This window comes from Macrotis lagotis, chromosome 1 (genome assembly GCF_037893015.1).
Source record: "Macrotis lagotis isolate mMagLag1 chromosome 1, bilby.v1.9.chrom.fasta, whole genome shotgun sequence".
NCBI lineage: Eukaryota > Metazoa > Chordata > Mammalia > Peramelemorphia > Peramelidae > Macrotis > Macrotis lagotis.
The window spans coordinates 876,983,128-877,054,925 of record NC_133658.1 but is presented as its reverse complement, the minus strand read 5'-3'; the positions used below and the strand labels follow the sequence as shown (position 1 = coordinate 877,054,925).

The following is a 71,798-nucleotide window of genomic DNA, read 5'->3' as shown; positions in this document are numbered from 1 at the left end:
TCCTTGCCTTGGAGGTGTTTACCCTCTTACCCGGTGAGTCTTTTCTAGAGGGAAGCAGTGACCAAAGAGGCATCATTTAGAGTATAGAAAGTCACAGGGATTGTGAGTAGAGCCATAGGGGGAGGGACTTAACACACCCTTTCCAGGAGCAATGACAAGGTTAATTTGATTATGGCTCAGAGTTGGAAAAGGTAAGTGAAGTGACAATTCCCACATGGCTTTGTGATGGCAGCAAAGAAGGAGGAGGGGAGGGAAGCAGTCAGAGAAGAGCCAGGATCCCTCCAATCTGAAAAGAAAATTCCCCTTGGAGGAGTTCTGGAGATGAAAGGGTAAGTCTTCTGTGCCTTGGTTTCTGGTCCAGGCAACAAATGGAGTGGGAATGAGGTGGCATTATCAAACCTGGGTTTTATATTATTTTGGCTATGTGGCCTGGACTGGATGTCAGAAGTGAGGGTGGGCTGAAGAGAAAAGATACTGGAGGCAATGAGGTCAGGATCTGAGCTATTTTAGCAGTCCATGCAAGTGGTGATGAGGTCATAACCTTCTGAGGAAAAAAGAGGAGACCCATAGAAGAGATACTATGGAAACAGAAATAAATCATGATAAGATATGGAGGATCAAGGAGAGGGAAGAGACCGGGGCTATAGGCATTTATTTAGGGATCTTAAACATTGGTATTTGTAATAGGAAAGGTTCCAGGCCTCCAATGGACAATAACATAGAGTAGACTCAAATGTTAGATATTGCCCTGTCTGAGCTCTGATAAAAAGTGCAGTAGGGGGTCAGGGAAGGGAGAAATCTTTAGTGACCAATGTTATCAAGCAACAATCATTAAGTCAAAATCCACTAATGGGAAAAACCCACTGATTGCTCCCCAGTCCTACATCTGTGGAAACATCTAAATAGCCACACCTGGATGAGGGTGGGGCAAAGAAAGCTAGGAAGAGGGGAGAAACCCAGATCCCTCAGATCCTTCTTGTATTGAGGCTGACTCAGGAGTGAGAGCCCTCATCTGCTCCCTGAGTCACTGGCCTCTAGGCTCCCATTGTTCTTGGGTGAGGATGAGCAGGGTAGGGAGGGGCAGAGACTCTACCCCAGGGGCCCCAGCCCTCTGTGTTCTTCCATTCGAAGAATTCTACTGGGAAAGAATACTATCATGCCCCAAAGATCACTAAGTTGAAAAATCCAAAGCCCCATTAATTCCTGATAGAGTCTATTTTATTATAAATACTGCAAATAAGGGGGCAGCTAGGTGCACAGTAGGTAGAGCACTGGCCCTAGAGTCAGGAGGACCTGAGTTCAAATCTGACCTCAGACACATAATAATTACCTAGCTGTGTGGCCTTGAGCAAGACATTTAACTCCATTGCCTTGCAAAAAATAAAACAACAAAAAAAGAAATATTGCAAATGTTTCCCACCCATTGCCTATTAGACAAAATATAAACTCAGTCAGCCTGGCATTTAAAGTCCTCCATTCTCTGACTTCCACTTATATTTCCAGCCTAATTTCATACTACTCACCTTCACAGACTTTCCTTTCCAACCAAACTGACTTACTTAGTAGCTGTTATCTGAACTAGACTGTCTCCCTCCTCCATAAATTTGCATGAGTCATTCCGTATGTCTGGTTCTTTCTTTTCTTTCTTCTTCTCTTTCTCCTTTCTTCTTCTTTCTTTTTCTCCTTTCTTCTTTTTCTTTTTCTTCTTCTTTTCTTTTTCTCCTCCTCCTTGTTCTCTTTCTTTTCCTTCTCTCTCTCTGTCTCCTCCTTCTCCTTCTTTTTCTTCTTCCACCTCTACTTCCACTTTTCTTCCTTCTCTCCTTTTAAGATTCAATTCACATGCCACCACGTCCAGAATTCTTCCCTGACTTTTTTCCTGTATATAATTATCTTTCCCTCCTCAATCTTTCTGGTGATCAATTTAAACTCATCAGGGACAAGGATTATTTTGTTTGTGCCTTTATATTCCCAGCATAGTTCTTTGAATGTAGTAGTGGCATAATAAATCATAGGATCATTGGATCACAGACTGAATGTAAGAAGGGATCTTGGAAGCTCTCCAGATCAACCCCCTCCTTTAACAAGTAACAGGTGCTAGAGAGCATTGTAGAATTGTCCTGCCTTCTTCTGAACAGTGCTGAAGGACTCAGAGGATTTGGGGATAAGGGGTGAACCATTCTCACTTTTCTTTTTTCTTCCCAGTTGCAGATAAGGTCATATTAGCATCTCTCTCACAAGAGATGGTGGAAGGGGTGCTCTTTCCCCTATATTGGCCAAATGGTGACTATTCTTAGGTAACAACTACAGTAAACATACAGCTAGGCAAGCTGAGCCTGGGTCTTTGGGGCCCTTGCTATGTCTCCTTTGCTATGTGTTTCTTTTGTTGAATATGGTTGAATGGACAGTCATGCTGACATAGATAAGTCCACCTGTAAATCTGAGAGTTTAAGAAAGCTTGAGTCTCTTGGTGATAGGTGACAGCACCTACATGATCCAAACTTTATGGTCTGTCTCTGGCTATCTCTACAATGAGACATGTTGGACCAAATAACCCTTCAGATTCACCCACTGACCCTCAACCTCAGGTCCTGCTGATGTCCAAGCCCAGGTTCAGGTCTTCAAGCACCAAGACTACAACATGGGCACCTGGTGAGGGACAAATGTTCCTCTCAGCAGGAAACTTCCCCTTTAGAAAAGGAGGAAACCAGTGAGTATGGTGGGCACAGGGCCAGGCAAGTTCCAGAGCTTATCAGATTCAGACAAAAACTGTGGGTTCCGTCGATAGGCTCTGTATTTACTGGCACACACCAATCTGTGCAATTGGAAACAGTTCAGGGTGTAGCCTGGGGCCCTGGCAGAATTTTATATCCAAATAAGTCTTTGTTTATCTGTAAAATGAGGGGGTTGAAATAGGTATTTTCTAAGGTCTAGCTGTGCTCTAATATTCTTTGACCTTAAGTTCCTTCTAGCTTTGACACCCTCTGTTCTAAGATCCTTACTAGCTCTAACATTCCATTTCCTAAGATTTTTTTTCAACTCTGACATTCTGCATTCTGAGCCCTCCCAGCTCCTCTATCCTGTCTTCTAAGGGTTCCCTCCCAGCTCTGACATTCTATGTTCTAAGGATCCTCCCAACTCTGACAATTTTGAGTTCTTTCCTTTTTCAAAAAAATCCTCAGGAAACAGAGAAGAGAAAGGAGCCTGGGATGAAGAAATGGCTTTTCTCTTCTACTATAGAGGTCCCAGAGACATTTAACTAATGCATAAGGGGCAGGGGAAGACAGTTTCTGGAGACAAGGGTTCTCCTTCACTCTCTCCTATGTCCTCAAAGGTGTGCATTGCTCAGAGGGAGACAGACTATATACTATTTGGGTAGACTTTGTAAAGAGATCTGGGGTTTGAGGGATGGGGACTAAATGGGAGATGAAAGTTCAGTAAGGGAATAGGGATAAAGTCAGGACAGAAATCTCATTGAAAGAAGGAAGGGGGTCTCAGTTTGCTATTTCCTTCTCTAGTTCACTTTAAAGATGAGAAAACTGAGGCAAAAAAGAGTTAAATGACTTGTTCAGGGTCACACCAATATCTTAGGAGTCTGGTCTTCCCATTTCCAGGCTTGGGGTTCTATCCACTGTATCACCTCTGAAAAAGCAAAGTGAATGCACTAAGGAATGGTTGAACAAATGGAGGTACATGAATGTAATGCATGTGAAAGGCTGAATGTGAAGAGCTCAGAAACACTTGTAAAGACTTATATGAATAGATGCAGAGTAGTATGAGCAGAACCCAGAAAATCATTTAGACAGTAACCCTAATAATTTAATACAGAAAGATACGGCAAACCACTCCAGTATCCCTGCCAAGAAAATCCCATGAATAGTATTGCTGTGAAATGGACAACAGAGTCACAGTTAGACATGACTCAATGGCTGAACAATAACAAAAATAATAATTTAAAAAGATAAACAATCCTGAGAGACTTTAAAACTCTGATGGATGCAGTGACTTCAGAGGACTAATGGTGAACCATGGCTTCTGTGTCTTGGCAGAGAAGTGGTGAATTCCAATGCAGAATGTGACCTTCATTTTCAGACTTGGCCTATGTGCCCCAAGATTGTTGCTCAGCTGTGCTTACAAGGGAGGATTCTATTGGGAAATGGGGGAACCATTGGGAAGTGATAATGTTGTAAAACAGAAGAGATCAATAAACATCTCAAAAGAGAGTAGAGTATGGGGGTTGGAAATTCCCAGAAAATGTATGCTATGGGCAGTATTTATGATTTCTACCTCTATAGGGAGCCTCTGTGAGACCGAGAAGGATAGAATGAGCCTCTCCATCTCTAAAACCCAAGTCACCTTTCATGGGGCAATCTTAAGGGTCAGTGGGAGGACCTGCTTTCACTCCCCTGGGTCCAAGGGTCCCCTTCTACCTGCCTGGATTTTGGACTATGGAGGAATGTACGTGTTGGAAGTATGGATGGTGATGGGGGAGGGAGGTGGGGAAATGTCTGGCTCCAGACAGCCCTGAGCAGGGGAGCAGGCCCCCAACCGTGGGAATGAACTGGGTTAGGACACAGCTGACTCAAGCCTCTGGAATCAGTGAGGATTTAGAGCTGAGACAGCTGTTGACATAGCCCGACTCCCTGGCAATGAGGCTCAGGGAAGGGAGGTGGGAGGTTAGGTTTCCTGGTGGATCCCTCTCTTGCCTGTAGTTTGGGGTCCTCAGTTCTAAAGTCTGATTTGAGAGCTCTTTGGGAAACAAAGGCAGAGGGCATCCTAGAGGTAGGAGAGATTGGACTGAGTAGTATCTCTTTTATAGAGACTTCTCCAATACTCCAAAGGGTCTGTCAATCTTATGGAAGTGGAGTGTTCCCTCCAACCATACTGTTCCCAACTTGTCTAGGCCTGCCCAGGGGAGACAAGGTTGATTCTTGACATCCCATAAATCCCCTTCAGGGGCCCACCCAAACCTGGGGGTTCTCCATGCTTTCTCTGAATGTTTCGAGAATGCTAGTGGAGCACATAAACTGTCCATCTGTTATCCTTTGCAACAGGCTTCTGACCAACCCATCTTCTTTAGTGATTATCCATTTCTTTGATGGTGGTTTTTAAACCAATTTTTTCCTATAATTCCTTTTCTGGCAACCTCCTCAAGCCTCCCCAATGCATCCTTAGGTCTTGATAAGAATGCGATTGACCCCTGAGTTGCTGGTAGAGGGTTAATATGGAAAGCATTGATAACCCCTAAAGAATACAATTCAAGTAGAGTCTTTAGAACCATTTCTATCCCTTACCCTTCCCATGGATATAAGGGAGATGGGAAAGGAAAGGGAAGAAGGAGGGTTAAGAACCCTTCTCATCTGTGGAGTTCCTAAAGTCTCTTTCACGAAGCTGTTTATTCTATGTTCCAGGGTTTAAAAATTTTGTGACAGCCCTATGAGTGCAAGGATTATTATACCCATTTTACAGGTGAGAAGAAGAGATAAACAGAAGCAAAATGACTTACCCAAGATCATACAGCTAATCTTATATGACAGACTCAGAATTTGAATTGAACTGACTCCAAGACTAGTTCCCTTCCTTCAACACTATGCTTTTTCACATTCATACTATTCCTGATCCTTACAATATCTCTCCCCACCATCTTTTTTTTTAAGGCAATTGGGATTAGTGACTTGGAGGGTCACACAGTAAGTGACTGAGGCTGGATCTGAACTCAGCTCTTCCTGACTCCATTATACCAGCTAGCTACCCCTTGCTTCTCTCTCAAATAGTTCTCAGAACTGGAGGAGAGGAGAAGTAGAAGCATGCCCAGTTCACAACCTTCATGTTTTAAAAATAATGTATTATTATTCCCATTTTATGGATGGGGAAACTGAGGCTAAGCTTCAGCGACATTCATTCTTTGATTCAATATACATTCATAATGGGATTAATGAGGGATATAACCTGATCTTCTGCCTTGGGACACTTCCAAAGGAGCTGGCCATGCTCTCTGTGAGGAGGGATGTGTGCTCTGGCTCAGGAGTGACCCACTAGCACTTTGAGATGATGTGAACACCACTTTTTGATTTCCAAGATCTCTTCCCTGAAAGCTATGTCAAAGATGATTATCCAAGGGGCATCTAGGTGGTGCTGTAAGTAGATAGAGCACCGGCCCTGAGTCAGAAGGACCTGAGTTCAAATGTGATCTCAGACACTTAATAATTACCTAGCTGTATGACCTTGAGCAAGCCACTTAAGCCCCATTGCCTTGCAAAAAAACAAAGAAAGAAAGAAAGAAAGAAAGATGATTGCCCAATATGCCAGAAGACTAAGCCACTCACTCAAGATCAAGAGGCTTAAAAGAAGAAACCTCTTCCATTCCTTCCCTCTTTTCTTCTGGACTTGAGTAAGAAGGACCTGCTCCCCTGAAAGGGTTCCAACTTTGAGTGAATCATGCTTTCTGGATTTCTCCCTGGGTTGTTGTTGCTGTTGTTGTTTATACCCACAATTAGAGGAAGGCAAACGTCCTTGAACAAAACACAGGTTTGATTCAAGTCTAGGGTTTCCATTGCTGTTCAGTTATTTCGGGTACCTCTGACTCTTTACGACCCCATTTGGGGTCTTCTTGGCAAAGATCCTGAATAGCTTGCCATCACCAGACCCGGCGCTCTATCCCCTGTACCACCTAGCTGCCTTCATCCGTAAATATATACAAACTCCAATAATAATAATAATAAATTGTATTATACCCATAATACTACTAATAATGTACTACACTCATTAGAATTAGGAGCTAGCTGAGTTCAAATATTAACATTAGATACTAGCTGTGTGAGTCTGAGCAAATCAAATGAGGATAATAAGAACCACCCCCAGATTTGTTGAGATCAAGAGATAATTGTAAAGTTCTTAGCCCTCATCAGCTGCCTTATACATATTTATTTCCTTCCCTTTTTCCTTATGGACTTTAAAAGCTATAGACAAAAGCACAACTTAAAGATTGATGGCATAAAAATGAAATAATATTTGATCCTGTTTTCATTTATTTTTGGAAAAGACCCCCCATAACATCAGGGAACAGATGCTTTGACAAGAACATGGATTGGATTTAAATGAGGGAGAGTTGTGTTAAGTCACCAACCTTACTTTTTCCTCTGGAGTCATCTAGGTCCAGTGGAAAAAATATGGAGCTGACCCTGGATGCAAGGTAATCAGGGTTAAGTGACTTGCCCAAGGTCACACACCTAAGTGGCAAGTGTTTGAGGGCAGATTTGAACTCAGGTCCTCCTGACTCTAGGACTGAAGCTTTATCTACTGCACCACTTAACTGCTCATATTTGATGCAAGAGAATATAGGGAGACACTAGAGTTTATTGAGAAGAGGGTTGCCATGGTCAAACTTGAACTTTAGGAGAATCAAGGAGACAACCTAGGTAGAGACTTGGGGTAGGAATAGGGTGATGTTACAGGAGATCAGATGTAAGGGATAGTGATGGGTCAAAGAAGCCAAGATCTGGTGACTGACTAGATGCTTGAGGTGATGGGGAATGAGGAGCCCTGGAATCCATTATAGTTTGAAATGAATGGCAAGAATGATTGGAGCTAAGGCAGCTAGGTGGTACAGTGGATAGAATATCAGTCCTGTAGTCAGAAGGCTCTGAGTTCAAATCTGACCTCAGACATTTATTAATTACCTAGCTGTGTGATCTTGGGCAAGTCACTTAACCCCATTAACTTGCAAAAAAAAAATGATTGGTACTGCTCCTGCTCTGTACCACTGCCTAAGGGGCATCAGCTGCCAGTAAACTGGGGAAAAGGGGCTAAGTATTGGTTCTGGGGTGGGAATTTTTCCAATGGTACCTTCAAAGCTACTACTGTAAGTATTCCATCTTCCATGGGGTTATAATTGTCTGAAGGGATCAACACTCAGTTGAAAAGTTTGGGGATTGGGAAGCTGCATAATAGTGTGGGCAGAGAGGGGGACTACAAGAGTAGATTTGTATCTGAGATGAGTCCCATAATTAGCTATTGTGAAGAGAATGATACGATGCTCATTTTCCCCTCCCCTCTGGTTAGCTGATTGGAAACCTTTTGGGGTCAGATGACAGTTCCCCAGGAGAATGGAGGCCCCACCTTAGAGACCACTAACCCCCAAATGAAAATCCCTCACTGCCATATACAGGTATTTTTCATAACTGCTGAAGGAGAGTGGGAGGAGCGAGAAATCCCCTCCCAGTGCCCTCGTTGGAACACCTATGGGATGCTAGCAAGAGTCTTAATATTCTTGAAAGAGAAAAGAGAGAAAGAAAAAGACAGCTGAAAAGAAGAGAGGAGAGAACACAAAGAGAAACTTAAAATCAGAGACCTAGATAGAGAAGGGGGGGAGAGACAGAGTTAGAGGAAGAAGAGGAAGGGAGGAGAGAAAGAGATGAGAGAGAAAGAGGGAGAGAGAAAAAGAGGAAGAGAAAGAAGAGGGCAGGGGAAATGGAGATAGAGAAAAAGAAAGAAACAGAGGATGAGAGAGAGAGAGAAAGCGAGAGAGCGAGAGCAAGAGCGAGAGAAGGAGAGAGAGAGAGAAGAAGAAGAAGAAAGAAATGGAGCAGAGGGGAGGAAAGTGATGGAGGGGAAAAGACAAAAAAGAGAAAAAAGGAGAGAGGAGAAAGGAGTTGATTCTTCTTTTAAACCTCCTGAGCTGAGTGAGCATTCTTCCTGTTCAATCCCTTATGTTACAGACCCCAGTGACAGAGACCCTGGGGAATTATAATAGATGGGGAAAGTCTTTCAGCATGCCTGCTCATCCTCCAAGGTAAATGGTACAGTGGATCCTCCATGGTAGCTAAATGGTGCTGGTGCTCTGAGTTCAGAAGGACTGGAGTCCTCAGTCCTCGGACACTTACTAGTTGTATGACTCTGGGAAAATCACTTAACCCTGATTGGCTCTCATTTGGGGCTATCTCCAGTCAACTGCAGACCTAGCACTACACCCCTCACTCAAATCCAATTCACATGCATGTCATGCATCTCCTTTCTGATGTTTTCTAGTCTTCCAGAAGAAAGAACATCATCCTTAAATTAGAGGAACCCCATTCCAGTTATTCAGGGTGGCTTCCCTGATTACCACCAATATGCATTTAATAATCACCTTCTCTATGCTTAGTTTTGGGTTCACAATGTTAAATACCATCAAGAGTCTACTCTCAAGAAGCCTGAGGGATTTGCATGAACTGATGCTGAGTGAGATGAGCAGAACCAGAAAAACATTGTACACCCTAACAGCAACATGGGAGCGATGATCAACCTTGATGGACTCACTCATTCCATCAGTGCAACAATCAGGGACAATTTGGGGCTGTCTGCGATGGAGAATACTATCTGTATCCAGACAGACAATTGTGGAGTTTGAACAAAGACCAAGGACTATTACCTTTAATTTAGGAAAAAAACAACTGATATCTTATTGTCTGATCTTGCTATCTCTCATACTTTGTTTCTTCCTTAAGGATATGATTTCTCTCTCATCACACTCAACTTGGATCAATGTACAACATGGAAACAATGTAAAGACCGGCAGATTGTCTTCTGTGGGGGGGAAATTGTAAAACTCAAAATAAAATATTTTTTAAAAAAAGAGTCTACTCTCAAGAAGCTTACAGTCTAACTGAGGGAAAGACAGTTCCACAAAACTCTTATGAGCCAAGTGATAGCTGTAAGCCAAAGAGAGAAGGTTGGAGAGACTGGAGGAGGTAGGCATCAGGAGGCAGGGGTACCTTAGTTACTTATTGAAGTGAGAGAAAGATTCCAATAGATAAAAATGAAAGCCACATGTTTCAAGAACTGCTCAAGATTGCAAAGCAGGATGTTTGGAAGCATTTTTCCATTTTTCGAGGCTACATCCTTGTATTCCCCCCACCCCCCATCACCTAGGAGTCAGAAGGAAAGCCAGTGCAATGGGGAGCCTGTAAGGAAGAATCAGAGACAAGACTTCATAACACTTTTCTTAAGCAGAGAAGGAAATATTCTGTTGTTTGCTCATTCATTATTGAATTGGGTCCTATCTTGGACAGAGTCTTCTCTGGATCCATAGTGACCTCACACTTACACAGCCCCTCATCCTTATCAGAGCTCTCTCACAGCCATGAGCTCATTGGATTCCTCACCACAGACTCCTATCCTAGGGCAGGGCAGGGCAGGGCAGGAATTAGCCCTATTTGACAGATTGGGAAACTGAATCCTAGAAAGAGAGGTGACTTGCCTAAAAGTCATTAGTGACTAGCACTAGAATCAGAGGATGTCAAAGCTGGAAGGGCCCTTAGAACATAGACTGTCCAAGCTGGGTGGGCTCTTAGAACACAAAATGTCAGAACTGGGAGGGTCCTTAGAACACAGAATGTCACAGCTGGGAGGACCCTAAGGACACAGGTCATCAGAGCTGGGAGGGATGTCCTCTTAGGACCCAGTTTGTCACAGCTGGGAAGGCCCTTAGAACAAAAGCTGTCTGGGAAGCATTAAGGAACATAGACTGTCAGTACTATTAAGGGTAATATAACCCCTCCTTTTACAAAAGGGGAACTGAGTCCCAGAATGAGAAAGTCAAGTCTCAAAACTAATTAGTGGGAGAGGTGAGGCTAGAACTCAGGGCTCCTGTTTCTCAGTCAGTGTCCTTTTCACCCAACCACACAATCCAGGCCCTATAGAGTGTAAGATTCCCTCTGAGATAGAGAACAAATGCTACATTAGGACAATATAGCTGAGCACTCATTCCTGAGAGCACTGATCTTCTCCACCCCCCCCAATCCTAACCTAATTCTTGCTTTACTGTTTCTCTTAGCTTCATGATGGAGAGCCATGGAGGTCATGCAATCCAACCTGAACACAAATCCCCTCCACATGGACCTGACTAGTGGTTGTCCAGATGCTGCCTAAAATATAATCTCCAGAGAGGGGAAAGCCACCATCTTAAAGCAGGCTACCCCCTTTTTTAGATAGGTCAAATTGTTAGGAAGTTTTTCCTGACATTATCTAAATAAAATAGTCTTCAGGACTATTCAGGTAAAGGCTACTGAAGACTAGGTGTCTGTGAATCCAGAATGTTTGTGTGTCCTGGAAACCTAGAATGGTTCCTCTCACAAACAATAAAACTCTGACCCTAGCTACATGGACGCTACCCTGTACATAGTTCAATTTACTGGGTTCTAGACATAAGGAGAGTCTGTGAGAGGTTGATGTCTCAAAATCCAACTCAAAAATGGCACACCATTGAGGTAACTAGGTGGTGCAGTGGATAGAGCACCAGCCCTGGAGTCAGGAGGACCTGAATTCAAATCCAGTCTTAGACATTTAATACTTAGCTGTGTGACCTTAGGCAAGTCACTTAACTCCATTGCCTTGCAAATATATACATATATATACATATATATTTTTAAATGGCATACCATCAACAATCCCCCTTCTTGCACTGAAGTAAGAAAAGCTCAAAAGTTCTTTTTGAGGGTAGCTAGGTGGCTCAGTGAATAGAGCAACAGCCCTGGAGTCAAGAGTACCTGAGTTCAAATTTGACCTCAGGCACTTAATAATTGCCTAGTTATGTGGCCTTGGACAAGTTACTTAACCCCACTGCCTTAAATAAATAAATATTTTTTTAAAAAAAAAAGTTCTTTTTGATTCTAGTCTTAGTTCTGTATGAGGTTGAAACGCATCCTCAACCACAGAGTATAAACTTTTTGTCTATTACTACTTCACTCTTGCTGCTTTGTCGGAGATACCCAGCCAACATTACCCTGTGATGCTCTCTGATTGCAGCTCTCCAGCCTGGGTTTGTGATGTGTCATTTGTGTTGCTGAAGCCCCAATTTGAAGAGAGGGAGTGGAGGAAGATTCAAAGGGACATCACAGAAGAAGGGGTGGGTGGGAAAGGAGGGGCAAAATAAAATGAAAAAGTAGGATCCTGGGGAGGGAGGGGAAGGATAGCAGGGAGAAGGAAAGGGAGAAGCAAGAAGGGAGGAGGACAAGAGGAGGAAGCAACAGTTCTTGGCATCCAGACTCCAAAGTCTGCCAGCTCTGGGATCAGGTGAGCCCCATTGTGGGCCAGAAAGCTGATCTTTCCCCTTGGGGGGGTGAGAGAGGGTGGGGTCACCCAGATGGGAGGGAGACAAGGCTAGACAAAGGACAGTCGCCTTTTTTCTGTCTTGCCCTTGATTCTCAGTATGGCCTGAGATGCAATGGACCAGTACACCACCCCCCAGCCCCCCTCCAACCCCTAGGGAGCCAAAGACATCAAGTTTGGGGCACATCTGGTTGGAATTGCTTTCCCCTCCCCACTCCCCCATGTAACCTGATCTGTGCCTACCAGAACTCTGCAGTGAGGTCTCACCAAGACTCCCCAAGGGAGTAAGAAAGGAGGGTCACATTTGTATCATTTTCACTAATTTGCATATAATTTGCATATACCTGACAATTTGCCCTGAGTTCCCCCTTCACTTGCTCTCTCTCTCTCTCTCTCTCTCTCTGTCTCTCTCTCTCTCTTTTCTCTCTCCTCTCTCTCCTCTCTCTCTGTCTCTCATGTCTCTCTCTCTCTCTCTCTCTCCTTTCTCCTCCAGTGCTCACCCCCCAACCTGATCTGTCTCCTATTGTAATGTCTCCTAGTGTACTGTCTCACCTTGTAGTGAGTGTATAGCATCAAATATGGGCCGCCTGGGACCTATTTATGGGTAATAAACATCCTAGCTTGCTTCCTGCTACCCCCTAGCCATCTTCTGCCATATGCTCTGTTGCCAAGTCCTTGCCCCCCCTTTCTGCTGAGAATGGTCATTACTACCATCATTACTTATAGAAAGTGTGGGCAAATTGACTTCCCTCTGGCTCTGCTCCCTGTCCCTGTGACTTTCTAGACCTAAACATCCTTCCTTGTTCACTTCTATCCACTGTTTTCTCTCTGTCAATTTAACTATAAGCTCTTTGAGGGCAAGGTCTATGGATTTTGTATTTGTGGATCCCAACCCTTAGCACAGTGCTTAAGAAATTCTTTTTATTTATTTTCATTCTCTTTACAATCCAGTCCCAACATTATCTCTTCTAAAGTCCCTTGCAGCTCTGATATTCTGTGATATTAGGTCCCTCACATTTCTGTTATTCTTGTGTTCTACTGTCTCTCCAAGTTCTGATAGTCTGTGTTACAAGGCAGCCTCTCACCAGGTCTGACCTTCTGTGTTCTAAGGGCCTTCCCAGTCCTGACACCCCATATTCTAAGGACCCTCCTGGCTCTGACATTTTGTGTTCTAAGGGCCCTCCCAACTCTAACATCCTGTGTCCTAAGAGTCTTCCCAGATCTGACATTCTATAATCTAAAGGTCCTCCCAGCTCTGACATTCTGTGTTCTAAGGGCCCCTCACAGCTCTGACATCCTGTGTTCTAAAAGCCCTCTCAGCTCTGATATTCTCTGTTCTAAAGGCCCCCCAACTCTGACATCCTGTGTTCTAAGGCCCCTCCCGATTCTGAGCTTCATGAGGGTCCTTCTAGTGCTGACATTCCACGAGTCACTTCCTGGGAATGATATAAAGGGAATTGTTTTTCCAACCTGAGTTGGATTAGACAGCCTCCAAGGTCCCTTCCACCTCTGACATTGTGATCCTGTAATCTGAATTCCATTCCCAACACTGCTTTTAATTCACTATGTGACCATGGGGAAGGAGCTTTATCTCTCTGGGCTTCAGGTTGCCCTTCTGTAAAAATGGCAGCATCAGGCTCAGTCACCCACTGATGATCCCCCACCCAGTTCTCTATCCTAGCATGCTTTCAACCCTCAGTTATGAGAAGAGAAATGAGGAACAGTGGGACTCCAGGGGGAGGCTCTTGCCATGGGACAGTGTCAGCCATATTATCCACAATGTGGTAATGAGATAAGATTCAGGACTCTCTCCTGTCTGCTTAACATGAACAGAGTATCAAAAGTCTGCAACCCCTTCAATCCTGTCCCTGGGGTTTCTCCCTAGCAATGAATCAAAGGAGAACCATCCAGGAAATATTTTACTCTCAGGAACCAAGCAGGCACTAGTTTTGAACAACAGAGAGGAAAAGAGAATGAATACCTGAAAAGAGGGTGAGCCAACCGGAAAGCCTAGGGAGAAAAGTCAGACAGAGAACTGGGATTATTTTCTCAGTTTGCTTCCTGGGGTTTCATTCCAGGAAGTTTGCCACTGATGATACTGTTGGTAATGAAGGAGAGATGCCTGTAGTCACAACCCTGATAGGGCCAAGCCAGCTCCTGTGAATGGAGAAGGAAAGGGGGGTCAGAAGAGGACCAGTACCAAGTTAGGAAAAATGAGAGGACTAGAGCCAGGGCTCCCAGGACCAGAGTCACAGAAGGAACTTTCTTCCTCTGATTCTGTCTTGCTTTTATAGTCAGTCAGGTCCTGTGGAAAACCCAAAGTCTAGAGGATTTAAAGATTCCTAGCTGATTGGGGAGTCTGTAATCCATGAACTAAAATGGACCTTAGAGGTGATTGAACCTACTAACTTTCTCATTTTATGGATGAGAAAACAGTCCCAGAAAGCTGAAGTGACGGAACTGGCAAATATCTGAGACTCTATTCAAAATCATATTTTTGGGGCAGCTAGGTGGCACAGTGGATAGAGCACTGGCCTTGGAGTAAAGAGGATCTGAATTCAAATCCAGCCTCAGACACTTAATAATTACCTAGCTGTGTGGCCTTGGGCAAGCCACTGAACCCCATTGCCTAGCAAAAAAAAAGCTGGAAAAAAAATCACATCTTCCTGACCGTGGCCAACTCTCTTTCCTCCTTAGAAATCATCTGATGGGGGGGGGGGGAAGCACATCATATAACACAGATCATCGGTCCTGGTGTCTGGAAGAGTAGTCTTTCTGAATTCAAATCCAGTCTCAGACACTTACTAGCTGTTATGATCCTGGGCAAGTCAATTAACCCTGTTTGCCTCAGTTTCCTTCTCTGTAAAATGAACTGGAGAAGGAAATGGCAAACCACTTTATGGGGTAATAGAATCAGACATGATTGAAAAAAACACAACAAAGACCTGAGGAAATAAGCATTTGTGTGTGTTGTGTCTTGGATACCTTTGGCAGTACCTGCTGAGGTCTATGAACTCCCTTTCAGAATAATTTTAAAATTCACAAGATTATACAGAAAGCCAACTGTATTCAAATTTAATTATCAAAATATTTTATAAAATACAACTAAATTCATGAGTCCCATGAATTTGCTCTAATCTTGATCTAATCCATTCCTCTCATTTTACTGCACTGAGAACTGAAGGGTTGGCCCATTAGCCTTGGAGGGTCCAAAGGAAACATCCCTTGACCATGGGAGATCTAATTTTGACTTCTGGCTCTAATTCTCCATATTGCCTCCAAAGTATCACCTCCTACTGCCTCAGCCTTCTCATTTGAAAATAGTATTTCCTTATCTTGTTTGTTAAGTTGGCAAATTAGATGACCCACTACTCGTCAAGAATGGGAAACCTACAGACCCTGGGAAACTTGGGGCAAAAAACAGAGACCCAAAGTGCTGATTTTGTAGAATGTATTTTGAAAGTCAAAGAAGGGAAAGATGAGATGAAGGATAGGTGGCCCCTTTGACAGATAGTCAAGATGGAGGTCAGATCAGACAAAAAGTCAGTCAACAAATGATTACTAAGAACTATTGTACTAAGTTCAGAGAATACAAAAAAGGGCAAAAACAACACCTACCCTCAAGGAGCTTACAGTCTATTAGATACCCATAAGAAAAAGAAGATGGAAATCAGTGGGTTATCTGACCCTGATTTCAATTCAATTCAACAATCATTTATTAAGCATTATGTCCCAGACTCTAAGCTAAGTCCTTTGAAGAGACAAAGACAATGAAACATTTTATAGATGAAAAAACTGAGTCTTGGAGAGTTGAAGTGAAGAAGGTCACATACCTAGGAAACATCTGAGGTTCAATAGAAATTTAGGTCATCCTGACTATGATCAATTCTCTTTCCTCCTTAGAGACTGTCTAGATCTGTCTGCCCTTAAAAAATACCCTTGTTCTGGGGGAGAGAAAATGTCTTGGGTTTATTATGCATGAGTAGTTTTGTGCTGGAATTCTCCTGCCATGCCAAAAGCCTGGGTTCAGTTCCTGGTCCATCATAATGATGTTTTCATTCTTCTTTCTTGAAGGACATCAAGGAGGTGATGCCATAATAATAATAATGTGAACTGGATCTGAATGAGGGGGGCTGTGCTAAGCCACTAGCCTCACTTTCTCCTCCTCTAGAACCATCTGGATCCAGTAGCCAGATATAAAACAGGATGACTGGAGATGGCTCTGGATGTGAGATGATCAGGCTTAAATGACTTGCTCGAGGTGACACAGCTAGTAAGGATCAAGTGTCTGAAGCTGCATTTGAACTGCTTTCCTCTTGATTCCAAGGCCAGTGCTTTATCCACTGATCCACCTGGTTCCACCTGTCATCATCATTATCATCATCATCCTTCATTATCATCCATCATCACCATCCATCACCATCATCAACATCCATCATCATCATCATCATCCATCATCACCATCCATCATCATCATCATCATCCATCATCACCATCCATCATCATCATCATCCCTTTTTATCAGAGATAGAGTGATATCCTGGAAAGAACACTGATTTTGAAGTTAGGAACTCAAATTCAAATCCTGTCTGGCAACTATGAAGCAGGAATGACTTTAGTGGTCAGTTACCCACTCTCAACCTCAGTTTCCTCCTCTGTAAAATTAGACATCTGGACCAGCTAGCAACAGCTCCCTTTGGGTTTCGGATCAGCCCTGAGCAGAGTTAGGAAAGGACATCCTTGGGAGGGGTGGACAGTGAGGAAGGTCTTTCAAGCATGGGCTGATTTTAAGGGTCTTGATCCAGTTGGATCTCTCCCATGGGGGGGGTGCCCCTTGCTAACTCCTAGGCAGGAGCAGAAGAGTGCAGGGGTTCCTGGGCTGGGGAAGGGCAGCTTCATCAGTAGCTGCAGTGATGTGGTTTTAATCAGAGCGCACCAAGGCGGAAGTTATTGTTTACATCTAAATTGGCCTCAGATATCTGGTTCCAGCTGCTTTGCTCGGGGCTCCCCAGGCCTCTGCAGAAGAGGTGTCTCCTGTTCCTGCCTCTGGCCCCACATATGGCCGCATGATGGGGCCTCTCCAGATCAACCCGAATCAGAGCCCCATCCTCTGTCCCTTTCGGGGCTGCGGAGGTCCAGGGAGCATCTCGCCCCCTCCCATTCTTGGGGGGAGGGGTGTGATGGCAGGAGCTGAGGGACTGAGAGGTAGAAAACTCAGGCGCCCCGATTCCCAGCCAGCCTTGGCCCCAATCTGCTGGCTCTCACCCAGATCCTTCCCCCAGGGGAAGGGAAATCACACCTCCAAGGAGACAGTGGGGCCGGTGACCCTTGGGACAGTCGGCAGCCGGGAAGGGGGTCAGCCTTCCTGGGGGGGGGGGCAGCAATCGGGACGCTACCTGCAGGGCGGGGGGAGGAGAGGGTGGGGGGCCAAAGGGAACCGAGGCCAGAGAAACTTTGGGAGCCAAGTCAGAGGAGGGGAGGAGGGGGGTGCCGGGGCAGGGGGGCCAAGCGCAGAACCCCAGGGGAAGGTAAAGGAGTTGCTTCCTGCCAGCGGTTCCCCCTCGAAGTCTTTCACCTTTTATGGTAAAGGGATTGCTGTGGGACCGGCTGGGAAAGAGGGAGGAAGAGAAAGTGGGGGAGGGAGAGAGGGAGGGAAGGAGGAGGAGGAGAGGGAGGGCGGGGGAGGGGAGGGGAGGAGGAGGGGAGGGCGGCCGGCAGGCCGGGGGCCGGGAGAAAGGAAGGGGCTGTGATGTCAGCGGGGAGGCTCGCTTACCTCCCTGACCCGGGCAGAAGGCACGGCGGGGCCGCCCGAGAGGGAGCGCGGCGCTGGCGGCGCCCGGAGCGCAGGTGAGCGGACCGCGGGGCTCCGGGGCCCCTGGGGAAAGGGCCGGGCGGCGGCGGGGTCGCGGGTCCGAGCCCCGTTCCCCGCGGGGCGGGCGGAGGCAGGAGGAGAGGGCCCGCGCGGGGACCCCGCGGCTGGACCGAGCCGGACAAAGCCGGGGAAGCTGTCCCCAGCGGTGCCCGGCTCCGGGGCAGGGAGGAAGGGGGAGAGCGGGGCAGCCCCAGCTAGCCGGCCGAGCATCGGCAGCCACCCCTGCCCAGATCCTTCCAGAGGGGGGAGGAATTGGCCCTGAGACCCCCCCCCAAGTCTTACAGCATCTGGTGTCCTTGAGACACCCCCAGCCCGGCCCGACGGGAATCAAGAATTCGAGCTAACAGAAGCCTTCTGGGCCAACCCCTTCCCTTGACAGCCAAGGAAACTGAGGCACGGAGGGCTTTAGTGACTTGTCCAGTGAGAATTCGAACCCGGTTCCTCTCATTGTACATACAGCGTTCTCCCAGTCCAAGCATCTGCTTCCAAAGGCAGACCCTGAAACTCCCGTCTGGTTCCCATGGAGAAAGGAAGGGGGGCAGGGCAGAGGAGTGAAGGGCAGGGGGAGATGGGGGGTCAAAGTTTCTATAGTCCCTTGAGAGGCTAACCTTCGGGGCCCTCTTGTCCCCTGCTCAAGGCCGGGTGGCGCCCCGTCCTTGGGACCAGCTGGGAATCCTCCTGCTTGGCGGAGAGTTTTCAGAAAGGCAGAAGCGAACCTCAGCTCTGTCCACAGAGAAACCTGGGGTCACAATCAGTCCGAAAGGAACTAGGGGACAGATGCCTTCGGGGGGTTTCCCTGACTTCCTTGCAGATGATAGAAATGTAACCTGGAGCAATTTCAGAGATCATCGAATACAACCCTTTCATTTTACAGATGGGGAAACTGAGACCTAGAGAAGGCATACCAAAGGGTGACAGCAGAGGACTCCCCCAAGTTCAGAATTTTCTCCCTACAGGCGTCCCCTCCCCACTGCCTCTCAATCCATTCTGTATCCACCCTTCCCCTGAGGTTGAGGGCAAGTGGAACAGTCAGTGAACGTTGCCCAGCTGCTGGGGGCCTCCCAGCCACCCCCCAATCTCTGCTGAGTGGAAAGGGAGGCCAAGGAAAGGCTATTTTTGTGACTCCTAACTATCACAGAAGATTAAAACCCCAGCCCATCCCCCTGGGACAAGACCTGGGCAGTCCAAAATACTGCATATGTGTCCCTTCTGAAGAATTCCCTTACCACCCAAGCTTTACCACTATCCCTTCAGCCTCAAGTCAACCAACTCTGTGTATGTGTTTGTGTGTGTGTGTGTGTGTGTGTGTGTGTTTGTGTGTGTTTTACATCATTTTCATTTTCAAGGAGAATCATTCTTCCTTGTAACAAAGAATAAGAAAAAAAGCATTTATCAAAACTTATTAAAACATCAACCAAGTTAAAGCTGTGTGTGTTTGTGTGTGTGTGTGTGTGTGTGTGTACACATAATTTATTTCTTATAGTATGGACATACACACACAATATCCTCACACATAGTCACTTGTGTAAAGGAACACCCTCGTTCCTCCCAGTGATTACATTAAAGAATATATTAATCACTTATTACCTCCAGGCACCATACTGGCAATTCCAAACCTCTCCCCTTCTCAGACTTTCCTGACTCTCGTTTCTAGAACCAGTCAATCTATTAACAACATTTAAATGACTTTTTTCCTAACTCTGGAGTACCATTACTCCCATTTTGCAGAGAAGTAGTCTATAGTCTGGGAGATGAAGTGATTTACCCCAGATCCTACAGCTAGCTATTCATTGTGGAGGCAATGGTGTGGCAGAAAGAAATCTGGATCCAATTACTTAACAGTAGTAGGGAGTCCCTTTCCCCTCTGAGCCTCACTTATCCATATCTGGAAAATAAAAATTGGAAATAATGCCATACTTGGATTCTATCCATCACAAGGTGTTTGTGAGAAAGTGCTTTGTAATGGGAGTCAGTTGAAATGGGAGTCAGTGGCAGAATGGAGGACTTGAACCCAAGGCTTGTGACTGGCAGATGGGAAGGGGAGGCTTTCCAGTCTTGATTTCTCTAGTCGCTGTGTAAGTAGCTGGTTTCTCTGCTTCTTGTTTACCCTTTTGGGGGTGAATGCTTGACTTGGTTTATGCATGTGTTTGTAGGTTGGGGGAAGCATGAAGGGAACCTCCCCCCAAATAAGGGAGAGTGGGAATGATGAAAGGGGAAGGGGGGAAGGAATAAGTATTTAAGTGCCTACTATGGGCCAGGCACTGTGATAAATGACCTCTTTTAAATGGAGGCTTTGATCCCAAATTAAAAAAAAAAAATCTGTTTTAAAAGGGGGGGGGCAAGGTAATTCTGGGTTTCTCTTTTTCCCAACTTCATGACTCAGTTTGGATTCAAACCAAAATGTTTTTTAAGTCACACTCAAACATACAGACTGCACCACGCTACAGACTTTTGGGGTGACCTGAAATGTCCCCTCCTACAGTTGGACTTTGACCAAGCAAGTGACAAAGGCAGACCCTTCCAGACCTGCTAGACCCTCCTTTGTGGGAGGGGAGAGGGTGGGGAACTCAACACCTCTAGTTCCAGCTCCTCCCTCACCCCTGGACCGAGGCTCAGGAGAGGGCTGGGTCCAAGCCGCTCTCTCTTCCTTCCTCTGGGCAGGAAATGACTTTCCTTTTCTTTGTTCTTACTTTCTCCTTCCCCACCCCTAAACTGGATATCCGCTTAGTCCATCAGAGCAAGAACTGAGGAGGGGGTGTGAAGTGGCCCAGGTTGAGTTGGGGTTCGTTCAAATCCCCAGCCTTGGAGTAAGGGAGAAACTAGCTCTATTCTCCAGAGGGGTTTGGCCCTTTAAGGGAGAGGATGGGGACCACCCCCACCACTCCCCTCCCAGAGAATTCAGGGGATGAATATGGGGGGGGGATAGGATCTCTCCACCCACCCCCCATGCCCCAAATGGAGTCAGGCCTCTAGCCAAGCAGAAGGGTCTCTGAGGTGGAATAGGCTTTGAAAATTCCAAGCTCATCGTTCCCATGGGGACTGACTTCTCCAACAGTAACCACAAGCGAGGCAGAGAGGAGGGGGAGGGCAGGAGAGGGGGGAAGGGGTGGGTTTGCACAGCTGTCAGCATCTGGGTTGCAGGGCTGGATTCCTCTGCCCCAGGCTGCTGTTCAGTTTTTCTAAAAAAAAAATCAATAAGAATGACTTTCCCAGAGAGAGTGTGTGGTGTGTGTGTCTGTGTGTCTTTATGTCTGTCTATGTCTCTATGTGTGTTTGTGTGTCTGAATATATGGGTATCTATGTCTATGTATCTGGGCCTGGGTCTATGTGTCTATGTGTGTCTGAGTGTGGGGGCCTATGTGTCTGTGTCTATGTCTATGTGAGTCTATGTGTGTCTGTGTTTCTGAGTATCTGTGTCTGTGTGTGTCTATGGTGTGTCTGTGGGTCTGTGTCTGTGTATCTGTCTGTTTATTTGTCTGTCTATATCTGTTTGACTGAGTTTGTGTGTGTAGATGAGGCTGCAATCTGAGGTCATTTTGCTTGGGGAGGGGGGTACCCAGAAGAAAGGCTTAGGGTTAAGGTTGTTAAGGAGTTTATGTATTCACAGAACTGGGGACCCTCTTTTTCATTTAAGGAAATTGAGGTCAGAGAAGGTCACACAACTAAGACGAGAAACCCAGGTCTCCCAATTCTCCATCTGTTGTCCTACAACACTTCAGGGCTTACCTATCGGACCATCATCTCCTCAGGCGAGGAGCTCAGGTCTCAGTGACTATAACAATTCTCTTGGACCTCAGTATAACTTTCCCAATGGGTATAGTTACAGAGAGCAATTTTCAAACTTGGGGAATTTGAAAATTTGGGGTCTCTATGTCATTCAATGAAAATACAGGCTCTTTTTGTTTGTTTTTAGTTTTTATAAGGCAGTGGGACTAAGTAACTTGCCAAAGTTCACACACAACTAGGCAATTATTACGTGTCTGAGACCAGATATGAACTTGGGTCCTCCTGACTCCAGGGCCAGTGCTCTATCCACCGTGCCACCTAGCTGCCCCAAAAATACAGATTCTTAATGAAAACATCCCATCTTTGAATGTTATCCTGCAGACAACTGAGTAAAGACTACAGGGTCATAACTTCATGGATTTAGAGCTGGACATCTACACACACACACACACACACACACACACACACACTTGGACTTAGTCTAACTTTTCTCTCACTTTCAGGAAACTGAATTACAGATAACTTAAGTGATTTATTTGCCCAAGGTCACACAGGCAGTAGCTGAAATGCAAACCTTGGTGTTCAAATCCCAGCTCTGACACCATCTGGTTTAACTTGGGAAAAATCATTAATAATCTGTGCCTCAGTTTCTTCAAAGGGGAAAGTAGTATCCATACCTTAAAGCCATATAGAAATAGGAGCTAATAATGGAACTTCAGATGGAACAGGCTGTAAATTACAAGTTGGGCCTTTTTTTCCAGGGTGTGTTGATCAATGTTTAACAATCGACTCTCCACAGAAGAAAGATATGTGGGGTACACTTTTAAGTTTCATCTGCATTTTTAACATTCCCTCCATCATTTTCTTAAGTCTAGACAATAAAAAACAAATAAGACCTGGAAAATTTATATAGCCATCTGGCTCCAGTCTAATCCTGCTGTTCTGGGTTTAAGTTTCCTTCCACTCCAATTTCACCACACACACAGGGCCCATGCTTGAAAAGTTTCCCTGGGGCCAGAGAGTTCCTTCCTTCGAAGTCGCCCACTGGACTAGGTCCTCATGTAACACTGACCCCACGTGGAGACCCACACCTCCAACCAAAATAGATTAGGCCCTTCTGAGGCCAGAGTGACCAGTTTGAGAGTTTGGGGAAAGTGCTTACTCAGCACAGTGCCAGCTAGAAGTAGTTGTTTCCTTCCTTCCTTCCTTCCTTCCCTCCCTCCTTCCTTCCTTCCTTCCTTCCCTTCCTCCCTCCCTCCCTCCTTCCTTCTTTCTTTCCTTCCTTCCTTCCTTCCTTCCTTCCTTCCTCCCTCCCTCCCTCCTTCCTTCTTTCTTTCCTTCCTTCCTTCCTTCCTTCCTTCCTCCCTCCCTCCTTCCTTCCTCCCTCCCTCCCTCCCTCCTTCCTTCCTTCCCTCCCTCCTTCCTTCTTTCCTTCCTTCCTTCCTTCCTTCCTTCCTTCCTTCCTTCCTTCCTTCCTTCCTTCCTTCCTTCCTTCCTTCCTTCCTCCTTCTGTCCATCCTTTCTCCCTTCCATAGTAAGAATGTTGGCCTTGAAGCTAAGATATATTAAGATACCTCAGTCAGATTCTAGGTTGAGGTATTTGCTAGCTGGAGACAGACAGACAAAGAGAAACACAGACAGAGAGAAAGAGAAGGAGGAGGAGGAGAGGAGGAGGAAGAGAAGGAGGAGAAGGAGAGGGAAAGAGAAGAAAAAAGAGGGAGGAGGAAAAGAGAGGGAGAGAGAGAAAGAGAAGAAGTGGGAGAAGGAGGGAGACAGAGAAAAAGGTTAAGGGAGAGAGAGAGAGAAGAAAAGAGAGAGAGAAGAGAAGGAGAGGGGGGGACAGACAGAGACTGGGGATGAATCACTTAGCCTGAGATTGAAATTAACCTCCCTTATAAAACTGGGAAGTAGGATTTGAATCCAGGTTCTTTGACTTGTCAAGGCACTGGGGTTAAGTGACTTGCCCAAGGCCACACAGCTAGGTAATTAGAAAGTGTCTGAGGCCGGATTTGAACTCAGGTCCTCCTGACTTCAGGGCCAGTGATCTAGCCATGGATCAAGGATGTATTAAGAGGAATTTTGTTTAGGGGGACTAGGTAGTCTCCAAGTTCCTATTGATTCTGGTGTTTTGTGCTTACATTGGAAGAACTCCTATAATTCCTAACTCTTGGAATTTCTAGGACCTGGGCCAGTGGAAGTCCCTAGATAAAGGTGATTCCTGGGGTCACTGTCCAGCAACCAGCTATTTCCATCATCTGTTCACTTTCTCCCTTAGAATGTCTTCCTCAGATTGCTTTCCGTGGGGGGTGGGGGTGGGGGGAGGGAAGTAAGATTGGGGGGGAAATTGTAAAACTCAAATAATACCTTTAATAAAAATTAATTTAAAAAAAGAATGTCTTCCTGAACCCTGATTGCCATCTCCCAACTAATCTTAGACCATTGGAATCTCCTCAGCAGAACATCACTGACCAGAAAGACCAAGAGCCGGTTTGCTGAGCCCTGGAAAAGTTGGTAAGTCTAGGGTGGGGATCCTTGGGCAGGGTTGGAGTTAAGTGGGCATCTGTTCTTGGGTATATGTTGTTGGTTGTGTTGGGAGGATGGGGAAGGCTGGGCTTCTTTGTCCAGACAGAAGAGTCCGTTCTTCTGGGATCCTTGATGGGAGAGATAATCATTAATGTGGTGAGCAGGGAGCGGCTGCCCTTTGCTCCATTTGAGACAGCAGGTAGAATGGACAGGGGGCAGGGTTCCTGCTTCTATTCCCACATCCTGGTCCTTCAAGGACTTCTCAAAAGCTCAGTTGGTTAGTTTACCAAATGGAACTCTTGGCCTCTGTTTCATTCTTTGGGAAAGCAAAGGAAAGGGGTGGGGGGGGACAGAGGTATTTCAGAAATTCTCTGCCCCTGAGGATGAGAATGAATAAATCAAAGAAAATAATAATTCATGTATCTCTTCCTCTACCCCAACCATTTGAACTGATAATAGAATCTTTTTTTTTGAGGCAATTAGGATTAAGTACTTGCCCAGGGTCACACAAGTACCTGAGACCATGTTTGAACTCAGATTCTCCAGTGCTGGTGCTCTATCCATTATTGCACCACCTAACTACCCCAATAATAGAGTCTTGGGGGATTGGAACAATAGAGAAGACCTGACTTCAGAGCCTGCCTGTGTCCTTTACTTAGCCGTTTGACCTTGGGGAAGTCATTTGACTTCTACTTATCTTGAACAACTCCCTATAATTTATCTATATAATGAGAGCTGATTCATAGTCTGTATTGGGGAGTTCCCATCATGCATTTTTTTTTTTACAATGGCAAACTGGACGCCTCCCCTGACTACCACTACTACACCCCTTTTCTTTATGATCATAATTGACGTAGGATTGAAAGGAATCTCAGAATATAAATTGCTAGAGCAGGAAAGGGCCTGAAAACATAGAAAATTAGAATTAGAAAGAACATATAGAAAACATAGACTGTTTTAACCAGGAATATAAACTATCAGAGCTAAAAGGATTTTAGACATCTTCTAGTTCAGAAGATTCTAGAGTTCATGAGTGAATTTCTAATTGAAATTTAGCATTTTTCTACATTATGAATGTTAAAAAATTATTCTGGGAATAATAATAGCCCTTATATAAAACTTTAGGGATTGGAAAGCATATCATAATTATTATCTCATGTGAGCTTCACAACAGCGCTGGAACATAAGTGCCATCATTATTTCCATTTTACAGATGAGGGAACCAAGGCAGATAGAGGTTAAGTGACTTGCCCAGGGTAACACAGTTAGTAAATGCCTGAGACTGGATTTGAACTCAGGTTTTTGACTTCAGGTCTAGCAGTTTATCTACTGTACCACTAAGCAACCAGAGTGCCAAAAAAAAAAATCCAACTCCTTCATTTTACAAATGAGAAAAATGAGACACAAGAGGGGAAAAAAAGGTCATTTGTCATTGTTCAGTCATTTCTGTCATGTCCCAATCTTTGTGACCATTAGGGTTATTTTTGGCAGAGAAACTAGACTGGTTGGTCATTTCCTTCTCCAGCTCATTTTACAGATAAGGAAACTGAAGCCAACAGGACTAAGAAACTTGTCCATCTAGGGATTCTGTCTAGACCTGGGGTTTGAACCCATGCTTTCTGACTCTAAAGTCAGTGGTTAGTTATTTTTTGCTTTTTTTTTAAACTACTCTACATCTCTTTCAAATTTTTTTGAGGAGGAACTATACTATTTAGCTCTAGCATCAAGTATCCCATGGGTCATTTCACAGTTTATTATATTGAACGTCCTGGCTCACATTTAAGTTGGATCTTCTTCAGTTTATCCAGTGTTTGCAAGTCTAACAACCCTATAGGACAGGCAATGCTGGTAGTATCATTTCCATTTTACAGAGAAAAAAATCAAGGCTCCCACTGGCAACGTGGTTAGCTGTGCATCAGAGGGCAGGAGTTTTGAAGGAGAGATACTTCTGTCTCCTCTGAGGAAGGTCTTCTGTCTTCTTTGGAAGCCATCAGAGCTTGAGTTGTTCGTACATGTGCAGGCATGTATGACACCTTGTGGGTGTAGCTTGAAGCCTGGGTTCTCCTGGAGCAAGACTGCTATCATCCTGAAAGCGGAAGAATTGAAATCAACCCAATAAATGTTTACTAAGCACAGGTTAGATGTTGAGTTATTGAGAAGGGGCCAACATGTGTCTGTAGAACAGAGGTGGAGAATCTTTTTTCTGCCAAAGGCCACTTGGATATTTATAACATTATCCACAGGCCATCCAAAATTACCTACTTAAAAATTAGCCCACCAGCCCTGGAGTCAGGAGTACCTGAGTTTAAATCCGGTCTCAGACACTTAATAATGACCTAGCTGTGTGGCCTTGGGCAAGCCATTTAACCCCATTTGCCTTGCAAAAAAAAAAAAATAGCCTGCTATATTTGGTAAAACATTCAATTAATTCATCCCTAAAAAACTTCTGGATTTAGTGAATTTTGCCTCCCACCTGCAGTTCTCTTGACAGAATTAGACCAAATGATTTTGCAGGCCTTATACTGCCCTTGAGCTGGATGTTCCTGACCCTGCTGCAGAAAGAACTTCTTTTCCAGGGAGTTCTACCAGGAAAATAGTGGGTCTAACCCCTCTCTTCATCACTCTCCTAAGCATTATACTTCTTGTTGGTGTGTGTTGTTTCTAAAGTGGAAAAAAAAATGACAAAGTTCCTACCCTCAGAAGTAGCTTATGGTCTAATGAGCTAGAACCCAAGCATGTTAGAAGATAGAATGTAAGAAGGGAAATGGAAAGTCAGGATGATCAGGGAAGGCTTCACAGAGGAGGCAGCATCTCAAGGTTTGGGCCTTGACAGAAGGAATGGAATTCAACACATGGGAGGAAGGAGGCACTGAAAGACAGAAAAGGGCAGGACAAGAGTAGGGAGTGGAAAAAATTAGTTCCTCCAGAACATAAAATATGGGAGGGGTTGTTACTATGAGATAAGACTGGGTGGGTGGATTGGAGTCAGATTGTGGGAGGACTGAAGGAAGAAGAGAGGGAAAAAGAAAAGGAGGAAGGAAGGAGTAGAGGGAAGGGAGAGAAGAAAGAAGGCAGGAAGGAAGGAAAGAAAGAAGGAAGAGAGGGAGGGGAGGAGGGAAGGAGGAAGAAAGAAAGGAGTGTAAGAAAAAACAGGGAAAGGAGAGAAGGAAGAAAGGAAGTCAGGAAGGATGGAAAGAAAGAGGAAGAGAAGGGAGGAAAGGAGGGAAAAAGGAGGAAGAGAGGAAGGCAGGAAGGGAGGGAAGAAGCAAAAGAAATGAAGGAGAGATGGAAGGATGGGAAGAAGGAAAGAAAGGAAGAAGGAAGGAAGCAGGGAAGAGAGGAAGAAAGAAAGGCTAAATTCTTACCAAATAAGCTCACATTTGATATTCACTACCACCCTAATCATTGAAGGTAAGTACTTGAATGCCAGGACCAGGAGTCTGTCCTTTATGCCCCTGGCAAGAGGGAGCCATGGAAGGTTACTGAGCATAAGAGTCTCATGACCACACAGAGGTGTTAATCAGATCTGGTCATAGCAGCTCTTTTTGTAGTGGCAAAAAATTGGAAATTGAGGAGATGCCTATCAATTGGGAAATGGCTAAACAAGTTATGGTACATGAATACTATGGAATACTATTGTTCTATAAGAAACCATCAATGGTCAGACTCTAGAGACTCATGAAATGACTTACAGGATCTGATGCTGAGCGAAGGGAGCAGAACCCAGAGAACAATGTACACATCAACCACATTAATTGTGAGATGATCAACCTTGATAGCTGCAGCTCCTCTCAGCAGTTCAGAGAGTTAGGAAAACACTGGGAGACTTGTTATGGACAATGCTATCCCCATCCAGAGGAAGAAAAACCAAACCAAACCAAAAAAAACCCTTCAAAATCTGATGAACACTTTATAAAAATGATCTCTTATATATCTCTTTCCCTAATTTCTCATACTGAAAATGACTAATCTGTAAATATGTTTATCAAAAATGCTAACCTGACTGTTGCCTGCCGAGGGGGAGGGTGAAAGAAAATTTTGTAACTTAAAAAGATACATATGCATATGGATGAAAAGATTAAAAATAAACAAATTTTTTTAATTAAAAAAAATTTTAAGTGGGAAGGAATGAGAACAGAGACAGGCTGGTTCCTGAGTCCTAGACCATCATCTCTTCTCTTTCCTTTAGCCTCACTCTGAGAGAAAAGTGGGAAAGATGATGGCCTCAAAGCCTGAGAAGAGGATGGCATCCTCCATCTTCATCACCCTGACCCCGCCTCGCCGGAACACAGCAGTGGTGGCCGAGGCCAGGCAGGCAGCCTGCTCCAGTCGAGCCAATCAGGGTCGGGAGCCTGTCCTGGCCAAGAAGCCCCCCAGTGACTTTCTAGTGAACAGACAGGACCCTCGGGTCACCAACATTCCAACAGCACCACCCCCACCAGTTCTACTTAATGGAGGTAAGACAGAATCTGGGGCAAGGAAGCAAGCAGACATGGCAGAGAGGAATTCTGGGACTAAGAGCTAGACAACATCGAGCAATCAGCAAGAATTTAGTGGATGCTATGGGAGGGAGGGAACATCTCATTTACAAATACTTCATTGATTCCTCACAACAACCCTGCTGTAATTATCCCTATTTTACAGATGAGGAAACAGGGAGGTGGAGGTAATGTGATTTGCCCAGGGTCACACAGTTAGTAAGTATCTGAGCTTCCTGGATAGACTTAGGTCCATCCCTCTATCTACTAGGTAGATAGATAAAATCAGAAAACCCCACAAACTGTTCCAGGATCTCCGCCAAGAAAACCCCTAATGAGGTCACGTAGAGTCAGATACAACTGAAAAAAAAAATGTTTTTTTTTTTTGGCAAAGATCCTGAAGCAGTTTGCCATTTCCTTCTCCAGATCATTTAATCCTATTTCCTATTGTCTCCTCCCCCCAAAAAAAGAAAATTTAACAATCAGCTCTCCCAAGTTGGCTCTTTCATAGATATGAGTTTTTTTGAATGATTAGACATATTCTATCTGGGTACAGAGAATAATCAGGAGCAATGTGTAGAAATTGCAAGAAGACAGATTGAGGCCTATTATCAAGAAAAGACTCCTAAAATGAGAAGGTGGAATGGACAGCTTGGAGAGACAGACAGCACCAAGCAGAGGTTTTAAATGACCACTTGTTGGAGATACTAGCATGGTGATTCATTTCAGAATGGGGAGCCCCACATGGGTCTCCATCAACTTTCCAATTCCATTATTCTGTATTTTCTGGGTACTTCATCCTTTGGAGGTGATGGGGAGACAGACATCCACTAGATGTTTTCTAAAGGACTAATTGGAAGTGAGGGATGGGAGGAAAACCAGAGAGAAGTAGCCTAGGAAATTCCTGAGAGACATGTAGGACAGCAGCTGGGTGAATGACAGGGAGAGGAGTTTGGCAAGGACTTTCTGGAGAGAGCAGCTGTGCCCTGGCTTTTCTTCAGATGCCTGGGCAAGGGGGGGGGGGCTCTTCACCCTCCCCAGTGGGGTCTCTGGGCCCAGCCTGAGCAGCTGCCCAAAGCCACAGACACCAGAGTGGAAAATGCCGGCGACAGAGCCAGGGGCTGCCAGGGGGATTGGTGTGTGAGTGTATATGAGGCTTTGTGTTGTGTCTGTATTATGTGTGAATGGCGGGGCATATATGGAGGGGTCCCCAGGAGTCACAAGCAGAAGGCCTTCTGGACAGTCTCTGGTCACTTCTATGGTCAGCACCTTAGGAAATTCAGCAGAGGCTTCTCTAATCATAGCCTCATCCCAAGCTCTTTCCTCCATAAGAAGAATAATTTGCATGTGGATAAAAAGTTTTGTATTGCCATCTTATTTGATCCTCACAGCCTTATGAGGAAGGAGTGACTTTTTTTTCCTTTTTTTTTTTTTTTGTAAGGCAGTGGGGTTAAGTGGCTTGCCCAAGGCCACACAGCTAGGTAATTATTAAGTGTCTGAGGTCGAATTTGAACTCAGGTCCTCCTGACTTCAGGGCTGGTGCTCTATCCACTGTGCCACCTAGCCGCCCAGGAGTGAATTATTTTCATCCCTATTTCACAAATGAGACAGTTGAGACTTAAAGGACTTGACAAAAGTGACAATAGTTTGTAAGTATGATATATACAGGATTTGAACCTGGGTTTCCCAATTCCAATTCTTCTACAATATATTCATTTAGCCATTTAGTCCATGAAGCTATTTTCAGTTGATTGTTTTTCAGTCATTTCTGACTATTCATCACCCCACTTGGGATTTTCTTGGCAGAGATACTGCCACATCCTTTCCCAGCTTGTTTTACAGACGAGGAAACTGAGACAAACTGCGTTAAGTGACTTGTGCAGGCTTATGCAGTTAGTAGGTGTCTGAGGCTGGATTTGAACTCAGAAAGATGAGGCTTCCTGCCTCCTTTCCAGCATTGTGACCCCCACATAGCTGCCTAAGGCAGGGAGATTAGTGTAGAGGTTATTAGAATAGTTTTGATCTTCTTCCAGGGCCAGATTGAGCCACTTAGCTGGGTGATCCTGGCTGTCAGGTTCCTTCCCCTCTCTGGGCCTCAATCTCTTCATCTGTAAAATGGGGCTTATGCACTAGGTGGTCTCTAGCTCTAAAATCAAAATTGCCAAGAGATCTACTACAGTGAAAAGATCAGTTGCTCTCAAATCAGAGAAGACCTCAATTCAAACCTCTAATGCTCGTGACTAATATGACCTTGGGCAAATCCCTCATCTCCCTGGGCCAGTTGGTCCCAGAAGTCCCCTCCAGATCTAGATCTGTAGTCCTATAAATTGGGGGGAGCTCTTAGGGGGAAGGGATTTTTGGGGGGAAGGTCTGGGCTTGCAGTGAGGACATTCTTGGTGACATCATAAAAGCAAAGATAGAATTGGGCAGCCAGTCCCCATGGTTGTCCTCCCTCCAGGGCTCCTAAATCAAGGCTGTCATGATGTCAAGGCCCCATGCCCCCTTGGGGCAGCCTGACACTGCTTCAAGACTGGCAGTAGCCCAAGCCCTGGTTAATAGCAGCAGGCGGCCCGGGTGGCTCCCTCCTTGCCAGTTTTTTCACTGGGCTGTGATTTCCTGGTCCTGCCCATGTTTCTGGCTCAGGAGGTAAACTGGTGATCCATTCACCCACTGGCATTTGTTCCCACAGCTATTACCCACCATTGTTGTGGTAAGCTGGCAGATGCTGGGCCTGTAGTTGGGAGAGGGGCTCCCTGGTACTAATTACTACTGGGGTAATTGTTAGGAAACAAAGGAGGGAGGTTCTGGGTGACCACTAACTTGATCCTGTTCATCCTTCTCCTTCCCTCCATCCCTGGAGCCTCGGAGGATTCTGGGGCCTCTGCCCCCCCCCCGCTCTAGCGCTCTGCAGCTCTGCCCTTTTCTGTTCTGGGTACTCTTGGCAAAGTCCTTCCAACTAGGTTCTTTCTGGTCCTTCGTTTGCTCTTTAATAAAATGATCTGTGCATTCTGTGTACTATGGTCTTCCCAGCTCTGACATTCAGTGTTCTAAGACTCTCCCTGCTCTGATATTCTCTGTTTTAAGACCCTCCCAGCTCTGACATTCTGTGTTCTAAGGGTCCTCCAAGCTCTGACATTCTATGTTCTAAGACTTTCCCAGCTCTGACATTCTGTGTTCTAATACTCTCTCAGCTCTGACATCCTGTATTCTAATGCCTTTTTCTAGTTCTGACATTCTATGTTCTAAGATGATATTATCTCTTCAGATTCACTATTCAGAGATCAAGACCCCGATTGGAATTGGGGAGTGGGATTTGAGAGGAAGAGAAAGAGGTCTGGTGCCAGGGAAGGCCTTGGTGGCATGAGATACCTAGTGTGGGTAGGAGCTATCCAAGACAATCTGCACCGTCTTTTCATCTCACTAGATGTTAACCTGGTCCCACAAGGGTCTTAGCTCCATACCATTCTTTCTTCCACTTGCAGGCTCAGCCCTCCCTCCTCCAGCCCCATATCCTGAGGACAGCTTTCCTGATGTGGATCTCCTCCCTCCTCCACCACCCCCTCCACCAATCTCAGATGAGGAAAATCTCTACCAGGTTGGAGATTCACTCTCAGAAGACTTGCAGCAGCTGCATGTGGTCCCTCCACCTCCACCTCCACAGGTACCTAAGCCCTAGGCAGCTCAGCACCCTCCCTGCCTCCCCAGATGCCTAGTTAGGGAGAATGTGAGTGGGCAAGGTTAGAAGTCAAGAAGGAGATGGGGAATCCTTAACCTTCAGGGATCTTGTAAAGCCTTAATGAATGAAAGAACTGTGTTTATAAAAGCCTACAAAGGTCCCAAAGAAGGAGAGCCCATGCCATTCCCTGGCATTCTTTCCATTATCTAATAATAACAACAATAATAATAATAGTAAGAGTGATAATATTAGTAATAGTAATCATAATGATTATGATGATGATGAATCACTCACACTTCCTGCTTATCAAGCAGTTTATATCCTTACTTCATTTCATATTTACAATGATCCAGGGAAGTTTGTGGTGAGACAAATATTTTTATCCCCGTTTAATAGATGAAGAAACTGAGGCCAAAAGATATGAAATTACTTGCTCAAAGTCAAATAGCTTGTAAGCATAATCCGGGACTCAAACCCCCTCTTGACTCTTTGGTCCAGTTTCTTTCCACCAAACCACAATTCTCATTATTTGGAAAACATTTTTCATGTCTGCCCAGAACATTCTATGAGAAAGAGGAACCCTCTGTTTCTTAATCTGCAAAAGAAGCAGGTGGAATAAATTATCCCTAAAGTTCCTTCAGCTCTGACAATCTGTGTGCTAAGATCCCTCCCGGCTCTGATACCATGTGTTCTAAGGGTCCTCCCAGCTCTGACATTGGGTGTTCTAAGGGTCCTCCCAGCTCTGATATTCTGTGTTCTAAGACCCCTCGAAGCTCTGACATCCTGGGTTCTAAGGGTCCTCCCAGATTTAACATTCTGGCCCCCAGGTTTAGATCCCCATTCTAAGGTCTCCTTCAGCTCTGATGTTTTCAAAAGTTTCTTTAAATCCTCTTCAATGTATACCATGAAAACAATGTAAAGACTGGCAAATTGCCTTCTGTGGGGGATGGGGAGAGGGAAGTAAGATTAGGGGGAAAATTGTAAAACTCAAAATAAATAAAATCTTCAAGTCTTTGAAGAAGGCTGAGCCTTGTTTGGCCCAGAGACCATAATGGAGAGCCAATGGAGATGAAGCTGGGCAGAGAGACTGAAGCTAGATGCCAGGAAATCCTTCCCTTAGAGCTGCCCCAGAGTGGTATTAGTGCCTCCCTGGGGAGCAGGATCCCCTCCCTGAACAGGCTGCAATCAGATGACTTCTTGTCCACTCCAATGTTCACTGACTGCTGTATCCCTTCCAATTATGAAATTCCGGCAATTCTCTGTCCTCGAGTCCCTTCCAGCTCTGTTGTGACATGTTCTGTGATGCTACAAAATCCATTTCTCTTACTTTGTCCTCAGCAGAGAGAAGAACCAGTTGGTTTCCCAGCCCATCCTAGGAAAACCAAGATGCTTTAGCTCGTGTGTGTAGGCCAAAGGGGTCAGAGAATGGAGGGGGGAGAAATTCCTGTTTGTCTACTGAAGAGGGCTCAGGCCAAAGGCCAAAATGCTCAGGGGAAAGCCAGGTCTTGAGCAATTTCTTGAGAATTTGAAGTAATCGCTGTGGTATTTATGGGAAGAGCCTGGGACTGAGAGCAGGGGAAAAAACCTGGGTTCTAGTCCTGATTCTGCCACCAAATGGCCCTATTATCTTGAGAAGTCCTTTTTCCCCCTTACCCCCAGGCCTCTATTTTCTCATCTATAAAATGGAGATGACACTGACCCAATAGGATCACTGCCAAGATGCCAAGGACAATGAGGCAAGACACAAGGCCCTTCCAGTGACAGTGTTAAGGACATGTCTCTATCCTTATGGGGACTGGTTTATTCCTTTTTGTCTCCATTATAGGCCCTACCTGAGCCCCGCCAGCTCAAGCCTCGACCCAGTCACCTCAAGGGAATAGAAGAAGAGCTGCCGCCACCTCCTAAAGAGCTGGAACGCATCCCTGAGAGGGAGGAGACTACAGGTATTCTCACAGGTAGAGGTAGAGGGCATTGAAGTCCTGAGAGCTTTCCCTCTCTGTATTGGGATAGCTTGGGGTACTGGAAACAAGGAGGAGGGGGTGTACTTATCTTTCTCCAGGCAAATCAGGCCTGAAAAACCCTTCTGTTTCTTAGCCTAAGGATCACGGGTTAGGAGAATTAGAGTCCATGACTGCCTTTTCCACTGTCAAGTCCCTTCTCTGACCTGGGCTTCAGTCTTCCTTCTCAAAAAATGATTGTGTTGGGCTGATTCCTAAGATCCTTTCCATCCCTGATATTCTAAGTTCTAAAGTCCCTTCTGACTCTGATATTCCATGTTGTGAGAGCCCTCCCAACTCTGACATCCTGTGTTCTAAAGACCCCCCAACTCTGACATCTTGTGTTCTCTAGGCCTCACAACTCTGACATTCTATGTTCTAAGCTCCCTCCCAATTCTGACATTCTGTGTTCTAAGGGCCCTCCCAGCTTTGATAGTCTCTGTTCTAAGGATGCTCCAATTTAATAATTTCTCTTCATTCTCTATTTTTCCAGTAATTCCAACCTGGCAAAGTATATGACACACTCCCCTAAGAAAACTGCAGTAAAGGCTCCCTCAGCCAGGAAGGCCTTAAGTCTTCAGACGGGTTCATCAGTCTAGAGCCACATTAGATTTAGGTCTTGTTCATTCCAGCTCCTTCATCGTATAGTGGAGGAAGTTGTTGCCCACATAGAAGACTTGCCCAAGGAGCAAAAGTTGTGCCTTCCAACTGAACCCAAGTGTCTTTCTGCTAGACCACCTAGGGTCCTCTCTGCTCATCTACATCAGTGGTTCTCTTTTTTAATTTTTTTTTTATTTATTTAAGGCAATGGGGCTAAGTAACTTACCCAAAGTCACACAGTTAGGCAATTATTTAGGATCTGAGACTGCATTTGAATTCAGGTCCTTCTGACTCCAGTGCCAGTGCTCTATCCACTGTACCACCCAGATTCCCTGGTTCTCTCTTTATGGTTATTAATTCTTCATACTCAAAAAGCACTAGTATAATGTGAATTGATTTTTTTTTTTGCCCTACCTAGAACACTGTCAGGTTCTTTAAGGAATGGTACTCTAGTGTATAGGGAAAGATTTTGTGTTCACTCAGGACGGGCTCCTGACCCTCCCTTTGTCCCACCCCGCAGACATCTGTGCCTTCTGCCACAAAGTAGTGTCCCCTCGGGAGCTGGCTGTGGAAGCAATGAGGAGGCAGTACCACGCCCAGTGTTTCACATGCCGGACCTGCCACCGACAGTTGGCAGGTCAGCGCTTCTATCAAAAGGATGGACGGCCCCTCTGTGAGTCCTGCTATCACGTAAGTGTTACCTGGTCAGCCCCTGGGGAGGGCAGCAGAAGGAAGAAAGGAGGAAAAAAAGCAGAAGAATGATGAGATCATCAATTTAGAACTTGAAGGGACCTTCGAGGACACTCTAAGAGTCCTACCCCCTCATTTTACAAATGGGGAAACTGAAGTCCAGAGAAGTTAAGTAGGAGGGGCCAGTCCAACCCAGGTTCTCTGACTTTGAATCCAACTTTCTTGTCCTTGAACCATGACAGCTTGGAGAATGGGGAAGGGGAGTGGGGAGGAAGGATTAGGGGAGAAGAAAGGAGCTACAGTTTCAGATGAGTTCAAGGTGAGAGAGCCAGGAAGGATCTGGAGGGGCCCTGAGGAGAGACCCCATTTAGAAGGACTGTAAGTCTGAATTGATGCAATGTTCTCTGAAGGCCTTCTAGAAGAGCCCACGGGATCATTTGTTGGCAGTGTTGTAAGGATTCCTGCTGCTCATCGGGGCTTTGATTAGATGGCTCCTCTATGAAATGGATTTAATAACAGCATCTCCTTTGCAGCACTGTTATGAGGCCTAAATAATTTAAAATTTGTAAAGTACTTTGTATGACCCTGGTGTGGTTTTGTTATGGTTTGATAAGAAGAATGGAAAGAAGAGGAAAGAGAAATAGGCATGGGCTGGTGGGGAAGGGAAGGAAAAGAAAGATTAGGGAAAACGATTTCATAATTATGGACCACCGATAGATACATACAAACACATACAAAGAATGGGAGGAGCAGCTGACTCATCTGAACTGGTTAAAGGAAGAACACATACACACACACACACAAACACACACAGTGAGGTAATACATTTCATCAGAAACACATTTCATTCCACAGAAAAGGAAGGAAGGAAAAGTGGGGAAGGGAATTAGAAGGGCAGACCAAGGGAGGGATTAGCCCTAGGCAAAACAATTTATTTATCACTTTTTTAGACAGCAAAGAATGGAAATTTGAGGGGGTTTTCCTCAGTTGGGAAATAGTTGAACAAGTTATGATTTATAAATATGATGGACTAGTTTTGTGCTGGAAGGAATGATGAAGGGGATGGTTTCAGAGAACTCTGGGAAGACTTGTATAATTGGATGATGGGAGAAGTGAGCAGAGCCAGGAGCACAACTTCTAGGACAGCATTGTTGTAAAGACAAAGAACTATGAAAGACTTAGGAACTCTGATCAGCAGAATGATCTGCACAATTCCAGAGGGCTGATGATGAATCAGGCTACTCACCTCCTAGTATCAGGAGCTATGTGACATTTTTTCCAGACAAGTTTAATGTGGAAATTTGTTTGGAATGACCATATATGCTTGTAATTATAATGGAGTTTGTTTTTCTTTAGTAATGGGGGGGAAGATTGGGTGCGAATGTGAAAAGGCAGATTTTTGTGATTGAAAAAAAAAAACAAAAGTGCTTTGTAAATTTTACATGTTAGTATTCTATTTGTCTTTTTTTTTTATTTAAGGAAATGGGGTTATGTGACTTACCCAAGGTTACACAGCTAGGTAATAATTAAGTGTCAGAGGCCAGATTTGGACTCAGGTCCTCCTGACTCCAGGACTGGTGCTCTATCCACTGCACTACCTAGCTGCCCCCTTATATTTGTCTTTTCTATAGAAAGTAGAATTTTATAATAATTTCACCCTTTCTTTTCAGCATCCAGGAAACCCCCAAAGATAAACCCAGAATAGGAGTATGATGGAAAGAGGACTGGACTTGTAGTCATAAAGCCTGGTCTTTTTCCAGACCTCAGTTTCCCTATATGTAAAATAATAAGATCAGTCAAATTCTAAATCTAATGACTCCCAAAGTTCTTTTTCTGCCCCTTTCTCTCTCCTCGATTTTTAAAGGGGCTGCCCGCTGGGAGCTGCCCCTCCTTCAACTGTGGCCCTCTTCCCTCAGGACACTCTAGAAAAGTGTGGCCGATGCCAGACTGTGGTCCTAGAACATGTCATCCGAGCTCTGGGCCAGACCTTCCACCCAGACTGCTTCACCTGTGTGGTATGCTCCCGGTGCATCGCAGATGAGAGCTTTGCCTTGGATGAGCAGAATGAAGTCTACTGTTTGGATGACTTCTACAGGTACAGTTCTATTGAAAGATGGGATGATGGGAGGGAAGCCACAGCCTGTGTATGGCCCACTAAAATAAGAAAAGATGGAAGAAACTGTAGAAGCGAAGTTGGTGGTGGGAGTGGTCATGAGGAGGGAGGGAGGAGAAGACATGACCACTGAGTTCAAGTGAATTGGCTTCAATTTGAAGGATTGTCACATTGCTTGGTCTTCTAGGACAAAACAAGGAACATGGAGTGAAAATTATACAGTCAAATAGATTAGTGATTTCGCTGATTTTGAATTCCCTCCTGTGGCAGAGGTCACTATCCAACCACACCTGCCCATCTTGGACGACTCTTGTCCATGTTCACCCTAAGTTTCCCACAGGGGACCCTCCCAATGTTATGGGGAGTCTTCTTTTATTTCTGTTGGACACCAGTAGATCCCTGAGGTTATCTCTGTTATTCATTGATCCTTACTAGGTGAAATCTATTTTTTCCTTAATTTTTTTAATTTTGCTAAAAATATTTTTTTATTATTATTTTTCAAGACTAGTCTCCCTATCTCACCCAGACTAAAAGTGCAGGGGCATCTCATGACCCATTCCCACTGCTTATCAACACAGGAGCATTGGTCTGTGCATCTGACTGGGTCATTTTGCCCCTTGTGGAGCAGCCTGGTAATCTGCTACCATGGCCCCCTCCATGTTCGTAACCACCTTAGTGAGGTCATATATTTACATGATCTTGAACTTCTGAGCTCAAGAGAGCCACCTGCCTCATCCTCCTCCAGTGGCAAGGGGATAAAAGGGGTGGGCCACCCAGAAATCCCTTTCTTTTTCTATCCCCCATTTCCCATTTTCTACTACAATTCTTCCTCGATTTTTTTTTTTAATGAATGAATGGATGAGCAAAGAAGTTAGGTCCTTTATTGAGGGAAATTACCATAAGACAATTTCCTCCCAGCAAAGAAATCTCTTCCTAGGAAATTAGAGCTAGTTGAAAATAAAATGGGTAAAGTTATGACATAGTATCAAGAGGAATTCACAACTTCATAAAAATCTGTGTAAAAACTAGGTTAATTACAAGTTCGGGGGACCCCTTAGCATCCCTTAACAGCAGAGAGTTCCCCATCATTGAAGGTATTCAAGAAGAAGCTATTTCAAGATGTGTTCAAGAAAAATCTTGTTGGGGCTGGCAAGAGAGGATTCCTATCCAGATTGGAATTGGATTGGAAATCAAATGGTGTAGTGGTAGGTTTGAACCTTGAGAACCTAAATGTGAATCTTGACTCTACTTACTTGCTACCAGTATGACTGGCCAAATCACCTAAACCTCTCTAGGCCTCAGTTTCCTTATCTGTTAAAAATTTGAGGTGAGAGGTTGGTGGTGATATACTAGATGACTTTTAAGATCCCTTCCTACTCAAAATCTATGACTCAGGGGGCAGCTGGGTGGTGCAGTGGATAGAGCACTGGCCCTGAAGTCAGGAGGACCTGAGTTCAAATCTATCCTCACACTTAATAATTGCCTAGTTGTGTGACCTTGGGCAAGTCACTTAACCCATTTCCTAAAATAAATTTTTAAAAATTAAAAAACAAACTCTATGACTCAGGCAATAAGCATTTATTAAATGCTGACTATGTACCTGTAGTTACAAATATAAGAGGAAAGAAAGGGGCTTACATTTTAATGGAGGAAGACAATGTGTAAAAGGGAGCTGAAATGAGTTTGGAGTGGATGGGGGGGGGGGGCATAGTGTCTAAGTCCTGAAACTCAGAAACAGAATGGAGAGAAGAATGAAAGTGGACTAGACTGGGCCCCTTCCCAAAATAGGGGGAAAAAGGGGCCTGCATAGTTAGGCCCTCAGAGTGAGAAATCACTGGGGAGAAAAGGTCCACCTAGTAGAAGGATGTTGCAGAAGTCACTGGGGACAAAGGGACCCATATGGTGGAGGGCTGTTCCAGAGTGAGAACGTCAAAGGGGAAAATGAATGTCTCAGGGTAAGGAGGTCCATAGTTGGGAAATCCTTCAGAGAAGGGTTGAACCCAAGTCCATATGTATATCTAGCCAATACACCACACTGTCTTTTGGTAGCCACATAGTTTGTTCCCCAATGTATTTTCTATCACTCATAAAAAAAAATTCCAGACCTGTTCTAAAGGTATGAGATGGAGAAGACTGAACAGTAAAGGGAAAAAAAACCAGCAGAAACAGACCATAAGGGTGCTGCAAAACCAGTATGAAGGAGTTTGTGTTCTTTGAGAAAGTGAATAATCTCTAGGGGTACTAGGAGAAATAGGGGACATGGAGGAGAGATCCAAGGCTTCAGGAGGCTCAGCCAATAGATTGTCCCTGGCTGATGTACCCTTTGACTTTGAGCTGGGTTACAGTGTAGAGCTACTTCCAGGAGTCCAGAGGAATCATAATCCTGCTCTTTTAAAATTTTTGTTATTTCCAAATTGTCCTCTCCCAGCCCAGAAAGTCCTTCTTTTATTTAAAAAAAAAAATATATGTGTGTATATATATATATATATATATATATATATATATTTAATGTATATAGTTATATAGCTGTGTTTTATATGTATATGTGTGTATACAATATCTCAGCAAAACCAACAGAACTGCATCACATCTATCCCATCTGACAACCTAGGCAACATTTCATATCTGTTGTTGTTCAGTCTCTTCAGTCACATCTGACAACCTTCATGACCCCAGTTGGGTCTTTTTGGGCAAATGTACCAGAGTGGTTTGTCATTTCCTTCTCCAGTTCATTGTAGAGAGGAAGAAACTGAGGCACACAGAGTGAAGTGACTTGTCCAGGGTCATGCAATTTCTACATGTCTAAAAGATAGATTTGAACTGAGATCCTCCTGACTCCAGGGCCAGAGCCACTGAGTCACCTAGCTGCCCCCCTTCTATACATGTAGGCCCTCATATCTCTGGTGAAAGATGGAGATGCATTTTTCCATTTCTTTTCTAAGTCTAAACTTGTTCATTATAATTATACAGCATTCCATTTCCTCATATTGTGCTTTTCATTTGTATTGTTGTAATCATTATATTCCTTTCCTCCCCAGTCTGCTGATTTCATTTTGCATCTGTGTTCTCACGCTCCTCTGTGTTCCTCATAAGCAGTTTTTACAGCATAGTAATAACATGTCCTTCCGTTCTTGTACCACATCTTGATAAGCAATTCTCTAAGCAATAGGCAAACTCTCTGTCTCCAACTTGATGGCATCCTTGCCAGAAACTGGATGGATGGGGTTGTTAGAAAAGAGCTCACTTTTTTTTCACCACCTGTTCCTCAGGCTGCCTGGTTTGAATATTGGATATTCTCTTAGTCCCCTAACCTAGCACTTGGATCTCTCTCTCTTTTTTTTTGCAAGGCAATGGGGTTAAGTGGCTTGCCCAAGGCCACACAGCTAGGTAATTATTAAGTGTCTGAGGCTGGATTTGAACCCAGGTACTCCTGACTCCAGGGCTGGTGCTTTATCCACTATGCCACCTGGCTGCCCCAAAACAATGTTTACCAATGAGATTTCTTTGAACCAAAGAACTATTTTTTTTTGAAAGGCAGTGGGGTTAAGTGGCTTGCCCAAGGCCACACAGGTAAGAGTCTGAGGTCGCATTTGAACTCAGGGCCTCCTGACTCCAAGGCCAGTGCTCTATCCACCACGCCACCTACCGGTCTCCAACTTGGATCTCCCTTGAGGGGTTTCTGGAGATACCTACAATTTATCTGGGCTGAAGCCTCCTGTTGTTACCTGATCCTTTTAGATCTAGGGGATTTAGGGATAATATAATTCAGACCTGAAGGTAGACCAGAGAGGTTAGACCACTTGCCCAGATTGTAAACAGCTGAGACAGGATTCTAACCCAGTTCATCTGGACCCAGATCCACTGCTCTTCCTGCTGATTCTGCATCAGAATGGAAGGTCAGGACCTTAGAGCTCACCTGGTCTGACTTTTTTATTGTGCAGAATAATAAACTGAGGCCTAGTAAGTTCCCCAACAGTGTATAATCAAGTGTGGGAGAGAAAATCAAGGCATCAAAGAAGGTGGAGGGTTACTCAAGAGAATTAGTGAAAATTATTTGAAACCAGAGGTGATCGTCAGAGTTTGGATCTGGAAAAATCTTGCTATTACCTTTTGATCAGTTAGCTGAATCCAGGTCACAGCTAGGAAATTTAGGGTTCCTCCTATTGTACACTCAACAGTCAATCAATCAATCAATCTACATTGATTAGGCACCTATTATTTGCTATTTATTAAAGGCTTACCACACTAGGTGGCACCACTGATCTTGGAATCAGGAAATTATCTTCTGAGTTCAAATTTGACCTCAGATCTAAGCTAGCTTTATGACCCTGGGCAAGTCACTTGACCTGTTTACTTCAGTTTCCTCCTCTGTAAAATGAGCTGGAGAAGAAAAATGGCAAAATGCTTAAATATATTTGCCAACAAACCCCCAAATTGGGAGGAGGGGGAGGGCAGATCATAAAGAGTTGGATCCAATCGAAAAATGACTGCTTAACTGTATTAATATAAAGGGGAAACAACATGCAAATAACTAGCTAGATTCTAGGGATATATAGAGTAGGTGGCTGGTAATCACATGGGGAAAGCACTAATGGCTGGGGGCACTGAGAAAAGTCTGAAGAAAGTGGTCTTTGACCTGAGTCTTAAGTCAGAAGATTCTCAGAGTCAGAGGTGAGATTGAAGAAGGGGAAGGAAGTATCATATGAACAAGGAAACCAGAGCAACAGGATTGGAGAATCCTAGGAAGGAAGGAAGGTGCAAGAAAACTGGAGAAGTAGAAGGGGGTTAGGTTATGATGAGCTTAAAATGCCAAACAGGGTTTTATTTTTGATCTAGAGCTAATAAGGAGCCACTGGAATTTACTGGGGGTTAGGAGAATGTGAGAGCAGTGCTTATGAAAATCACTTTGAATGAACAGAGGATAGGTTGGAGTGGCAGACCGACCCAACAGCAACTATTGCAGTGGTTCAGGTGTGAGACGATGAGGACCAGGAGCAAGATGGGGGCAGTGGCAGAGGAGTGGAGGGAGTATACATAGGAGATGTTTGTTGGCAAAGTAGATCTGACAATGTTAGACAGAATGGGTTGAGTAAAAGAAAGGAGAAAAAATAACATCAGGGTTGCAAGCCTAGGGGACTCAGATCCCTTTGAGAGTACTAGGGAAGTGTGGAAAGGGTTTTGGGAAAAGATAATGAGTTCCATTGGGACATGTTGGGGACATCCAGTTCAAGGTGTCCAAGAAGCAACTGATGATGCCAAATTAGAGATCCGGATGAATCCTAGAGCTGGAACTATAAATCTGGGAATCATATATAGAGTTAGAGATCCCAAAGTGAGAGGGATTAAAGAAAAGAAAAGGGACCAGAACAAAACCTTGAAGGACACCCATCCTAACTGGGGGAATGCCATGAAAATAAAGCCATCACAAGAGACTAAGAAGGACCTTCCCTAGTCCAACTGATTAAAACCCAATGTTTTTACTTTAGTGAAGAGAGAAGGAGGCACAGGATTTAGAATAGTACCTGCTTAATAAATATTTCTTGATTATTGACTGATTTAGATAAGTTTTAGTGGGAGGAAGTTACCTTGATGAGAAAAGTCTAGAGATATCAAATTCAAATAGAAACTCATTCCTGCAGGCTGTATAGTGATTCAGAAAACCACAAATTAACATCATCTATGTCATCTGAGTAACATTTCCCAATTACTAGTCCTGGGCCTTGGTGGGGAATCTTGTGGACCTCTTGCCACCCACCAGTCTGATTCTTCTGGTCATAAACATGGAATCTGCCCACACTCTCAGTTTTCTCATCTGTAATACAAGGAGGTTGGGCCAGATCAGAGGTGCCAAACCTTTTTGTATGTCCTGGGTCTCATTGGCAGTCTGGTGTGTTTTTATATATATAAAATAAAATATATACTATTGCAAAGAAAAAAATGATAACAAAAATATGTAAAAAAAAAAAAAAAAAGCAATTTATTGAAGCTCAGATTAAACACCCCTGAAATAGATGGTCTCTGAGGTCCCAAAGGATCTTCTCATTTATAACTCAAACCTCTTTTATGTCTTCCCCTTTTAATATGTGATCTCTTTGAAATAAAAGACTCTTTAATTTCTATCTTTAGTATTTTGTATACAGTATGAACTTAGAAAATACTCATGGGGCAGCTAGGTGGCAATAGTGGATAAAGCACCGGCCCTGGAGTCAGGAGTACCTGGGTTCAAACCTGGTCTCAGCCACTTAATAATTATCTAGCTGTGTGGCCTTGGGCAAGCCACTTAACCCCGTTTGCCTTGCAAAAACCTAAAAAAAAAAAATACTCATTCACTCACACTTAGTCTCAAGTCCTAGGATCCCAAGACCCCATGATCCCAGTAGTCCCCTTTCCTCTCAAAAAGACCTGCTGGCTCACAGGAGGTCTTTGGTTCTGAGGTCATTGGAGCTCACAATCAAGAAGTCAGGTCTTTTCCAGTTCTATAATGTGATTTTCCTATAAGAGTGATAGAAGGTTGGAGGAAGTTGCCCTAATAGGAGCCAAGGAGGGCTGAACTGAACTGAGGCTGAGAATAATAGTATTGATGGCCACTAATTAACTATGTGTCTTCATTCAAATCATTTTTCCTCACTGGGCCTGTTTTCTTCTCTGTTTGTACTGGTTTGCGTTTGTAAAAATAGTGCAGTACTTTTAATGATGCCCCAATGTCTTTATGAAAGACATGAAGGCCAATTGCTCTACTCCTAGTGATGCAATGCAGCCACAAGTCCTAGAATATCACAACCTGTTTTTGCTTTTGCAAGGCAATGAGGTTAAGTGGCTTGCCCAAGGTCACATAGCTAGGTAATTATTAAGTATCTGAGGCCATATTTGAACTCAGGTCCTCCTGACTAAGGACCAGTACTCTATCCACTTCACCGCCTAGCTGCCCCAGAATATCATAATCTGAATAACTGTAAGGTTGCTCAAAAAAACAATGGAGAAGTGAAGGGTGCACATGTACAGACTGCATCGCACAACAAAGATCTGTCCAGGAGAAATACTGTGAAAGATTAAGGATCTAGGGAGCAGCCAGGTGGCGCAATGGATAGAGCACCGACCCTGGAGTCAGGAGTACCTGAGTTCAAATGCAGCCTGGGGTACTTAATAATTACCTAGCTGTGTGGCCTTGAGCAAGCCACTCAATCCTATTGCCTTGCAAAAACCTAAAAACAAAAACAAGATTATGCATCTATAAAGTCTCTCAGAGGTCATCTTGCCTAAACCTTTATTTTACAAATAGGGAAACTGAAATGCAGGGATGCTATAATGTGATTTGCCCAAAGTCATACAGAGAATAAATATCAGAGGTGTGATTTGAACTGATTCCAAAGCCAGCATTCTTTCTACCATCTTATGCTGATCTATAGAATCAGTTAGATATGTAAAAGAAGTGGGTCTCTTTTATGTAGTAGATGGGAGGAATGATCAATATGATATCTTTATTCTTAATCAAAAGATTAAGAGGAAGGTCTCTCTACCTCCACTTCATCATTTGACCTAAACTGCTGTCTCTTCATTGCCACATCCAGTGGCCTTTTCTCCATCCTCATTCTCCTTGACATCTCTGCAATCTTTGACACTGTTGACCTCTTCTCTCTCTCTCTCTCTCTCTCTCTCTCTCTCTCTCTCTCTCTCTCTCTCTCTCTCTCTCTCTCTCCCTTTCTGTGTGTGTGTGTGTGTGTGTGTGTGTGTGTGTGTGTGTGTATCTCTGTCTCTCTCTGATACTGTTCTCTCTGGATTTTCAGAACATTACTCTTCCTCCTGCCTATCTGACTGCTCCATTTCTGTCTCCTTTGTTGGATTCTTTTCTAGATCATGCCCTCTAAGCATAGGTTCTGTCCTAGGACCTCTTCTCTTCTCCCTTCTCTTTTCTCCCTCCATATGATTTCACTTGGTGATCTTATCAGCTCCCATGGATTTAATTACTATCTCTGTGATTCTCAAATTTACCTGTCCTGCCCTAACCTCTCTGTTGGACTCCAATCTGTCATCTTCAACTGCCTTTTAGGCATCTCAAACTAGATTCCAGCAGACATCTTAAACTCAATATGTCCAAAACTGAACTTATTATCTTTCTCCCTAAACCCTTTCTCCCTCCTATCTTTCCTATGACTATAGAGGACAAGACTATTCTGCCATTCCCTCAGGATCAGAAGCTAGGAGTCATCCTGTATTCTTCACTCTCTTTTACCCCCCCCACCATCATATTTCATCTGTTGCCAAGATCTGATTTTACCTTCCTCAAATATGCCCCTTTATCGCCTCTGACACTCTGAGGCAGGTCCTGATCACCTCACATGTAGATTATTGCAGATCAGCTATCACTTTAGTCTCTGGAGGAGGAACTGGAATGGGGAGAGACTTTTTTCTTTTGAATACTAATTTCCCCCAATTACATGTAAAAACAATTTTTACCATTCAAAAGGTTTTGAGTCCCAAGTCCTATACCTCCATTCCTGAGAAGGCAAGCAGTTTGATAGTTTATACCTGTCAGATTAACTAATATGACAGAAAAAGAAAATAATAAAAGTGGGGGGATGTGGGAAAATTGGAACATTAATGCATTGTTGGTTGAGTTGTGGACTAATTCAACCATTCTGGAGTGCATGAAACTAGGGAAGTATGGAATTATGCCCAAGGGCTATAAAATTGTACATATTCTTTGGAAGCAATATCACTACTAGGGATGTACCCCAAAGAGCTTTTTTTAAAAAGGAAAAGGCTAGGTGGTACAGTGGATAGAGCACTGACCCTGGAGTCAGGAGTACCTGAGTTCAAATCCTGTCTCAGACACTTAATAATTACCTAGCTGTGTGGCCTTGGGCAAGCCACTTAACCCCATTGCCTTGCAAAAATCTTTAAAAAAAAAAAAGAAGCTATTTGTACAAAAATATTTTAGTACCTCTTTTTGTGGCAGCAAAGAATTGGAAATTGAAGGGGAAATTGGAAATTCCCCATTTACCAGGGAATGGCCAAACAAGTTGTGGTATATGATTGTAATGGAATACTATTGTACTACAAGAAATGATGAACAGTATAGTTTCAGGGGGAAAAACCTAGAAATACTTAAACTGATACATGAACTGATGCAAAGAGAGATGAACAGAACCAGGAGATCATTGTATCCTCTAAGAGCAGTATTGTATGATGATCAACTATGAATGGAAAGATTTAACTGCTCTCAGCAATGCATAGATTCCAAACAATTTCAAAGGACTGATGATAAAAATGTTATCCAGGGGCAGCTAGGTGGCGCAGTAGATAGAGCATGGGACCTGAGTTCAAATTCAACCTCAGACACTTAATAATTACCTAGCTGTGTGGCTTTGGGCAAGCCACTTAACCCCATTTGCCTTGCAAAAACTAAAAAAACAAACAAACAAACAAACAAACCTAGAAAAAGTTATCTACTTGAATACTGGAGTCTGAATGCAGATGGAAACATACTATCCATTTTTTAGTGGGATTTTTTCCTTAGTCTATATTTTCTTTCACAACATGACTTACATGGAAAGATGTTTTGCATGACTGCACATATATAATTTATTAACATTGCTTGCCCTCTCCGGGAGGAGGAAATGGAGGTAGGGAGGGAATTTGGAACTCCAAAAAAAATTGTTTTACATACTATAATTGGAAAAAACACTATTCAAATGTCTCTTCCCCACTCCAGTCCATCCTGCAGACTCTGAAGTGATTTTCCTGAAGTATAGGTTCAATCTTGTTACTTCCTACTCAGTAAAGTCCATTGACTCCCTATCAGCTCTGGGAGCAAATACAAAATTCAATTTGGCATTCAAAACCCTTTATAACCTAGCCTCCTCCTACCTTTCCAGTCTTCTTGCACCTTATTACACCATACATACTGTTTAACCTAGTTTCACTGGACTCCTGACTGTTTTGAATTCCAAATTTTCTCACTCTAGTTCTTCCCCCCCTTGAGAATTCTAGCTATATTATCACTTGTATTTGTGAAATCATGCAAAACATATTTCCATATTAACCATATTGAAAACAAAACAAGAAAAATAAAGTTAAAAAAATACTATGCTTCAATTTGCACTTACAGTTTATCAGTTCTCCTTCTGAAATTGGTTAGCATTTTTCATCTTGATTCTTTTGAAATTTTCTTGTAACGTTGTATTGATCATATTAGCTAAGTCTTTCACAGTTGATCATTGTTACAATATTGTTGTTGCTGTATACAATGCTTTCCTGGTTCTGTTCACTTCATGTAAGTCTGACTTCCTTTAAATCCCAACTAAAATCCCATCTTCTACAGAAAGGCATTCCCATGAGGGCAGCTAGGTGGCGCAGTGGATAGAGCACCGGCCCTGGAATCAGGAGGACCTGTGTTCAAATTTGACCTCAGACACTTGATAATTAGCCAGCTGTGGGACCTTGGGCAAGTCACTTAATCCCATTGCCTTAAATTTTTTTTTACAAAAGGCATTCCCAAGGCCTCTTCACTCTAGGCAGTAAAGTAGACAGAGTGCTAGGCCTGGAGTTAGGAAGACTCCTCTAGGTGAGTTCAATTCAGTCTCAGATACTTACTGTGTGATCCTGGACAAGTCACTTCACCTTATTTGCCTCAGTTTCCTCATCTATAAAATCAGCTGGAGAAGAAAATGGCAATCCAATCCAGTATCTTTGACAATAAGACTCTAAACAGAAATTGAGAGTTTAACAGGCTCAACAACAACAATAACACAGTGAATTCTAGGACTTTCCCTCGAAATTATTTCCTGTTTATCTTGTATATAGCTTATTTGTATATATTTGTTTGTTGTCTCTCCCATTAAATGGTGAGTTCCTTGAGAGCAGTGACTATCTTTTACCTCTTTTTGTATCCTTTGTATCTTTTTGTATTGTGGCTGGTATAAAGTAGATTTTTTTTTTTTTTAGATTTTTTAAGGCAATGGGGTTAAGTGGCTTGCCCAAGGCCACACCGCTGGGTAATTATCAAGTGTCTGAGGTCGGATTTGAACACAGGTCCTCCTGACTCCAGGGCCGGTGCTCTATTCACTGCGCCACCTAGCCGCCCCATATAAAGTAGATTTTTAACAAATATTTATGGACCAATTGTTGAATGAGGAGTCAACATAATATGGCTCATTAGAGGGAAGGAATTTCCCCATAGGCACAAAGGTCATCTCTTTGTCTCCTGGAAAATAGTATTTTCTGGCATTTAAAATATATGCAGGTTTAAAAATTACATTTAATATTTTCCTCTGTTGATCTCATACCTCTGTTTTAAGGTGGAGGGGGAGGGCATGTTGTGATCTTGGCCAGGATGAAGGGGGCTTGCAATACTGTCATGAAGAAAAGACTATTTTATCGGGCCACTAGAGGGCGCAGTAGATTGATTGAACATTGGACCTGGTGATACAGCAGAATCCAAATCTGGCTTGGGATACTTTCTCTTGGATTTATCCTCTCACCTGTTAAATAGAGCTCATAAGAGCACCTCCCAGGATTTCTTGTAAAATGCTCTGTAAACCTTAAATCACTATATAAATGCAAACTATTAAAAAATACAGATGGAAGCAAAAAATAAGTCAGATCCTTTTAAAAGTAAGATATAGAATTTATTTTTTTCCTTTTTTCCCCTCTAAAGAAAGCAGTATAAGGCGGCTAGGTGGCGCAGTGGATAGATCACCGGCCCTGGAGTCAGGAGGACCTGAGTTCAAATTCGACCTCAGATACATAATAATTACCCAGCTTTATGACCTTGAGCAAGTCACTTGACCCCATTGCCTTGCCAAAAAAAAACCTAAGAAAAAGAAAGCAGTATAGAATAGAAATTCAGTTTCATATGCAATCCTCTTTACCGTGTATTGTTTTTAACGAAAATAATCATTTGGGGGAGTTTAATTTGGAATTTTAAAAATGAAAATTATTATTATTCATTTAAAAATGATAGTGTTAGGGGGCAACTGAATCCCTGAAGTCATAAGAATCTGAATTCTAATCCAGTCTCAGATATTTGATACTTACTAGCTATGTGACCTTGGGCAAGTCACTTAACCTTATTGCCTCACTAAAAAACACACACACGCGCACACACACAAAAAGATAATGTTTACAAAAGGAAAAAAATCACCCCTTGGTGCCTTACTAGTTTGTATTGAGCCCAGGCAGTTGCCCACATGGTCTACTCCTGGTTTTCTTTGTACCAATTTCCCTGTGACATTAGAACATGTAATATTTCTCCTCTTCTTCCTTAAACCCAGAGAAATGCTGAGAAGTAGCAGCTAAAGCTAATTATACAGGTCTTCCTGTTCCAGCAAAGGAAAACAGAGATGTCAATACAGAGATGTCAATGGTTGGATTTCTCCAAGCATCCACGGGACCACTACATGTGGGCAGGATGTTATCCGTAATCTGTAACTGGTCTATGAATTCCAAATGCAAATTGTTATTGTCATCATCTAATTCCTTTCCTTTCTTCCAACAGCAAATTTGCTCCCATGTGCAGCATTTGTGAGAATCCAATCATTCCCAAAGATGGAAAGGATGCATTCAAAATCGAATGCATGGGAAGGAATTTCCACGAAAATTGCTACAGGTGTGAGGTAGGTGTGAGAGCCCAGAAACCTGCAGGGGAGGACATTGAGGTTTACCATTCCTCCATTCATTATTCATTCTGGGTTCCCCTGGAAAGTAGGAAGTTTGGGTTCTATCTTAGAATTGTGTATTTAAAGTCTGAAAGGACCTTAGTATCCAAAAAGGCTCCTTTTACATTTGAAGGAACCCTGGGGTCCAGAAAGGGAAAATGGGTTCACCTTGGCAGGGGAAATCAGAATTTGAACCCAGGTCCTGTGACTCCATAGTTACCATTCTTTCTACTCCAGCACCTGTGTTCTCCTTGGGTTCCCAATCTAGTAAGCAGAGATTCTTGTAATTCTATTCAAGAACCTTTACTAAGCAGCTAGTCTGGTGTTATGTGCTCTCATTTGATCAATATTAGTATGCATATGTATACATGTATTGTGTTAATACATGTATTATGATTTGTGTGTTGTATGCACGCAAAATAGTAACATATGTGTATAAATATCTATCAATCTATCTATATCTATTCAGCAGCTAAATGGAGCAGTGGGTAGAGCACTGGGTTTGGAACCAAAAAGACTCATTCTTATGAGTTCAAATCTGGCCTCAGACTCCTACTAGCTGTGTGACCCTGGGCAAGTCACTTAATCCTCTTCACCTCAGTCTCCTCAACTGAAAAAAAGGAAATGATAGAACACTCCATTATCATTGACAAGAAAATCCCAAAACAGAGTCATGAACCCAAGACTCAAAAATGAATCCATATATATATATATATATATATATATATATATATATATATATATATATATATATAATCTATATTAGAATATGTGTTTTTTAAAATATCTTGTGAAGACCTGAGGGACAATATTGGTACAGGAGAAAGAAATTAGGGAAGGCTTCCAGAAGAAAGAAAGCTTTGATTTGACCGTTAAAGGTTAGTAATCCATCAAACTAAGAGGGAAAAGGAGTGTTGCAGGCATAGGAAACAACAGGAGCAAAAGGTTGAGATTGGGGGGGGGGGTAATATTTTACTGGAGCAAGACTAAATCCCCAGTAAGAATGTAAGTTCCTTGCGGACAAGGATTATTTTGTTCTTGTCATTGTCTACCAGGTGATTAGAGCTAAAAGGCATGGAATCAATGCTTATTGAAATAAGTGGATTCTCCAGCAGTGGGTATATATAGCTTCACATCCTACCTTCTCTACCCTTCATCAGCCTTCTCTAACCTTGTGAAATGGTTAACCCCAACTAGGTGTGAATGCTGTCTCTAGAGAAGCTAATATTAAGATTATCCAGTTCATATTAGATCATACTATGAACTGGAACAGTCATGGATGGTGATAACCATAATTTTCTTTGGTTAAAAATGAAATAACAAAAAAAGTTAGTTTCATTCATGAAGTTTTATTTTCTAGGATCTTAGGTGGATAGTATCATTAAAGATATCATTCCTGATACAAACTTTTAGGGGTATTTTATAAAGAAAGGACAAAGAATTATAAAACTGAGTCAGACAATCAATGAGATTTCATAAAGATGACATAGTTCTACAATTTGATCCTCTCATAAACTATAATATTTGCTTCATATTCCTATTGATAAGAATCCCATTTAGACTGGAGAGGGAATGTTTACAAACATCTCTCCTCATCTAAGATCTCTTATCTTGTGATTTGTTGACCCAGGTAAAGGAATTTATTGGTGTTATTACAAAACTGATCAGGTGGTATTGACACAGGCCAAGTCAACATTCAGGTGTAGGAAACAGGATTTGACATGGCAGATTGACATTTTAATACACCGAGACAACATTCAGATTTATAACTCTTAGTTGGAGAAAACAATTTTTTTATTAGAAATATAGAATAATACAGACAATGGGTAAGTAACATTCTTGTGATTTGGATTCTCTCTCTTCTAGCAGGAACAGTTCAACATTTTTGTTTAGGACCTCTCTGATCCGTGGCCTATATCTGCATAGATGTAGGCCTGGATGCTGTCCTGGGGTTGGGTTGAGGAAAACAAGTCTGTGTGGTTGAGGAATTTCTCTCTTTTTAAAATTCACACAATCAGAGTAATTCTGTGACTCTGGGTTTATTCCTCAGTTATTGCTATTGTGGTTTGTCCTTCATTGCTGAAAAGGACGATGACATCAGGGATATGATGTCATGCCATGCAAGAGAATTTGGATTTAAGTGAGAGTTGTGCAAAGTCACCAGCCTCACTTTCTACCTCAGAGCTATCTGGGTCCAATGGTCAAAATGGATCAGGATGGCCCTGGATGCTGTGGCAGACCTTGACCTTTTTAAGTTAGGGTCTTTCACAGATCTTATTTTGACTGAGGCAATATCCATTCAGTGATCAAAGTCAGTTAAGAAATAAAAGCAAAGAATGTCCTCTTTTACCAAGTCTAAAAAAAAAATTCAATCTGGGAGGGGAAGACCCTCAGGATTTCCGATCCAAAACAAATTGTCATTTAAGTTCACCCTTTAGCCAATTTGGACCCAAACAAAGACTAAGTGGGCCTTAGCCTGGAACCTATTGTTGGCCAAACAGAACCAGATTGATTGACTTGGGGCCAGTAAACTCCAAGAAATCTTGCCTGGTTTCAGTGATCAATTTTGCTTTCCTTTGGACAGAGCACTTACAGGTAAGAGTATGATTGAAATAAGTTATGTAGGAGGAAAACAGAAGGAAGGACGTCTTAAAAACTAGGTTAAAGGGCGGCTAGGTGGTGCAGTGGATAAAGCACGGCCCTGGAGTCAGGAGTACCTGGGTTCAAATCCGGTCTCAAACACTTAATAATTACCTAGCTGTGTGGCCTTGGGCAAAAAAACCTTAAAAAAAAAAAGCTCAAAATAAAAACTAGGTTAAAAGTAAAATATACTGCTTTATAAGACATCCCTATTACTAAGGGCACTAAGGTACTTCAGAGATCACTAAGGTACTTCAGAGATGACTCATTTTGCAAATAAGGGAGAGACTTATCTAGAAGACTATCTCAGAACTGTGACTAAGATAAGGTGTAAAGGAGCTCTGCCCATGGTTGAAGAAATTTGGACTTGGGTTCTAAAATTGATTTGAGGGTACATTGTATTTGCCTCAGGAGCCAAAATGGCTTTGGCAAAGCTAGGCTTTGAACTATAGTCTTCTGACTCCAAGTTTTTTGTTCTTTCTACTGTACCACAATTAAGTCTGAATGGATTCACTTGGACAATTTTAGAGTTCACTTGTGTGGGAAATGATGTATGACTTAAGAGAGCAGAATTAGAAACAATGGGATTCACATTTCTATTACATGTTGAAAGAGATGGTTTTAGATGTTCCTTTGAACTCCCAAGATTCTATAATCCTTGCCATGTGAACACAAATAGATTATAAATTCAAAAAAAAAGTAAGTTGTTGGAGACTAGGGATAATTTTATTTTTTTGTCTTTGTGTCCCCAGGAACTAGTACAGTGACTGGCATTTAAAAGATTTAAATTTAAATAGCATTTAAATAAATGCTCCTTGTAAGGTAGCTAGATGGTGCAGTGGATAGAGCACAAGTCCCAGAGTCAGGAGAACATGAGTTCACATGTAGCCTCAGACACTTCGTAATTACTTAGTAGTATGACCTTAACCCTATTACCTTGCAAAAAAAAATATCAAAAAATAAATGTTTGTTAGAAATGACTACTATGTAGGCATGTTGAACATGGGTATACATGCACAGTTTTTACCAGACTATTGACCACAGGGGGATGGTGGGTTGGAGAGGGAAGGTAGTGGAAAAATCTGGTAACTTATGAATATGCAGGTGGATGAATGTTGAAATGCTTTCATGACATGTAGTTGGAAAAATAAAAATGAAATATCAAAAAAACCCACCCCAGCAAATAAGTCCTTGTTAGATTGATTTCATCGTGATTCAAAGTTGTAGTCTTATCTTTGTTCAAGAGCCAAAGTGATATTTTTCTGTAGGAACACAAGAGGGTGCTCTATCCAATCAGGACTGGACCATTCTATTCCTTCATAGCTATAAAAGTGACCCCCCTTTGTAAAGCTCTTTAGAGTTGCATCAGGATGATAGGAAGTTACAAGGGATTTGGTGTCTGAGGACCTGGGTTCCTCTGCCACTGATTTACCTGTGTGACCTTATGGTGGTATGCTGGTAAATTATTCTTATCAATGGGCTCTTGGCAGCACACTATAAGCTCCAGTATTAATATTTTTCCCCAATCACTTACTTAAATCCATATACTCAACAAAATAATAAATGAAGTATGATTTCTCTCTCTTCACACTCAATTTGGATCAATGTACAACACAGAAACAAAGTAAAGACTGACATTGCTTTCTGTGGGGGGTGGGGGGAGGGAAGTAAGATTGGGAGAAAAATTGTAAAACTCAAATAAAATCTTTAATAATGTAAACAAATAATAATAAATCAAGCCCTGATTGGCAGCATTTGCCCATTAGGTGTAAATATTCACACTGAAAATTTAATAATTGTCTCTGGTAGGAGCACCTTACCCAATTGACATCCTATAGTGTTCTTACCTAAAATGAGGGGGTTGGATTAGATGGTCTCTAAAGTCCCAATCAGCTTTAAATCCTATGAATGGGTTTTCCCCAACTACAACAATTTATGGAGACCATTTCTTACTTCCCTGTGTGACCTTGGATGAAGTTTCCTGGGCTCTACCTTATTCCTCAGTAAAATAAGAGGTTAAATCAGATGACCTCTAAGACCCCTTCCTTTTCTACTTGATTCTATAAGGTTAATGGTGTGATATTAGTATTCTATTTTACAGATATGGAAACAGGCTCAGAAAGCCATGGTGATTTGCACACAAAACTAACTTGTGCTAATTAATGAAAGCTTTATGTTCAATCAGGAAATATTAGAAATCAGGACTTGGTGTTGTTTTTTATTTTCTATACTTTAGAAAGTGATATAGAAAATGTTAATAACAGATTAAACTTAAAAATATGTCCCAGGAACTCCCCCCCCCCCCAGAATATCACTGGTTGCATACATAGTAAGTTGAGATTGAAGAAGGAATGTTTATAGAATGAACCTTGGAGATAATCAGGTTTAATCTCCTTCTTTTACTAAAGGGGAAACTATGATCCAGGGGAAGTACAATAGTTTGCCCAAGGTCTCATAGCTAATAAATGTTAGTGACAAATAGGAAATAGGGAGGAGTACTAGAAAGATTTTGGAGGCTTGGGTACAAATCCTACTTTTGATAAGCACTAGTTGAGCAAGTCACTCCCCATCTCCGAGCTCGAATGGCCTTGTCTGCTAAATTGCACCCAACTGTTATGAAGAAAACTCTCTATAAACCATAGTGCAATGCTGGAAGCTGACCTGTTATTATCTAGTAGATTCTCCTTGAGGGCAGCCCCTGTCTTTTTCCCACCATCTAGCCCAGAATCTAGCATGGAGTCCATAGCTCCATTAATGCTAATGCAGTTGTTCTTAGAAGGTTTTCCCAGGAATGGCTGGTATCTTAGCTGGAATCCTTCTCTTTTTCAGGATTGCAGGGTCCCACTGTCTGTTGAGCCCACAGATCAAGGCTGTTACCCATTGAATGACCACCTCTTCTGCAAACCATGTCACGTCAAACGCAGTGCGGCCAGCTGTTGCTGAAGGCCCTACCTGGCCACCTGGCCCCAGCCTCTGAGAAATGAGTATTTCTGATGACTCTTGCCCTGGGATCTTTCCTATGTCCTTGACAACCTCAGCTTCCCTTCTTCACCTACTGTCGCAGAAGCTACTCTAAGCCTCAGGGAGATGCCCACTGCAGGAATGCCAGAGATATTGGAAAAGCGTGGGAACTCGCCCTTCTCCCCAACTTATGTCTCTTGCATGAGATCAAGGAATCATCAAGAAGAATTTGTGAAGCACCTACCATGTGCTAAGCTCTGGAATAGAAAAGAGGCAAAAAGACAAGCTCTGCCTTTGAGGACTCACAATCTAATGGAAGAACTCTGCATTTGAAGATGAAGGGCCAGCTCTGCCACTTTACTGTGTGGCCTATGGACAAATCCCTTCATCTCTCTGGCCCTCAGCTTCCTCATCTGTAAAATGAAGGATCTGGACAAAGTTCTTTCTAAAGTCCCTCCTAGGGAAGGGGCCTTCTCTGTCTCCAGGGTATTGCTTACTCTAGGCAAGAGGAGGATCATGAATTAATTTCTTTTTTTTTTTTTAGGTCTTTGCAAGGCAAATGGAGTTAAGTGGCTTGCCCAAGGCCACACAGCTAGGTTATTATTAAGTGTCTGAGACCAGATGACCAGATTTGAACCCAGGTACTCCTGACTCCAGGGAAGGTGCTCTATCCACTGAGCCACCCAGCCACCCCATGCAGCACATTTTCTGTTGTTCTATGCCTCCCTCTCCTCCCTCCCACCCTGGAAGGAGGGATATTTTCTCTATGAGGGCTTGATAGCTTCAATCAATTATGGAAGGAAGAAAGAAAAAAAGAAGTAAAGAATGAAGGAGAAAAAGGAAGGAAGGAAAGAATGGAGAAAGGCAGAAGGAAGGGAAGGAAGAAAGAAAAGAAAGAAGGAACGGAGAAAGGATGGTAAAAGGAGGATAGAGGAAAGGAGGGAAGTAGCGAAGGAATAGAAGATGAAAGAAAGACTGAAATGAAGGAAAGTAGGGAGGGAAAGAAAAGATGATTTATTAAGGACATGGATGAAAGAATCTGGGAGTTAGAGGCCTGGGTTCCAGTTTTGCTTTTTTGTGTGTTACTTTGGATAAGCCTTTCACTTCTCTGGTACAAATAAGCATCGCCCTTGATCTTGTGATCCTGAAAACCCCTGGCTTACTGTGCTATCATGCCTGGGTAGTCTGAGCAATAGTGTGCTTTCCCCTGGGGAAACCCCTTGGTTTTGCTGGATATAGCTAGACAGAGAAGAGAAACTTGCTAGTGAGAGGGAACCAGGAAAATCAGAAGACCTTGAGCTCTACACAGGTAACTGCAGGTAGGCAAGACCACCCTGAACACAGAGACATTGAGGTAGAGAGCCAATATCCCCCTGCTACCCCACAAGTCATTGTGAAGGAGGTCCTAGAGGAAAGACCTCAGGAGCTGAGGGTAGAGTTCATGATTCCCCTTCTGCTTCCTCCTAGGGTTTTCTCCACTCTTTCCATCCTAACACTATTCTGAGAGCTTCTAGAGAAACAGGTCATCATTCAGAGCTAGCTGTCTGAGGTCCAGTACTTAGGTTGATTCCTTCACTAAAAGTTAGGTGGATGGATAACTTTTCTCTCCTTCACCAAGATCCCAGGAAGCTCCTTATTGGGAAAACCTTATCATCAGGCCAGATCCCTTTAGCCTTGGAACTCCACCTCATCACTACTCCTCCCATCCCAAGAGAGAGCTCCAAATCCTCCACCACACCTAACCCCTTATTCCTTTCCAGCTTCCTTAAGAGTATTGTTTTTCCTTACAGATTGTAAATTCCTTGAGGGCAGGAATAGTGTTTTTGCCTTTCTTTGTATCCCCTGGAGGTTAGTACTGAGCCTAGATTTAGTAGATCTGAATAAAAGTTTATTGACTAACTGACTGGTGGGGGTCCAGGTTATATTGAGCTTTGCCATGAGTCCCTAGTGCTGATACTTTAAATGCCCTAGATGATGGACAAAACAAGTTTAGAGCCTAGATGTATTAGTTGGAGAGTCAAAAATAATAATAATGAATGTCAAAATACCTATGGCTTACTTCAGAGTAATTCAAAATTGATTGCACTTAATTCAGAATAATTAAATTCAGTTCACTTACATTTATTACCTGTGTGTCCTTGGAGAAAACAACTCATCTTCCTTGGCCTTCCTTTTCTCTATAGAATTAGGAACTAGATTTGATGGCCTCAGAGACCTCTTCTAGGTTGAAATCTATAATTCTTTATGGAAGACATGGTGGCCAGCCTGGTGATACAAAGGCACAAAATGGGGGAAAGTTCCTGCCCTTAGGAAGCTTCTCATTATAAACCATCTCTGTCTTTGTCTTTCCATCAATCCTTCCTCCACAAAGACTTAATCCAGTGCACTGCTCACTTCTGGGATTCCAGGGCCATCTTTGGAGCTGTTCATCTGTCACCCTTCAGCCTCATTGATAGGACCCCTGTTTCCCTGCTACATGATTGGTCCAGTGTGAACAAGACATTGTTTTTTTTCTAAAGGACTGTTGGGGTTTTTCCCCTTCCCTTCGATAGGGAAAGTGGTCTATCCAAAGCCTGATAACAGCTTGGTCTGACAAATTAAGGCTGTTTCCAGAGTGCTTTTCAAAGGAAGGATTGTGCAGTTGAACACTGGCATGAATCATGGACAATCTGGACAGAGCTGGGACACTTGACCCCTGGAGGGCTCAGTCTCCCAGCCCTGCCCCTTCTTAACCCTCTATGGGGGTCTCTATAAACTCCCTAAAGAATGAAGTCATATTCCAAAGGATGGTTTTGACAAAATACTTAAAGTGCTATTCAAATATCAGTGATTATGACTGTGATGATGATTATTATTATTTTATTATTGTTATATCAAAGCCCATGTGTCCTGTGAGTTTGTTCCATGTTGTAAAACTGGGGAGCCCCTGTGCTGTTCCAAGTCCAGGTGTTCTACCAACTTTGCCTCCCCTTCGGTAACAGTGCCTGCTCACCACCTGGACAGATTTTAAAGGAAAGAGCCCTAAATTTGGAGGCAGAAGACCTGAGTTCAAACCCTGTCTCTGTTGATTAGTCAATGGTACTTTATTAAGATTCACTGTGAGGGGCAGCTAGGTGGTGGTGGTGCAGTGGAGAGACCCCTGGTTCTCAAGTCAGGAGAACCTGAATTCAAATCTCTCTTCAGACACTTAATACTTATTTAGTTGTATGACCTTGGGCAAGTCACTTAACCCCATTGCCTTGCAAAAAGAAAAAGAAAAGAAAAGAAAAAAGACTCACTGTCTCAATATGCACCACTGTACTAAGTGCTGGAGATACAAAGAAAGGCAAAAAAAAACCATGGTCTTGGTCTTCAAGAAGTTCATATTCTTATGGGGAGGGGAGTGGGGGCAGAAGGAGGAAGGACACACAACATTGCAAATGCAAAATATACAACAGATGTGACATTGATAAGCTATGTTACATCCTGGAATTTAAGGAATTGGATGGGGGAAGGGGAGCCTGTAGTTCTAAATCTCTTTTGTGATGCTTTTGAGCACTCACACTATTACCCCTTCTCCCCTACCCCCCCCCCCCAATCTGGTTCCACCTCTGAATATTCATCCATTAAGGCATAATTGTAGTAAGTGACTCCAGTCCAAATGTCTGTCCTAAGTCCCTAGTAAGGATGGGAGTAGGGTTGATGCAAATCTACATAACTCTGCTACTAATTACAAAATAAAGCCATCAGAGATGGCCAGACCAAAGTGAGATCCCAGGGACAACATTCATCCCCAAAGAGGGGAGGTTTAATAAGGGAGTTGACTCTTGGATTAGGCTTTCAAGGATGAGAAGGAACTGAACAAACAAAAAGCAGGAGAGGACCTTGACCTTCACTGCAAAGTTTGGCTAGAGAAAGACAGGCTGGAAGGGAGAGCCTTGAAAGCCAGGCTTAGGTATAAGGAGACACTAAATTGTCTGTGGGAGGCAAATGGGGTTAAGTGACTTGCTCCAGCTCTGTCAAGTGTCTGAAGTCAAACTTGAACACAGATCCTGTGCTCTGTCTCCTGATTCACCTAAAGACTGGAGAAGCACATTAAGAAACCCCTCTGTAGTCCTTCTGATCTTGGAAGGCAGCCTGGTGGAAATGTCTTTGGTCCCACAGAGTATCCTTTATTCATTTGCTTCCAGTTTGCTATTTGTGTCTCTGTAAAGACCTCTGCCAGTGACCTTCCTGCCCCAGGAATCCCAACCCCAGGCAGAGCCTTCCCCTCTCTCTCAAAGAAAGTCTCTGTTTCTAGGGGACTTCCAGCCAGAGCTGGTGTGGAATTAGTTCAGTGTGGGCTGGCTGTTTTTCATTTTGCTTTTGGTTTTAAATAAAGTGGACTTTCCCTTCTTGGAATGAGTTCCCCAGTATCACATGCTCTGTCCAAAGAACCCAGGCAATATGACTTGGACTCTGGTTGGCTGGAGTGACTCTTTCAACCCTAAATTCTGGGCCTGAGGAGTACATCTCAGAAAGGGTGTTGGGTCAGCTCACTTCAAAGAAGACCTCCCCAAAATGGTGAGTGTGTCTGTATTTTTGGAGTGGGTAGGTGGAGTTATAAGGTTTGTTTCCATTGGTTTTAGACTTAGCTGAAATCTCACCTTCAACTCAAAGTTGGTGCCTTCCCTCAGTTATCTCTAATTGATATGTACATATTTTGCTTGCAAGCAATCTTCTCCCCTCCCAGAAGAATGTGAGCTCCCTGAGGGCAAGGACTGATTTATTTTTTTCTGTTTTACCCTTCTTAGTAACTCAAGTGGCTGGCTCTTAGTAGGAGCTTAATAAATGTTTGTTGATTCTACTTTCAGAAATTTTCCTTCTCTACAAACATTCTCTTTTGAAGCTATTTTAGGTTGGCCTCCATGGGATGTCTCTTCTTTGGTGGGATCAACAGGGGGCTACCCAAAGTCTGGTCCTGGTCCCAAACCTTCTGGGGTGATTCAAAGGGAAGTCTTTAGAAAGAAGTCTTCATGTTCTATAAAAATATAAATTTTTTATTACTACTAGTCCTCAAACTAGATTTTTATTAGTTCATCAAGGAGCACCAGGAGTCACATTTCTAACTAGACCATCTATGTGGGAATGTGGGAGTTTGCTGGGGGGGGGGGTGGTGTGGAGAAAGGAGACTAGGTTTAGATGGGAGAGGTGGGACAACCTGGATCAACCTGGATTGGTGGCTCTCTGTTGTGTGGTCTAGCTCGAGTCATTTCACTTCTCAGTTGACTTCATGTGTTAGATGGGGGAAAGTCCTCATTATTCACCTCCCAGGGTTCTTCTGTGCTTTTGTTCACATTAAGAACTGTAGAAATCTAATTAACTATTGGTAGTCACTTGGTAGTAATTATTGTAGTGATGGTACTGGCAGGACTATTTCCACCAAGTCATACTAGTAGGGTAAATTGACTTTTGTAGCAATATTTCTATTAATTAATGAGCTAAGATGGCCTAACCCAAGTATCCAGGGGGACAATGATAAAAATTCTTGACCCTAAAGCTCCTTTTTTTAATCTCTTCCTTATCAGTTGCTAAATGTATAGGTCTTATCCTATCCACTCTAAGTGTGAATACTTTTCTGCCAAGCTGACCCCTTAACCCCAACCTATACTTGAAGGCCCATGTCTCTACTTAGTTGGCCTTTTAGAGTGCCTGCTCTGTGTACAAGAGTATAATAGAGGAGAAAATCTGGAAGGGAAAGAAAGGCGGGGGGGGGGGGGGACAAAAAGGAAGGAGAGAGGAAAAAGAAGAAGGAGGAGGAGGAGGAGGAGGAAGAGAGATAGAGGCAGGGTAAAAAGGAGAGATGACATGAAGAAGCAGTGTATTTCAGTGAACACAGTTATCTATTATGTCTGGAATTCTCAGACTCTAGGTCCAGAGATAGGAGTGAATTGTCCATTGAGTACAAACCCCCTCACTTTACAGATGAAAAATCTAACTTGCCCAAGGTCTCATGGGCAGTTAACATCAAAAGGGCATATGAACTCAAGTCCTCTGACTCCAGAGTCAGATTTTTCTCTGGGACTTCTCCAGCCCCTTCCTAGCCTTTTGTCTGAGTCTCTGTAAAAATAAGGTAATATTTACTACAGAAGGGAGTTCTTGTGATGATATATGTAAAGTACTATGCAAATGTCAGCTATTGTGATTATTACATAAACAACTAGATGCTAGTTGCAAAGTAAGGGCTTAGTGAGCTTAATGGGGGAGATCACAGAAAGTGAGAAGAGCCTTAGAGCAGAGAATGTCAGAGCCAGGAAGGCCCTTTGAACATAGGATATCAGAGGTGGAGAGGCCCTTAGAACACAGGATGTTAGAGCTGGGGGAGGGGCCCTTAGACCATAGAATGTCAGAGTTGGGGGGGGGTCCTTAGGATACAGGATGCAGCTCTGGGAGGGCCCTTAGAACAGAGGATGTCAGATTTGGGAGAGACCTTGAAGATTTTCTAGTACTTCATTTTACAGAGAGTGAAACTGGCTGCCAGAGGTTGGGATGTTGTACATACTGTTAAGTAAACAAACGGGAGACTTTCATTTCAGTCCTCTGCTAACTCTGTATCTTAGTAAGTCACTTAACTCCTTGGGAAGACAAGAAGCAGTATGGTTTATTGGAAAGAGTCCTAGATTTGGGGCTCAGCACCTGTGTTACCTTGGGCAGGTTACCTAACCTCTCTGGGTCTCAGCATCCCAGGAAGGAAGGAGCTATTCTTCTCCACCCCCCACCCCCCCCAACCAAATAAACAGTCTTCATCATTCATTCTTGTTTTTAACACTTTTCCCTACAAGCCTACTTAGTTTTTGTTGAATTGTCTGTTTTTATGTTTTGTTTAAAACAAACATTCTCAATAAAACACTTTCTACAATGCAGCCAGGGAAATTCCCTTTCTCTTCTAGATGGCTGAAATCTGGGTTGGAGCTCCCCAAGAGCTAGACTTTGCCCAGGAAATCCCCCTCATTCAGCCTGGAGGCCAGGTTCCATCCCTCCTCTCTGGTAGCTAGCTCAGACAAGCCTTGGCCCCAAGGCAGCCGTAAGCCATAGAGGATGGAGGAGGGTGTGAGAAATGGGAGAGGGATGCTCCTCTGAAAGGCACCCCCAGTGAGAAAGGAAAGGGGTGGAGCATATGCTGATGGTTCCACCCTATAGGCCAGCACGAAGGGGGTGGTTCTGACATAAGCCAATCAAATCATCCATGATGACCAGGAGCTATTCATAATGTCTCAGAGCCTGCCAACCTTTATGATGTTCAGTCTACTGGGGGATGCTTTTAAAACCCCAAACAAAGGCTCAGCATCCATTAAACTATTTCAGTTCATCTGGAACACCCCAAATCAACCCTTTCTGTGCAAAACAAAACGCCCACAAAACAAAAGGCTTCCCCCACCCAACCCAGTGTAGGGCAGCTGACTTGTACCTGCCCATCTAATACCAGTAGAAGCAAATCACTTGTCCATTACCACCTTTAAACAGACGTGAAAAGGCCCAGATCTTTTTTGTTAAGTCCAAATTTGGCTTTCTTGCTAGAGAGGACAACCAAAGAGCTTCTGTTAATTTTTTTTTTTTAAATCACCTTCATTTCCCAACTCTTCCCCTTCCTCCTCCCAACCCAGGAGCCATTGTTTATGACAAAGAAGAAATAAAGAGGTGGGAGAAGCAATTCACCAAAACGAATCCACCCATCAGCTGAGTCTGACAGCAGACTCTTGGAGTTCCAAACCTTTACTTAGTTTTGGAAGTTAGGAGACAGTGAATAAAGTGCTGAGCCTGGAGCCAGGACACTTGGGTTTAAATTTGACCCCAGCAATTTTTAGTGTGACCAGGGGCAAATCACTCAACTTTTTCCTGCCTCAGTTTCCTCAACCTAAATGAGGTGACTATAGTCCCAAACTTCAGGGAGTTAATGAGTAAAGTGTTATGCAAATCTAATAGCTCTGGGTACAGCCTCAAAGACCCTTCTACTGAGAGTTAAGTTTGGTCTTTATAATTACACTGTATTCCTTTCAATTTCCAATTTTTTTTTCTTCTTTCCATTTACATTGGAGATGGTTTTCTGCATCTTCTTCTGAATTCGCCCTGCATTCATCCATTTCCCATAACAAAGCTCCATCCACAAGACCAAGTGGGTCTTACCCTGGGGGTTGTCAGCATATTATAATTTAAAGGGTTTCTATAGAACTTCCACCAAAATACCATTCTGTTCAGAAGGTGCAAATTTCTTTTACAGAGAACAAAGTTCTTTCCTTCCTTTCTACCACCAAAAAGCAGATTTGAATCAGAAATGACTCTAAATCAGCTTCCATTCATGGGGAGTTGTGGGTTACAAGAGAAAGAACAGCAGATTTGGAGCCTGAGGATTTGATTTTGAATCCCCTCAGTCTATCCCTTACTGGCTGTGTGACCTTAGACAAATCATTTCAGCCTGTAAACCTCAATTTCCTAGTTTCTAAAATAAGAGAAGTATCTCTAAAGATACTTTCCATCTCTGATTCTGTGGATGTAAACATTACACTGGATCCTTTCCTGAGAAGAGGGCTTTGTGATCTATTGAGCGGAAGGAAAGAGAAACACTACAGGGATGCAACAGATGAAGATTTATTAAGGGCTTATTATGTGCTAAGAGCTAGAGATAAGAAGAAAGGCCAAAACTGAACCTGTTCACAAGAATCTCACAATCTAATAAAGAAGTCAACAATGTAAATAATATGTCCATATAAGATATATACAAAGTTGATGGTTATCTCAGCTATGGGGCGAAGGACCAGGAATGGTCCCCTGCAGAAGGTGAGATTTGAACTAAGGCTTAAAGAAAGCCAGAGGGACAAAGTGCTATAGACTTGGGGATAGAAAGTATTCCAGGAATCGGGAGACTCAATGCAAAGATGGGAGATGGGAGTAAATGAAAAGAGATAGAGGAGGTCATAGTGTTTGGATCATAGAGAAGATGGGGAGGAGTTAAAACATAATAAGGCTGGAAAGGTAAAAAGCAGCCAGGCTTTGAAAAGCTTTAAATGCCAAACAGTATTTTATACTTAATCCTTGAGGTAATAGACTAGAGTTTATTGAGTAGGGGAATGAAATAGTCAGGCCTTTGCTTTAGGAAAATCACTTTGGCAGAGGAATGGAGAAAGACCTAAGGAGTTCAATTTGAAGGTTGTTATAATTGTCTTAGCAAAAGGTGATGAAGGCCTGTACAAGGTGGTGGCTGAGTGAAGAAGGGAATGAGATTAAGTGACTTGTGATGAAGGTAAAAAGAGCCAAAGTTGACAAATGATTGGATACATCGAGTGAGAGAAAAGTCAGTGAAGACCCTGTAGTTACGGGTTGTGAGGAGAGTGATGGTACCCTAGAATGGAATAGCAAAGTTTGAAGGAAAGATGATAAGTTCTGTTTTGTCCTTGTGCTTGAAGTGTCCACCAGGTCTGGAGGAGGAAAGGGACAGGGCAGAGGCATATTCCCAGTTTGGGGAATAGTTTATCTCTAGATAGAAGGGATGTGGGAGCAGATTGGAAAAAAGGTTTAGACTTTTTTCTAGTGTCCTCTTCTACACTCATATGAAAAAATGCTCCAAAGCTTTATTGATTAGAGAAATACAAATTAAAAGAATGCTGAAGTACCACCTTATACCTTCCAGATTGGCTAATATGAGAAAAAGGAAACTGATAAATATTGGAGGGAATGTGGGAAAACTGAGACACTTTGAATTTTTTTTTTTAGGTTTTTGCAAGGCAAATGGGGTTAAGTGGCTTGCCCAAGACCACACAGCAAGGTAATTGTTAAGTGTCTGAGACTGGATTTGAACCCAGGTACTCCTGACTCCAGGGCTGGTGCTTTATCCACTGTGCCACCTAGCCACCCCAAAAACTGAGACACTAATGTACTGTTGGTAGAGTTGTGAATTGATCCAACCATCCTGGAGAGTAATTTGAAACCATAAAAGGATTATAAAAGTGTACATTCCCTTTGATCCAGCAATACCATTACTAAGTCTGTATCCCAAAGAGATTATATAAAAAAAACAGAAAAAAAAGATCTACTTGTACAAAAATATTTATAGCAACTCTTTTTGAAGCAAAGAGTTGGAAATTGAGGGGATGCCCATCACTTGGGGCAATAATAAACAAATTGTGATGAAATTCTCTTATTCTATAGGAAATCATGAGCAGACTTATTTCAGAAAAACCTAGAAAGACTTACATGAACTAATGCTGAGTGAAGTAAGCAGGACCAGAAGAACATTAAACATATTAATAGCAACAATGGGTCATGATCAACTATGATAAACTCAGCTCCTCTCAGAAGCTGAATAAACAAAGACAAGTCTAAAAGACTTGTGATGGAAAATGCCATTCATATCCAAAGGAAAAAGTATGGAACTTGAATGCAAACCAAAGCATACTATTTTCTTCCAAGATTATTTTATGTCTTTTCTTTCTCGAGGTTTTTTTTTCCTTTAGTTCTGATTCCTCTTTTATAACAGCATTAATATGGAAATGTTTAACATAGTTTAACATGTACAACCTATATCATATTATTTGCTGTCATGGGAAGTGGGGAAAGAAGGGAGGGAGGCTGAAAAATATCGAACTCAAAATCTTCAAAAAGTCAATGTTGAAAATTATCTTTCCATGTAATTGGAAAAAATGAAATAAAATAAAAATTGAAAGAAGAATAAAGATTTAGTGACAGTTAAGAGTACTGGTCCTAGGGGCGGCTAGGTGGCACAGTGGATACAGTACCAGCCCTGGAGTCAGGAGGACCTGAGTTCAAATTTAACCTCAGACACTTAATAATTACCTAGCTGTGTGGCCTTGGGCAAGCCACTTAACCCCATTGCCCTGCAAAAAAAAAAAAAAACCCTAAAAAAGAAAGGAGTACTGGTCCTGAAATCTGGAAGAACTAAATTCAGTCCCAGATTCTTAATAGTTGGGTCATTCTGGGTAAGCTACTTAACTTCTGCCTGCCTCCATGCACCTGAAAATGGGGATACTCATAGGATCAACCTCATTTTATTATGAGGATAAAAAATGATAAAATATTTATAAAGTATTTTGTAGACTTTAAATTGAAATATAAATGGTAGCTGTTTTTATTATTTTTATAGAGGTCATTAACTAGAGATAATCATTAAATCTATGAGAGTTAATGAGGTTACTGTGGAGAGAATATATAAAGAAAAACAAAGAGGGCCAGATGGGGGACATCTAAGTGGGCATGGCTTGCAGCAAAAGAGACTGAGAAGAAGCAATCATCCCTGTAGGAGAAGACCCCAGAGAACATTGTTGCAAATATTCTTAGAGGAGACTTAGAGATTCATCCAGAAGGTGAATCACTTTCTTAGTAAAGGCTGCAGAAAGTCTAGAAGGATGAGGATAGAGAGAAGGTCATTGGATCTGGCAACTGAGAGTCAATTTGGTAATTTTGGAAAGAGCATTCAGTGAAAGAAGCCAGAAGTCACATTGCAGACAGCTTCATTTCCCAAGAGGCTGAAGTGACAAAAGTGAGTGACAGATAAAGGATGCTTTTTTAGTAGGTCTGGAAGGATAAAAATGAGATTCTTTAAGAATGGGGAATACAAGGACAACTAGGTGGCACAGTGGATAGAGCACTGACCCTGGAGTCAGGAGGACCTGAGTTCAAATCTGGCCTCAGACACTTGATAATCACCTAGCTGTATGACCTAGGGCAAGTCACTTAACACTTAAACAAAAATAAAGTTATTTATTTAAGAATGGGAATATTTGAAGATAGCAGAGAAAGAGCCATTGGTTGGGAAAGATTGAAGATTATTTATTTGAGGCCAGCCTATATATCAGCTATTATGCTTAACTTAAGAGGTCAAATCCAGCTCCTTCATTCTAAAAATAAAAAAGCCTAGACTGGGGTGAGGGACTTGTCCAATATCCCACAGAGTTAGGATTTGAATTCAGACCCTCGGAACCTAAATCCAGTGTCCCTTCCACTAGAATGCTCCTGAATGAGGTCTTTTTTGGGGGTTGTTGTTCAATAAAATTTTTTTCTATTTACAAACAACATAGAAATTCTTGGCCTTATGATATAATGCAGTATATTCTGTATTCTAGCATATGGTATATTATTGTATATAGGCGTAGTATTATTCTATATCTAGAGATACAGGCATCATAATGGAAACCAGGAAAAGGCCAGCCTTTGTGATGAGGTCCTTTTTAAAGCTCTAAAACTCTGTGATCCCTTCCTAGAGGGTAGGAAGACAGTGAAAGGGGAGAAGGACTGGGAATGCCAAGACAAACTTCCCAGTGATTCCCAGGCCCCATACACAGGCAGAGTTAAGTCCAAATTAACCCAGCATTACCCTGCTTGCTGGCAAAGAGGATGACAGAAGAGGAAAGGGACCGTCGTCTAAATGATGGAGCCCCAAGGGACAATGGAATCGTATCATCTTAAAGCCTTACCTCTACCACCAGGGGTCAGGTGTGTTGTTCCTTCAACAAGAGTCTGACTTGGTTGCTTTGGCTGAATGGTGCAGCTGTCTGGCCAACAGGAATAAATTCCATCCCAGGTCACCCACCGGAAAGGAGATGAGATCTCCCTTTAAAGCAAGATTCCACTAAAGCAAGACCCAAAACCAAGTTGGGGCCCAAATAGGGGAAAGGCTTTTATTCCTGTAAACAAAGCAAGCCTGGATTCTCCAGAGAGCACAATGGGACTGAGAAATGTGTGTGTATGTTGTCTTTTGACCACAAGAAATTCTACAAAAGTGATTTTTTAGTCTGGAGGATGTGGAGGTGTGGAAAGACCAATCTTTTGGGGCCAGGCTGGAAGGAAAAGGAAAATGGGAAAAATCCAGCTAGGTGCCGGGCTGAGGAAATCCAGAGTGGTCTAGGTCAGATTATACCCTTGATTGGATATAACCCAGTGAGATGAAACAGGGACTTCTGCAGGGCCACTGAGATTATAACTCAAATCAATCATCTCCCTCTCTTGGCCTGTCTACACCACCCCCTCCCCACTCCCAGTGGCTTCTGGAATGATTCTGACCTTGGAGTATTGCCTCTGCCAAGAGATAAAGATGACAAACACCATTCATAAGGCAGATGGCTCTTCTCTAACAAATCCTTTTTGTCACCTCCCTCCCTTTCTCTCTCACCCATCAAATCTTTAGCTCCCAGACCAAGGTCAGCTTTATCTGTACACCAGAAAAGCACATTTGTCCTTCAGCTGTTCAACTGGTCAAGGAGACGAGATAGAGGTACATATTGAGGAAGGTGAAAGGAGAAAGCAAAGCACTTAAAATTTCGTTTTATTCTCACGACACCTCTGGATGATGGATGCTACTATTATCCTCATTTTACAGATGGAGAAACTGAGGCAAACAGTTTTATTCTCATGTCTCTCAGTTCTGATATCTTTGTCCCAAAGTCTCTTTGTGCTCTAACTACTTATGACTGAACAATTATTGAATTAGATACTCATATAATTTGATGGTGCAATGCATAGAGCACTAGACCTGGAATCAGATTCATCTTCCTGAGTTCAAATGTGGCCTGTGTGTTCAAATCTGGTCACATAGCCTGTAGCTGTGTGACCCTGGGTGAATCACTCAGCCCTGTTTGCCTCAGTTTCCTCATTTATAAAATGAGTTGGAGAAGGAAGTGGCAAACTACTCCAGTATCTTTGCCAAAAAACCCCAAACAAGGGTCAGGAAGAGTTGGACAAACTGAAATGATTAAATAATAACTTGAAAAGGGCCAGTCACTGCCCTCGGGGCATTTATATTCTAAATGGTGAAATGAAACCTACCAGTCAGTCAATACATATTTATTAAATGCCTACTATGTGAATGCAAAGAAAGGTTAAAAGACAATCCTTACACTTGAGGAGTTCACAATCACATGCAAATAACAATATACATATAAGCTATATTTAGAATAAATTAGAAATAGCCATCAGAAGGAAGACACTAGAATTTAGTGTTCAGGAAAGTCTTCCTATAGAAGATGAGACTTTAATTGGGTCTTGAAGGAAATTAGGGATGAGGAGGGAGAGCATTCCAGACATAGAGGGCCAGAGAAAATGACCAGAGCCAAGAGATAAAGCCTTTTGTGTTTGGAATAGCCAGAAGTCAGTGACTCAAAGACTACATAATGGGATATAAGGTATAAGAAAATGGAAAATGTGAAAGGGGAGTCAGGTTATGAAAGTCTTTGAACTCAGAATTTTATTTTTGTTTTTAGAGGTGATAGGGAGTCATTAAAGTATTGAGTATGAGAGTAATATGGTGTCAGATTTGAATTTTAGAAGAATTATTACTTTGATAACTCTGGAAGAGAATCAAAATATTCCCTACTAACTTGAAGATACCTGTGCAAATATATATATGTATATACATATATATTCGAATCTCAGAAGTATCAGGAATGTTCTAGCCCCTGTTTTTACTAATGAGGAAACAGATCCAGAGAAGTTTACTGTGATTTGCCCAATGTCATAAAATCAATTAGTTTGGGATTACCAGAATTGGGATTAGAACCAAGGGTTGCTGCAATCCAAGTCTCTATTCCACAGTTATCTTCCTTCTGTTACTTAATGCTTAAGTTTAGAGGGATGAAAATCTATTTATCATCTTCATTTCTAAATATATTCCCCTTGTTCTACCCAGGAAGTCATTTCTTAAAACAACAAAAAAAAAAAGATAACAAAGAAAGAGAAAACAGTTCAGGAAAACTATTAAATCATTAATGGAACACAACATGATTGTAAATTGTTGTTCAGTCTTTTTCCAGTAGTATCCTTGTGACCTCATTTGAGATTTTCTTGACAAAGATATTGATATGCCATTTCCTTCTCCAGCCCATTTTAAAGATGAGGAAACTGAGGTAAACAAGGTTAAGTGCCTTGCCCAAGGTCACACAGCTAGTAAATGTTTGAGGTCTGATTTGATCTCAGATCCAGTAGTCTATGCACTCACCATTATTTTAAAGACATACCCATTTGCAGAGGAATACTTCCAAACCAAGGTGGAGGAAGGCCAGTGGGTTGAATTGGAGTTAGTGGTGCAAATGAGTTTAATGATGTGCCAGGTCACTTCCAATTTATTGTGGAAGACCAGCTCTAGTAGGTAAGAGTTTACTTGTTTGAGAAAACAATAACTGTGAAGTTACTTGTGGAGTTGGTTCAGATGTGCTCAGTCCTCTGATGCTTAGCTTGATGGATCTCCATTGAGTTTGCAGCTCCATAGTCATTCAAGCATAGGTTCCTTGAGCCAGCCCTCCATTTTTTAGGTAACATAGTCTCCCAGGCAGGATAGTCTGACCTAAGGCTGTTTAGTCAGTCAGCCTTGCTCCATCCGGGTAAGAAGTTTGAATCACTGTTCTCCCAATAAATTGCCTCATGACTCAGGACTACACATTTCATTTCTCTATCTCTTATTTTCATCATCCCTGAATGAGGCCAGAAACCAGAGAAGGGTGGAGGCAATCAGATAAACTTAAGAACATGAAGATTTTCTTGGAAGCCTCACAAAATTATCTCTAAGCTAGAAGTAGTAACTCTTTGAGAGACCACAAGCTGAGAACTCCAAAAATGACCCTCAGATTGACTTGGAGAAGACCATTTGTCCTTCTTCAAGGAAATGGCCCAGGAGAGGTTTGAGAACCAAAGGGAAGAAGATCTCTAATAAAGGACCCTACATGAAAAAGCACACAGTGTCTCTTTGCATTTCCCCCAGAGAGATTGAGCTGATCTTGACAGAAGAAATACCATCCTTTCTTGGTGTCTGGAACCCAAACAGA

General features: G+C 42.9%; 1 protein-coding gene across 4 annotated transcripts; it reads left to right on the top strand.

The window, feature by feature from the left end:
- The first annotated feature begins 17,819 nt into the window (after nucleotides 1–17,819).
- On the top strand, nucleotides 17,820–60,841 carry FBLIM1 (filamin binding LIM protein 1). 4 transcript variants are annotated; one of them, XM_074218361.1, is made up of 9 exons: nucleotides 17,820–17,931; nucleotides 24,140–24,193; nucleotides 28,395–28,662; nucleotides 32,166–32,344; nucleotides 34,185–34,314; nucleotides 35,477–35,646; nucleotides 37,563–37,741; nucleotides 50,256–50,373; nucleotides 55,885–60,841. In XM_074218361.1, the coding sequence occupies exons 3-9, from the start codon at nucleotides 28,422–28,424 to the stop codon at nucleotides 55,996–55,998; spliced, it is 1,131 nt and encodes a 376-aa protein (XP_074074462.1). In that variant the 5' UTR covers nucleotides 17,820–17,931; nucleotides 24,140–24,193; nucleotides 28,395–28,421; the 3' UTR covers nucleotides 55,999–60,841. The 4 variants fall into 4 exon arrangements, with proteins under 4 accessions (XP_074074462.1, XP_074074461.1, XP_074074460.1 ...); XM_074218360.1 differs by having other exon boundaries at nucleotides 24,137–24,193; XM_074218359.1 differs by having other exon boundaries at nucleotides 24,118–24,193.
- Nucleotides 60,842–71,798: the final 10,957 nt, after the last annotated feature.

What these genes read in the sequence shown, in the direction of transcription:
- FBLIM1 (XM_074218361.1), top strand. Translation starts at nt 28,422, where the DNA reads ATGATGGCCTCAAAGCCTGAGAAGAGGATGGCATCCTCCATCTTCATC. An exon ending in ACCAGTTCTACTTAATGGAG is followed by an intron (nt 28,663 to 32,165) that starts GTAAGACAGAAT and finishes TTCCACTTGCAG; the next exon opens with GCTCAGCCCTCCCTCCTCCA. An exon ending in AAAATTGCTACAGGTGTGAG is followed by an intron (nt 50,374 to 55,884) that starts GTAGGTGTGAGA and finishes TCTCTTTTTCAG; the next exon opens with GATTGCAGGGTCCCACTGTC.